Genomic DNA, 72,089 nt, shown 5'->3' on the forward strand with positions numbered 1-72,089 from the left:
CTCAGTAAACGCGCCGAGGCATAATTCGTCAAACACAAAGGGTTGGTTTTGTTGAAGAAATGTGCACAAGGGTTTAGAAATCTTGGAAGTCTTTGATAAACCTTCTATAGAATCCAGCATGTCCAAGAAAACTTCTTATTCCTTGACCGAAGTTGGTGGTGGCAATTTTTAATCACTTCAATCTTTGCCTTGTCCACCTCAATACCCTTGTGTGAAATTTTGTGGCCTAATACAATACCTTCAGTCACCATGAAGTGACATTTTTCCCAGTTTAAGACCAACTCAGCCTCCTCGCATCTCTTGAGAACTTTTGCTAAATTGCCGAGGCATCGTTCAAAGTCATCCCCACAAACAGAAAAGTCTCCATGAAGATCTCCAGAAAATCCTCAACCATATCTGAAAATATAGCTTGCATACGCGCTGAAACGTTGCGGGGCATTACAGAGTCCAAAAGGCATCCTCCTAAAGGCAAAAGTGCCATAGGGATAAGTAAATGTAGTCTTCTCCTGGTCCTCTGGTGCGATGGCAATTTGATTGTACTCCAAGTACCCATCCAAAAAGCAATAGAATGCTTTGCCGGCCAATCGATCCAAATTTTGGTCGATGAAAGGTAGAGGAAGTGGTCCTTCTTCGTAGCTTTGTTGAGTTTTCTATAGTCCATACATATCCTCCATCCGGTCACAGTCGAGTGGGTAATAGCTCATTATCCTCATTCGTAACCACCGTCGTGCATCCTTTCTTCGGAACACATTGGACAGGGCTCACCCATGAGCTATTGGAGATAGGGTAGATCACTCCAGCATCAAGCCATTTCAGAATTTCTTTCATCACCACTGCTTCATAACAGGGTTGAGTATCTTTGTGGTTCAATTGATTGTCGTGGCAATCTTCTAGCAGAATCTTGCATGCAGATCGTGGGACTAATGCCTTTCAATCAGCCATAGTCCAACCAATGCTTTCTTATGCTACATCAAAACACTTAACAAACTTTGCTCTTGGTTAGCAGTAAGGTTAGCGAAATAATCACCGGTAAAGTCTCATCGCTACCTAAGTAATATTTAAGATGCACTGGCAAAGTCTTAAGCTCTAGATTGGGTGCATGCAATAATGAAGGCTTAGGAGAAATGAATTCATCAAATTCAGAGGTTCAAAATTCATACATGATCTAACTTGTACTAAGCTAGATTGCTCCTCCAAAATTGAAAGTCGTCGGACTCCACTAAGCTTTCATCATCCACCCAATATTCATTTTCTGCTAGCTGAAGGAATTGTTCTGGCAAAGATGTTCAGTCTCTTCTTCAATCACTGAGTTCAATTCAGAAATGCCTTGGCATTCTTCAGTGTCATCAACATATTTGAGCGTTCTAAAACATTGATAGTCCACACTGATCAGCCACTCTCATGGTGAGTTTACCTTTTCACAGTCTATCAAGATACGTCCAGTGGCTAGGAAAGGTCTTCCAGAATGATTGGTGCCTTGGCATCAATTCGCAGTCTAGAATTAAGAAGTCGACTGGAAACACAAACTTGTCCACCCTTACTATGACATCCTCGACTCTCCCTTCAGGTTTAACATGGGATTTGTCGGCAAGTTGTAAAATAACTGAGGTGGGTCTTGTTTCTTCCTATGCAAGCTTCAAGAATATCGATTTCGGCATTAAGTTGACACTTGAACCAAGATCACATAAATCCTTTCCAACGAAATTAGCTCCAATTGAACAAGGAATAATGAAGCTGCCCGGATCATTTCTCTTGGCGGCAACTTACTCAATGAACCAAATTCTGTTGCCGTGCAACAGTCTCTACTTTCCTCTTCTTGGTACAATGTCCTTCAGAATTTGGCATACATCGGCATCTGTTCAATAGCTTCCAAGAGAGGTATATTGATATGGAGCTGATCAAGAATGTCTACGAACTTCTTGAACTGAACTTCATCATTGTGCTTCTTCAATCTGAACAAGGAATAATGAAGCTGCCCGGATCATTCTCTTTGGCGGCAACTTACTCAATGAAGAACAAAATTTCTGTTACCGTGGCAACAGTCTCTACTTTCCTCTTCTTGGTACAGATGTCCTTCAGAAATTTGGCATACATCGGCATCTGTTCAATAGCTTCCAAGAGAGGTATATTGATATGGCTGATCAAGAATGTCTACGAACTTCTTGAACTGAACTTCATCATTGTGCTTCTTCAATCTTTGCGGGAAGGGTGGGGGAGGTCTAGCTTCCTTAGCTGTAGGAATAGAATTTTCTTGCCTTGGCATCAGAATCTGGTACCTTGGCAGAATCCTCCTCCTTGTCCTTCTCAGAAACTCTATCATCTTGTAATTCAGCTTCAGTAGTGGGATTAGAATCATCATGATGTGGCCCACTATCCTTGACTTGTCGATTGATTTGTGTTCCACTCCTAAGAGTTAACACATTGCAGTGCTCTTTTCCAGGCCCTTTAGTGACTTCAGTATCACTTGAAAACGTCCTTGCTGACGCTCTTGCAATGCCGTAGCAATCTGACCAACTTGACCTTCCAAAGCTCTCAGAGACGAGCTATGGCTTTGAAGTAAGGCGCCTTGACTATGAAGTAAAGCTCCTTGATTTTTAATTGAAGTAGAATGGTCTTGGAGCATTGTCTTCGTAGTAGATATGAATTCTTGAATTGTAGCTTCTAAGGAACTTATGCTCGCTGAAGATGAAGCTCCTTTGTTAGCATTATGCCATGCATAGCATTTTGGTAACTTTGAGGCTCATTGTGATTCTGCTGCCTAGTAGGTTGATTAGCATTGTGGGCTCCTTGATTTCCCCATGAGAAATTGGGATACTGATGCCATCCAGCATTATAAGTGTTTGAGTAAGGATTGTTGCTGCCTCGATTGTAATTACCAACAAAGTTGATGGACTCATGGTTGGTTGGGCATTCGCTCTCGTGATGATTGCCTTGGCATAATAGACATACCAGATTAGTTGTTTTCACTTTCTTCACATCAGTGGAACATTGTAAGTTCTTCAACAAATTAGTAATAGAGAAGAGTTGAGCGGACACCGAATCTTTGGCTTCTAACTCGAATGCTCCATGTGCTCTCCTCCCACTCCCAAGTCTTGAGGAAGGAAATTGATAATCATTGTTAGCAATTCTGTCCAAGATAGCAAACGCCTCCGTAGGTGATTTGTCCAGCAATGTCCCATTTGCCGAGGCATCCAGTAACATCCTCGTGGGTGCATTGACTCCATTATAGAATATGACTACTTGAGTCCAATCATGAAAACCATGATTTGAACAATTTCGAAGCAAACTCTTGTAACGATCCCAACACTCATACATGGATTCGTCGTCGCCCTGGTGAAAAGATGATATTTCATTCCTTAGCTGCGTATTCATATTCAGTGGGTTGTACCTCAATAAGAAACTCTTGCAAAGATCAGCCCATGATTCCATCGAACCGGTTGGTACACCACTCAACCAAGCCCTTGCTCGGTCATGCAATGAATACGGAAAAAGCTTTAATTTCAGAAAATCCTCATGCACTTCTTCTTGGCGGAAAGAATCACAAACTTCCAGAAAATTGCAAATGTGCTGCCTAGCATCTTCAGTTGGCATACCCCCAAACTGCCCAATGGAATTCAACATGTTGAACATGACTGGTTTCAACTCGAAATGTGCAGCTTGAATTTCGGGTGCCACAATCCTGGGATTCAGATAATCCAGCATCGAATTTAAATGATCTCGAATAATACGAGGCTTGATAGCAGGTTCAGCATTGTTTAATGCTGCGGCATTCTGATTTCCGTCATCTTGACCAATGCCTTGGTTTCCAATCTGATACATATTTCCTTGAGCACGTCTTCTTCTTCTAAAGAGTCTTTCAATCTCAGGTTTTATTGGTTCCAAAGGCTCTTCAGAATTTCTTCTAGGCATACACTAAATAAACATGAAAAATAAAAAAAATATCAAGTAAACTATACAAAAAAATAAAAATGCAAAACAAAATAAAATGCTCTGGAAAAACTAAATAACTTCAGGCTGCCAATCCCCGGCAACGGCGCCAAGAACTTGTTCGCGTGTTGTGAGTACTATAAAATATACGCAAATAATGTGCAAGTATACACAATCGCTCAAGTAATAAAGTGATGAGTGAGTATCGTCTCCACAGGGATTGGAAGGATATTGAGTAAAGTTTATGCAGTATTCTATCTAAGTATAGTTAGTCTTGATATATACAAATTTCACGACAATGGATATGTGTATGCTGGTGAATGTGGATTGATGGTGTGATGGTGTAGCAAATGGAAATGCAGTGGCAAGAATAGATGTTTAGTGTTGAAAATGATGAAATGTCAAGACAATGAAAAATGGTAAAAACAGTAAATAAAAGATAAATAAAATGAAAAGAATATAATCCTCATGTGACAATCTTTCAATGGAATGAATGGTAGGGATTGATCTAAGAATGCTAAACTTATCTCTCAGGCAGATTTAAGCTATATGGTCTTTACTTACTCGACAGGGCTTTCCTAAAATGTTCTCACATGAACCTAACAGAATAGCATGCCAAGGCATCTGCTTTCACTCAACGATGTTGGATAGCCTACCCTATTAATAAAGACACCCTTTTTAGTCGTTGAAATCCTATCCTAGTCTCTTCCGAGATCTAAGGGATTAGGTTATAATATTCCTAGGCCGGTTCAAAGCCCCTTGAAAATACTATAACCCATTGTTGATGAGGATCTTGCTTTGCGTTTCTTCCGAATACTTACAAGTATTTTTAGCTTAGGATTCTTCCGAACACCTAACCTTCATCTAAGAAATGGACATTTCCATGCCTCTTACAAGCCTAGATGGTGAAGCATTCATAAACAAAGCAAATAAAGAACCAAAATAAACTTAAATATACCATTAAAATAAAGTTAAAACATCCATTAAACCAACACCACCAAATAAGTTAGTTCATGGTGGGGTTCGAAATATCCATAGAAAAATCCAAAAAATATTCGTTCCAACAACCCACAAATAAAATAAATAAAATAACAGCAAAGGGAAGTGAGAAAGAGCCTTCGACGCGCGCCACCGGAGGTCTCCTCGGCCACCACGAACCGCCTTAGCTCGCTAGCTCCTCTCGGTGCCTAGCTCGCCACTCCTTGAAGCTTTATCAATGGAGGAAAACCCAAGGAAGAAGAAAGAAAAAGGGAAAATAAAAATATGATTTTTCTGCTACAATATGCATCTCCTTTCTTTTTCCCTTTTCTTATCTCCCATGAGGTGTCATATATAATAAAAATATCTAGGGGTAATGATGAGGTTGTTGGGTGCAAAATACCCCTCATACCCCTAGAATCACATGTTGTGCATGAACCTTATCCTCCAAGTGGCAGTGGTCCTTTGGCAGCTCTGGCAGGCGGTTACAGCAGTCCTTCACGTGCAGAGACAGTTGTCCAGTGCCAGCTGTCCTTATGCAGAAATATCTTTTTGTCTTTTTCTGTGCCAGAAATGCCAAGGCATTTCAATCTACTTTAGCAACGTGTGATGCTGCGGAATTACTTCCCAAATAATCATTTTCTTGCTATTCCCTGCACACCATCGACAAACTGCACATTTCCCTCAAACAACACCATTAAGAAATAAAATAGCACAACCACCACAAATGCAACTATATGCAACTACATGATCCTAAAATGACTAAAATGAGCTTTTAAACAAACAATAACTTAAGTGAAAAAGGCTTTAAAAGTAGCCTTTTTAGGAAGTTAACAGAAGGCTAATAAACATGCTCATACTCAACTTTCAAGCTAAACTTCTTTCTAATGATCCTACAACTGGTATGAAAAAACTAATAGTGTGATACCTAGATTCTTTGGATGCTATAACACTTATTGAATCAACTAGGGATCCACTCTTCCTTTTTTCTTGCTTGAACTATCTCTTCAACCTCTTTAACTAATCAAGGTATAGAAATGGATTACTTACATAACTAGGTGTCTGATAAATCTTAGATACACTCATTAAAACTCAAACACTCTCCTAAAATAACTTAAAACACTTGATTTCTAAAAACTCATAAAAACCCATTTCTAAAAACTTAACCAAAACTAGAAATTAATGGCTCTAATTGATGCTAAGGGGATGTAGAATAAGAAAATTACCTTGGTTTCTTCAATTTAGCTTGAAATCTTGCCTTGATTTGCTAATGAGAAGGAAACGGAGAATAAAATGGAAGAGAAAATAAAAGAGGAGATTTTTACGTGGAATTTTCTGGAGAATGGGAAGGTTTATAACCTTAAAATAAACTAGGGGTAAATTATTTTCTAGGTCCATCTCATTCCTTATTTAATTTAAAAATATCATTAAACTTAACCCTTGAGCCTACCTTAGGCCCAATACCCTTTATAATTGGTCTACAATCACTCTATTTAATCTAATAGGCTCTAATATCTAGTTTCGGGTTGGCTGAAACTACTAACCTGGAAATCGGGGCATTACCACTCTCTCATCCTAAAAGAAAATTTTGTCCTCAAAAGTTCGATATACATCTACTACCAATATCAACTTCTAAGATATATAACTCTAAGGGTGGTCACTAAGTCAACTATGGTTGTTACTAGAATAGAAAATAGGGTAAGGTTACCTAAGATCTCATCAGTTGAACCCTCCTCCTCCTCCTAAGCTCTAATCGCATATTGACGGGCTGCAACTCTAGGTACCCCACTAATTCTTGACTGAGTTACACCCCTACCAACCTGAACAAATAAAATTCATCCTCTATGAAATCTTTGCCCTTCTGGATTGTCGGAGCTGGCTCCTGGGTCGAAGCTGGCTGCTGGGTCAAAGCTGGAACTACATTCTGACCTTCTGGGCAAGCTCAGATAAAATGATCTAAATACCCACAATGGTAACAACCATGAGCCCCGAACTTGCATACTCTTGGGTGTTTCTTACCATAGCGAGAACAAGTGGGATGAGTAGACACTTTCGATGATCCTCTATCACTAGTTGCTAGTTCAGTAACTGATGATCTCTTGCAATGACTCGTCCTACTTTCTCTTCCGCTATCACTCGACGCTGATCGATTAGACTGGCCTATCATGGCTCTCTCAAGCTCATGAGATTCTCTCAACCTCTTGGATGGCTAGACTGGTTCTACTAACTCTGTCATTTCTCTGCCCTGACCTGAAGTAGAGTCTTCTTCTGTCTGTTGTTCTCATTACCACAACTCTTTCTACTACTTTCATTTGGCAGACTAACTCGGTAAAGACTCTCGGTGGATTGGCAGCTAAATGAGTCAAGATATCTAATCGAAGACATTCTCTGAACTTTTGGCAATAATAGTACTCTAACAAAACCAACTTCAGGGCGTATCTACTCAACCTGAGAAACTCCACCTCGTACTCGAATACTGATCTGTTCCATTGGATCAACTGAGAGAATCGATCTTTTATTGCATCCATGTGGGCTTATCTTATATATTTTTGGCGAAACTCCTCTAAAAATTGGTCCAGGTGGGTCGCTCAGACTTTAACGCCATCTCCACCATCTCTCACCAATCTATCGCGTCACCTTTCAGCAACGAGATAACACATTCCAACATTTCCTCGGGAGTAAGATGCAACTGACGATGGGTTTTAAGGGTTTCCCTTAGCCATTGGTCGGATACGAATGTATCATCATCCCCTGACCCAAAGAATTCAGTGGTCTGATACCTCCGATGCCTCTCTACTAGGGTTTCATGAGGTGCTACAACTGGAGGAATATGTTGGACTGGCTGGACAAATGGGGTAGTAGGTGCCTGAGTAATAGCTCTAACAATTTGCTCTAAGGTAGAGGTTAGATTCCTGAAGAAGACAACCTCATCAACTCTTGTGTCTACAAGCTCTCTATGCTTAGAGTCTATGATGAACTCATCTCTTGAATCACTGACTAAAATGATCTCTACTCTCGTATCTATCATTTCTACTATGATCTGGGCTTCTTTCCATCTCTAAATTTTGAAATTAAGAGGAAACAAATAATTACTATCATTATTGTAGATACAAAAGTACGACTTAACTCTTTAGGGCCATGTATACCTATAAACTCTTTACCACCACTGACCACCACTAACTCGCAGGTCCTAGGAACATCAATCTTGATGCTTTGATACCACTAAATGTAACCCCTATACCAGTACGACACACAGTCGACCAATTTAAGGTACTACACGGAACCACCGAAGTGGTTAACCAACTTTTATTACTTTATTTAAATATAAACAATTGTAAAATAAACTAAAGAATAAATAAAATCTTTATACATCACAAAAATAATGCAGTCCGCTCTACTGAAACTACGACTCAACTGGAAAATAAAATTTACAAATATACACGCCCTTTCAAAAATGCTGAGATATACCCTGAATTTGCCTTGGTCTAACTGGGTTTTGGTCTATCTACTATTCTTCACCTGCTGGATCTACTGACCAGCCAACGAAAACACTTCGAAGGCTGAGCTAACTAGCTCAGTGACACACTAATAACTAAAACATACTAATTGTATATCATTGAAAGGCTAGCTATCACGTCTACTGATCTGATCTCTTTAGTGAATATCCTTACGATACTCACTCTATACGCTACTGTAGATATCATGGTACGGCTGAGGGATTTCTACATCTTGGAGCTTACGCACCCCTTTAGTCTACGTAGATATGGCCCCGAAATTTTGCATCGGACACCATACCCCTAACTAACCCACCCCTTGCAAGTGTCATGCCTCAACTTTAGTTAGTCGATTTTAAGGGCCTTGTATCCTCCATAAGGATATATTCGGACTACATATATACTTTTGACTCCACTAGCATTTCTAAAGGAACTCGGGTATCCAAATCATATCCCAAACATCAAACAAAGTTAGTCTTATTTGTCCGTAATTATTTGGTTTCTAGGTTTGAATTAACATTAATATTGTTCCACTTGTAATCTTATTTGATGATATAAAGAAGTGTTGGGGTATCTAGAGTATCGATACTATCCCTGGAGTATCGATACTCCTGCTAAAGTTTCGATACTTTATACAAGTACCGACAGTTTAGCCCTCCGCTCTGGTAAGTTTCGATACTTGTCTGGGAGTTTCAAAACTATTCCTAAAGTTTGCCTAGAAAACACGCATTTTGCTTGGAATGATGAACAAGTATCGTTATTATCCCATAGTATCGGTAATCCGCCTGCAAAAAACATATTTTCCTCGAAAATCTCCTATTCATCTAACCCAAAGACCTTAGTGAGGTCCCCAAATGTTCTTAAAGTCTTATGTGATTAAAAAGGAACATAAATAAGACTTAAAAATATGCTAAAAACATTAAACATAAGATCTATCATGGAAGGCTAATAAACATGCTCATACTCAACTTTCAAGCTAAACTTATTTCTAATGATCCTACAATTGGTATGGAAAAGCTAATAGTGTGTTACATGGATTCTTTGGATGCTAGAACACTTCTTGAATCAACTAGGGATCCATTATTCATTTTCCATTAGCTTGAACTATCTCTTCAACCTCTTTAACTAATCAAGGTATAGAAATAGATTACTTACTTAACTAGGTGTCTGATAAAGCTTAGATGCACTTCTTAAAACTCAAACACCCTCCTAAAATAACTTAAAACCCTTGATTTCTAAAAACTCATTTCTAAAAACTTAACCAAAACTAAAAATTAATGACTCTAATTGATGCTAAGGGAATGTAGAATAAGAAAATTACCTTGGTTTCTTCAATCTAGCTTGAAATCTCGCCTTGGTTAGCTAATGAGAAGGAAACGGGAGAGGAAAATAGAAGAGAAAATGAAAGAGAAGATTTTTGCGTTGAATTTTCTAGAGAATGGGAAGGTTTATAACCTTAAAATAAGCTAGGGGTAATTTGTTTCTAGGTCACTCTCCTTTCTTATTTAATTTAAAACTATCACTAAACTTAACTCTTAGGCCTACCTTAGGCTCAATACTCTTTATGATTGGTCTAGAATGGCTCTATTTAATCTAATGGGCTCTAGCATCTAGTTTCGAGTTGACCGAAACTACTGACCCAGAAATTGGGCCATTACAGAATATTTAGTAACTTTTAAAATTAAAATAAATTAAAATAAGAAGTTGAATTTTGGGTCATTATATATGGCACCATTTGATTTTGATGGTTAAGTTTATTTTAATTTATTAAAATTAGTACCAAATTGATAGAGTATAGAAGTAACATTGACCATATGTGTAATTGTATCAAATATTTTAACTACCACATCAACTTCTCCGTTAAATATTAATAGTAAGTGGCTTAATTGAATGCATTTAAATAATTGAGTGGCATGATTGATACAATCTTAAAAATATTGGTCAAAATAAAAAGGGGCAATAGTAAGGTGGTAACTGGTATAGTTTACCCTTTATTTTAAACAATTTATCTTTAAATTTTTAATAATTTATAATTATTCGTTGAGTCATTTAGAATTTAAATTTTTATAAATTAAATTAATGGTGCTCATCGTTAGTGATACTCATCGCTGCTCGGTGGGCGTAGAGGAATCATCCATAAAATAAATATTAGTTAAATATATAACACATCATCACTCGAACATGCATGTTGCAAGATTGAAAATCAAATAAATATTTGGTATGTAGTGGAATATAAAAAAAACGAGATGAGAGACTTGTGATTTTACTTCTTAAACTTAGAATTATCAACCCAAAGTTTCCTATCTACTACTAGTTCATGAGAAAATAAATACAAACTAGAAGAGGCTCAAGATTACAATCCAAAAACTAAAAGATAAAACTCTAACCTAACCCATAGAAAACAAAAAAGAAAGCTGAAAAATCAAACTGGGATGATTCTGGATGAGTTTCAAAGATTAATATAGACTAAAATATTACTTGCACAACTTTATAACAAAGTGGTTAAGCTCAATGACAAAAAGTTCTCTGATATCATTGGTAATAATTTCTTTGGTGAGATCGCTCAAGTTTCTTTCTTGTTTGTTGGCTACAAAATATTTCCAAAAAGGGTAAGAAAATCTGAATTAATCGCCATTCTTTTCTTTTCATAGAAGATTCAATGTTCATTAAAATCTTAAATAAGCAGTATAATAATTAATAAAATATGTATTTGACGCAATGCCATTTTTATATAAAATTAAAATATTAAATTATCAATCAATCGATCTTTAAAAGAATAACTACTATTCTTAGAGATTTTGGGTTAGAGCACATCGTTTGAAGAGATTTTTAAGTATTAATGGTCAAATGATTGAGAATCTTTTAAATAAATTTTATCTTATAATTATCATATTCTACCAAAAATAAGAGATTAAATGTCGTCGCTTTATTTTTTTATAAAAAGTAAAATAATTTAAAACCGCTTATCATTTAATTCAATTTTTTCAGCTTTTAATAGAAAAAAGTACTTCTAAATCTCGATCAGATTTTGGCGTCAGAGATCTTCAGAATTTAAGGTATTAGGTTAATTCCCATATATTTTAAGATTAAAATTAGGGGGTTAAGTTCGTTATAAAATTTTTGAGGGGCCAAAGTAAAATAAAATTTTATCAAATGTATATAAATTATTAAATTTTGGAGGAGTCAAACATAAAAGTTTCATTTAATTAAAGATAAAAATGCTTTGATTGATTTAATAAGTTTTGAAAGGGACCGTAAATGTTATTCTACACAAAAAGTCGACACAAACCTCGAAGCGATATGAGCAAATAATTTAATGAGTAAAATATATATTCAGTCACTCAATTATTCATGCGGTTTAATTTTGGTCACCAAACTATTTTGTTTTCAAAATCATACATAAAGTTACATTTTGGTTATATTTTGGTCACCTAACTATTTTTTTTTTCAAAATCATACATAACATTACAATTTGGTTCTATTTTGGTCACCCAATTATTTTTTCGAAAACATACCCAACGTTATACTTTGGTTCTATTTTGGTCACCCTGTTAAAAATTAACAGTGATGTTGATGTGTTACCATAAGACAATGGCATGTCACATTGGAAAAAAATTACCATATTAGCAATTCAATTTTTTTAAAAACGGATGTCCAAAACTTTACTTTAGGTATTGATTTTAAAAAACAAATAATTGGGTAACCAAAATAGAACTACAAAAATATATGGATGACTTAATTATGTAGTTTACCATAACTTAAATCAATTTAAATTCAAATATCAAACCAAAATTAGCAGCGATGTTATGTGTTATCATAAGATAATGTCACGTCGTATTGAAAAACATACAATGTCAGTAATTCTATTATTTTTAACGACAAATGACCAAAACATAACTTTAATCATTTAAAATTATTAGGAGACCAAAACAAACCACGAGAATAATTACGAGACTAAATATGTAATTTACCTAACTTAAATCAATTAAAATTCAAGTTTCAAACCAAAATAAAAGTCTAACCTCAATTTAAATAATTATAAATTAAGATGAATTGAAAGTTTTAACACTTTAAATTGAATTGGCTAGATCTAATTCACAACTTCCAGCTGCCAGCTACCCCCAAGTCTAATTCCAATTCCAATTCTGAGTTGGACTCTTACCGGCATGAGCGGAACCATCCAGCGATAAAGGGGTTAATTGCACTTAAAAGAAAACTTTAAAATATTATAAATTTTATATAAAACATTATAAATAAAACTAACACCACTTTAAATAAACATCTAAAAAAATAAACATCCTGTAAAAGAAATTAATACTTACAATTTACTCTTATCTACTCATAAAATTTCACAATATTTTTTTTAATTTCAATATTATAATTTCTTTTACTTCCCTCAGCAAAAAAGATTGTGCATAGCAATGAAGTAGTAATAAAGTATGAGGTGGTTAAGATGACTATCGGTTAGCAAACTTTTGTTCTTGGACGTGTCACCAATTCTAACTTTTTAAATCAATTTTCCTTTTATTTCTTTTACCAGTTTTGTCTATAATAGGACTCTATCGTTTTCACAATTTTTTCTTGGAATCCAAACACTCCACGTTTCCACATTTTCACGTTCCCACTGTATAAAAGGGTCCAAAAACTCCAAAGCAAGTTGCCGAGTGAAGCAAATCTTCTTTAACAAAAACAAAAGAAAAGAAGAAGATAGAGATATATATTGTGAGAAAGAGATGGTGTTGGGTAGAGGAGAGAAGAAAGAGAGAAAATACAGTCATGGGTTCAGTTCATCGGAGATGGAGACGCTGGGCAGCTTTGCTGAAGTTATTTTCCCTTGTTTGCCGCCCAATCCTTGTTTTGAAGGAATGGAAAATCAGCCGAATAAGGCTGTCCAATCCTTCCTAAAAGCTTCTGCATCCGAATCCCCGATCCCACACGAGGTATTACATATATCCCTTCCTTTTATTTTCCTAATAACATGAGATGATTACAAAATTATATAAATATGTTCAGCTTATTAATAATACACATATAATACAAAGATAATTACTTAAATTTTTTTAAAATAACATTCTTCTGTTTGGTCTCATATCCCTTCGTTTTTAAGTTAGTCTCTTTACTTTCTTTTTTATTTCAAAGAATTTTATCCTCATATTTGAAAGTATCAAAATAGTTATTTCTGATTTAAGGTTATTTCTATGCACAAACCAAAGTGGGTATATCATTATTTAATAATTATAATAGAATCATTATAGATTGTTGTATTTAGGATTAACTGAGAGAGCGTGAGTAGAGACAATGTCCTTTGAAAATTTTAAATTATAATATATTTTTTAAAATTTTCTGTATTTTTTATTGATAATCTATTTCCATCCCTAGAATTTTATAAATTAATTTCTGAAAATTTATCCAAGACATAAATTTATGCCTACATCCCTAGTGTCGAATGTAGATGGAGTTCAAGTGAACTAGAGCTCACCCTGAAATTTAAATTGTATTTTTATATCAATTATCTATTATACCATCAATAAAATTATATATGTACTTATTCATATGAAAAATTATTGTTATTAGTATCTACGTCCATCTTTTTAAAAAAAATTCTAAATCGGTTAGTATACGTCCCTAGCTGTATTCTTAGACGTGTAAGAATACGTGTGTGTATACTAACAAGTTCTGAAGCAGGTTTCAGAAGAGCAATTACATTTTTACAAGCGCGATTCTGACAGTAGTTGCATTTGCGCATTTTGTTAACAGGTAGCAGAGTTGTTGTCAAAGAGAGCATTCACTGAGACATTGATACTGTTAAGGTTTGTATTGATGTTACTGTCCACCAGGTTTGGGACCTTGCTGCTGTGCGGAAGGCATTGTTTGGGGCACAGATGGCCTTTCATCATTCGATTCTCTTGCATCCCAGTGGAGAAGAGAGAGATGATAATACAGATGTGGTTCAAGGAGCACCGGCTCTTTTTTACTCCCATTAGGGTTGCTTTCGTCTACTTCAAAGTCGTCTGCCTTTTCGTCTACTTCTCTCTGGTACTCATTCAATGCCATCTTTTCCTCGTTTTATTCATTTTCGTTTTTTATTGTTTTGGATTAAGATTACATGCGACAACAGTCAAATGGGATTTAACTCAAAATATATATCTTTTACTCGATTTGAATAGACTTGAAGAACACATTTTCTTTTATCCGGTTCAACTAAATTTTTTGAAAATATAAATCTGATTGATTTAACCTGACGTGATATTATAAAGACCTAATTAAAAAAACTATAGAAAGAAGAGTATTATAGCAAGTATCTATAAATTTATATGAAAAATTACACTATTGACCCCAGGTCAGATTAGATTTTTCACCATTTATTTGAATCTAACCCGACCTCACCATATATAAAATCAGACTCGAATTCACCCAAACTCAATTTTTAAAAAACCAACCTTGTAAAATCAAATCATATCAAAATTTATTGGATTTTAATTAAATTGTTATCCCTACGTAAGATCAATGGCTTTACTTCAATAAATAAGTAAGAGGTAAATTTTAAAGACTAAGAACTTGGGAGATCTATGAAAAGTCTAAAAAGTTAAGGTTGTCATGTGGAATTCTTATTTCTAAGAAATTTAATCGAATTAAATTTGATTTATTTAAACCGATTAAGTAAATTATTTTTATTATATTTATTTGAATATTTTAATTAATATATTTAATAATTTATACTTTTTCTAATCTAATAAATTAATTTATTAAAAATTATATTAAATAAAAATAAATGAATAAAACGTGGAAGAAATTGAAGTGAATTATTTGTAATGCAATATAAAGTTGAGTGGTTCCACCAGGCTCGTACCTTCACAAGTTGGAAACTTTGGAAAGATATATTCAACTGTTAGCATTTAATTTCAATTTGATTGATATGCAACTGTTTGTGCATCGTAATTAATTAGTAGTGCTATGAATTTAATAACGTGGGTTCACCACAATAAGGAAAATTATTAACCACTTTTTTTTAATTTTAGCTTTAATCAAAATAAATAATTTTTATTTCCTCAGTTGTTTTCTTTAATCAAAATTATTATTTATACACCTCTATCTATTCGAATCTCACGCTTCTTAAATTTTAGACTTTAAATAATAATTTTTAAATATGACACACGCCATTAAAATAGACAGATTTGTATGGTTCCTTTTGAAGTATGGATTTCATGAATTTCTGTACATTGTCATGATAGAAAAAGTCTAAACACATGTTTAAATAATCTTAATTAGATTGCGTAAATATCATATCATATTCTATTGCTATTCCCAATTAAAGTTTTATATTTAAACATTTACAGAAAGGAAAATGGTGGTTCAAACTTCATTATCATTCTACTCGATGGAAGAAATGTGACTTCCCTCTCTTTGGGAGTAGGGTCCAACTCAACACCACAAGTTATCCAACTCAGTTTTCGTATTTTCAATGAGACTCAAAATTCATTCTCAGCTTAGTCAAATCTAAATTTTTAGGTTTAATGAGATAAAATGAATTAAGTTATCATAATTACATAACATTTAATAAATACAATAAACATATATAAGGTCAAATTACGCTTTGATCTCTTTGTTATACTTAAATTTAGATTTAATCCCATACTTTTAATTTGTCATAATCTAATCACTCTTATTATAATACCGTCAATTAGTTCAAATCTTTAATACTATTAACTATTATGGTTAAATTCCGTGTTCAGGTAGGAGAAGATGGTCATAATCCAGCTTGGGAAGCTATTGGATATAGTGTCGACAATGTTCATGATAATTCACAAGTAACAAAGGATAAGCCACTCCAAACTGGAATGATCGAGACAGCGAACGAGAAAGACTCAACTCTTTATCGATCTCTAACGCAGAAAGGCCTCCGAGTCACAGAGGATACCGAACGAAATGTCTGCAGGATCGAATGCGATGCAGTGATTGTCGGTTCCGGTTGCGGTGGTGGTGTTGCAGCCGCAATGCTGGCTGGTGCTGGTCTCAAAGTTGTTGTTCTAGAGAAGGGAAACTATTTTACTGCGGCAGATTATTCACCCTTCGAAGGCCCCTCGCTGGATCAACTATATGAGTCCGGAGGAATCCTTCCGACCCTCGACGGACAGTTTTTGCTTCTTGCAGGGTCCACGGTCGGCGGTGGCTCGGCTGTAAATTGGTCGGCCTGCATCAAAACGCCGAAACCTGTACTTAAAGAATGGTCTGAGGACTGTCAAATACCTCTATTTGGAACCACTGAATATGTTTCAGCTATGGAAACTGTTTGTGAAAGGATTGGTGTCACGGAAGATTGTATAGAGGAAGGATTTCAGAACCAAGTACTTCGGAGAGGGTGTGAAAATCTCGGTCTTGAAGTCGAGAAAGTGCCACGGAATTCGTCCGAGAGCCATTACTGTGGATCGTGCGGCTTCGGTTGTAGAAGGGGAGACAAGAAAGGGACCGATCGAACATGGCTCGTCGATGCCGTAAACAATGATGCAGTGATTATAACAGGGTGCAAGGCAGAAAGATTCGTATTGGAACGAAACAAGTCAAGCAGTACAAGGAAAATGAGGTGCTTGGGAGTTATTGCAAAGTCTACAAATCAAAATATCACAAAGAAACTGCACATAGAGGCCAAAGTAACAATATCAGCATGTGGGGCACTTTGTACACCACTTTTGATGCATTCCAGTGGGTTGAAGAATCGGAACATCGGTCGAAACCTTCATCTTCATCCGGTCCTAATGGCATGGGGTTACTTTCCAGACTCGAATTCCGAGTTCAAAGGGAAATCCCATGAGGGTGGAATAATCACGTCAGTGCATAAGGTAGTAGCAGACGACAACAAATTGCAAGCCATCGTTGAAACTCCTTCAATTGGGCCTGCACAATACTCTGTATTATGCCCTTGGATATCTGGTCTTGACTTGAAAACTAGGATGCTAAAATTCTCCAGAACTGCTCAAATGATAACAATAATAAGGGATCGCGGATCCGGAATAGTTAATGTTGGAAGACGAGTGACCTATAAGTTCGATGCATTAGACCGACAAAACTTGATAGCCGGCTTGCGACAGTCGCTGAGGATATTAGTAGCAGCCGGGGCAGTTGAGGTGGGCACTCACCGGAGTGACGGGCAGAGAATAATATGCAAAGGGAAAAGCAACGAGGAGTTGGAGGAGTTTCTGGACTCGGTTTCTTCAGCAACAAGCGCGTTTTCCACTGACGATAGCTGGGTCGTGCACACCAGCGCTCACCAGATGGGAAGCTGTAGGATGGGGATCAATGAGAAAGAAGGTGCAGTTGATGAAAACGGAGAGAGTTGGGAAGCTGAAGGATTGTTTGTTTGCGATGCAAGTGTTTTGCCGAGTGCCGTCGGTGTAAATCCAATGATCACTATCCAGTCCACTGCTTATTGTCTCTCAAAGAAGATAGCAGAGTCTTTAAAACAACAAAAATAGCCTTCTGAATTATGGTATATGTCATTGTTGCATTTATGTGACACCTTTTGCTCGTTAATTCTCTTGCTTTAAGAATTTATCACTATTGAATTTGTTGTTTTTATTTATTTTATGTGCAGTGATTAACTTATTGAAATTGTCAGCAAAATGATAAGATGTATTGTGCACCCTTTTTTTATAAGATGTCATGCTGGAGTCATGACACGAAGTAGAATTGATGTGACAGTATTTGGAAGCATTGGAAGATTCTAGAAGCAATTCGCTGAAAACGATTATGAGAGATTTTAGGATTTTCAATTTCTTTAAATTGAGTTTAAAACATTTGAATCGAAATTATCACTTAGGATTATTTAGGAATTTTATTTTGAATTATCTTTGTTATTTTAGGAAATCACAAGTCTATAAATATCTTTGCATGGGTAAGGTTGAAACAACCTATGAATTACTTTGTTTTTGTATTTTTATTTGTCAATCGAAGTTTATTTTTCTTTTCTTACTTTTTTTTTATTTTCAAATCATTTTTATTTTGCAAACTATGCTAAGTATGATCAACCATATCATGCTTAGCTAATTTCTTTTAAGCCGACAGCTAGTACAAACCAATTCCATGCGTGAGAATTGAACATCGCTTAAATCCCTTTGGCTTACATTTTTGTCTTTCTGGTTAAATAGTTTGGCAATCAGCCTTACACAATTTTAAACGCTTTTCAAATAAAAAAAGCTCGGTCTGGATATCATTTAATTATACAATTGGGAGGAAGGATCGGCCTGTGGTAGTTCGACTTCCTGTAAACACTCTTAGCGGTGGTCCGCTAAGGAAAGACGAGATCGATTCGATTCTTGACGAGAAAAATATCTGAGTCGGGCATTTTCAGTTTAATTCTGATTATTTTAACGGTAATAGATGTGGTTAATCCACTCAAGAATCGTCTCTCAAAAGATAGACTTGGAAGATCAATTACATGAGGGAAGGGCAAGTTATAACGGGTTGGGCCTTGCAGATTGTAACCGACATGAATCCCGAAGCAAAATCTATTTTGATGATCGGATGAATTGAATCAAGCTAGCTCGAGGCGATTTATTTCCTTGTGCTTTCTAAATTTTATTTTATTTCTCTTCTGATTTACTGCTTTCCTTTTAATTAATTTCTCTCAGTTGCTTTCTTATTTTTCTTCTTCTAAATCACACCTACCCTATTTATTTTTATTTGTTTAATTTCTACTTCTGATATGAATTCAAATTTATTTGAGCTGAAATTCCATATTTTTTTCCTATGGATCGACCTCTTTCTATACTACACTATTTCTGTTTGAAGAGGATTTATTTATTATTTTTGACGTGTAAACAACGCTTGTCACTCATTTTTCTACAATTGTTTGTGTGCATTGGATTGAAAGAATAAGAACTAGAAAATATATGTACAAATCGGTCAATTTCATGACAACAGTGACCGGTTTCATGTTTTAAAGGAATTTCGTGCTTTTGTATTCGAATTTGTTTGAGCATGAGTATTTTTTCATGAATTTCTGCATATTTTATGTTCTATCATTAGAAAATGGGATGATATTTTCATTTAACAATGATTTGGAATGATGTACAAACTAGATCAATTAGAAATTTATTTTGCTTGATGATCAGTAGTTCCCTTCATTATACAGACAATCAAATATACGTTTCCATCTTCGTAAAGAAATTGGAGGGAGGGAAAAAAAGAATGCCTTTGAGTATTGACTAAAGACATCAGATTGATTCATATACCAGCAAATCCAAGTATTACCATTTCGATGCTGGTACTTGTTCCTGCACGTCGAGAGCTTTACATTTTGGATTCATTCAGATAACAGGAAACCCAAGATAAAATGTCGATCCTTGGAATGTCCTTTACGTCGACTTGGTTAGGGACTTCGTCCCCGGATTTTAACGAGCCCTTTTAGCCGTCGGAATCCATCTCACGGAATGGGTAATGGAACAGTCTTTACGGCCCTGAACTTGCCAACATTGTTTAGATGCTCGTTCTCTAACCTGTTCAGCGATAGTGTGTCCAGTGTTAGCATAGCTTACAAGACTTCATTTAAGCACCATATGGCTTGTTTTGGAATTGTTTGATAGAAAATACCTGTAAAAATTCCAATGTCCTCGTCGGATAACCTCCAGGGAAGCCAAGAAGAAGTCTAGCAAATGTGTCTGAAACGGATGGAACCGAAACCGCATAATGCTCTCTACCCAAGCAACTCTTAGAACTACATTCAAGGCCTATAATCATGTAATTGAGTCATTATGACGGAGGAAAAAAATAGCATACATATATACATATTTATACATGAACAATGCAGTGGTTTAAAAATTGACCAAGGATAACTCACAATCGAGATGTAGTAAATGCTCTTGTTCTTTAGAATTAGATCATCTCTAAGCCATGGATTTCTGGAATTTGGATCAAGAAGCCCCCAATCCTTGACAAAATCCCAATATAATTGGTAAACTGTAGCCACAGCTGAAGTGACCAACACTACAGAAAACCATAGATTGTTGCTCTGTGTAGCATATGTGAGCCTAGCACCAGCTGCTACCATCGCGGAAACGTATTTCCCCATGTTAGCCAAGTGATTCAGGTCATATTCATCAAACCATCTTCTAGCACACTTGAAATTAAATTGAAAAACAATGTTATTTCAGAAAAAATATGAGAAAGCTGAGAAACCGATGTCATGTAATATGTTTACTTATAATTATGCAACTCTTTAATGGGAAAATAACGAAATGTAAGGGATTTTATGGAACATTCATACCTGCATGGCTCGCCAATAATATGGTAAAAATGAGATTACATAAGCAAGTTGTCTGTACATTTTTCCGTTTTTGCATGTTGCAAACTCATGGGTTTTGAAACTTCCAGCAATAAAGTAGCAGATTGTTGATTCCAAGTGTCTTAGCAATGGAATCTGTATTCAAAAGAAAGATAAAAAAAAATGTTAATTCTAAAATGATTTTGAAATGAGTGCTAAATCAGTAGTCATTGCCTGTCTCTGGCTAATTTACCTGACTAGTAAGTTGGTCAGCCATGAAAAAATCAACCATCAAAACCTGCATATATATACAATAAGCATGAGTAAGAACATGCTAAGTTACAAGTTCTGAACTTCATACAAAACCAATTGAAAAGATGATGGTAAGAAGATTGCAAGTGCAGTAATAACCTTATACAATGGAGAGCATATTATGTTACGTATTATTCGAAGGAAACAGTATCGAGTTGGCCTATAGAAAATGTTGAATGGGCAGACCAGCAAGCAAATGAATATCTGGAATCGAGATTTAAAATTAGTACCTCATATACTTCGAAGTTTTTGGTTACAAACAGTATATAGACACTAATGAAGTTGTTTAACCAATACCAGGAGGAGGATTCCAGGAATAGTGTCAACATGAGAAGGTGAAAATCCCCCAGCCCTTAATATCAGGTGGATGACCATAGCCCCAACCACAGACGTCATGAAAGTGGTACAAATAAGGAATGCATCTCTATACTTCAAGGCTGTGCTTGATGAAAACTCAAAGATGAAGTTGTAGTTTATTCTCGTAGCTTTCCACATGAACAAGTTGCACCCATACAAAAATAAGTGCAAGCTTAACAATGCAAATACACTGCACAATAATGAAATTAATACTTCCAGTTAGTAATTGCAACCAATCCAAGTGTCTCATGTTTAATAGCACATTAACTATATTACTTGTTAATAGGTAAATTTAAACTTGGTAAATAGTTTAGTAGGCTTGGCTGTAGGATTAGTTCTGTTGTGCATTTGAGATATTAATGCTATACTCAAAGGCATATTCAAAAATATTTTTTAAAGGTAACACATCACACATATATTAACTACACAAAATGGGTGGGCACAAATAAAGTCTCAAGGTAATCACAGTCAGTAAAATGAATAAATAAATAAAAAATCATATTTCAGGGTGGACACTTGCTATCCTAGATATAATCTACATCTGCCATTGGCTATACTTGCATGATCTTGGTTCAACTATGATGCTCCTAATCTTCATTTTTCCTTTTAAACTATAGGTGTTTTTGGAATTTTTCATTGATAAATTAATTATACTCGTTTCTATAAATTTCTAATATAACTTCTAAAATTTAGTATTTGTAACATAAAATATGACGTTTGTACTTATATCCAAACATATCTGGACATAGATATGATGATATCATCCTTCAAGAATATAATAACATAACTGATCAATTTACTGCTTATATTTTCTAATTGTTATTACATGTAATTTTAAAATGAGAAAATTAATAGAGGTAAATGAAATATGCGTACCTGAAAACAGGGTAGACAGTCTCCATGTAAGCTGTTTCTGTGCTAGGTGAGAATATACCAGACAAGTGTGCCAATATTACATATACACTAAACAATGATACAAAAGAACCTGTAAACAATCCTGCAAAAAAGGGAAAAAATAATAAAGAGTAAATTAAGTGAATCGGTGACCTAAAAAATTCGTTGAATGTCAGCCTCACTGTTTCGAGGGGCCACAGATCCTCAATATTACTATTCCATTATTTTATTTCCACCGATAGGATGGTGGATTGAAGTAGTGATTTTATTGTTCAAGTGAATCATATATGTTGAATTTTAGATGATAAAGTGATTAAGTTATTGCCACTAAGCGAGAAAAAAAAATAAGAGATCATCTTCATAAGACTAATTGACAGTGATTAGATTTTTTGTGACCATAAGTTATGTTATTCAGATTTGGGTGAGTGTGGAATATAAATATATGGTTCGAGTAAGATGATTACCAACAAAAAAGGTGACCATGTGAGAGTTCTTCTGCTCCTGCGGTCTCAAGAACTTCATTGCCTTCTTCCTGTCATTGTTGGCGAAGTGCTTTGTGAAAATGGACTCCACTTCATCCATTAGTCTTACGACCTTGATTACCAAACCAAATAGAATTCATGATATTAGGGGGAAAAAGAAGCTCGAACATCTCCCCTTCTCCAATAATGCAAAAAGAAGGTGCAATTCAATGAGATTTCAATATCATTATCATGAATAAAGTTAATCACTAAATTAAAGTAATCGATATATAAGTACGTGATTGCATGATCCATATATCATCCAAACTCTTCCATTTTTAAAATATTAAGAAGTGGAAGTGGTTTCTATCCATCCAATAATTGTCTTTTCTTGAGAAATAATAAATATACCAAAATACGCAAAGGTGAAATATACTAGACTTACCTTATCAGAGCTAATGAAATGGGATCGCTTCACTGCTTTCAAATAACTCGCTGATACCTGTTGTTTTGATACCTGTCCAAACCAGAAAACACAACATTTTTTTTATCAAAAAAATTTCTTATATTTTTGGCTTGCATTCTTTATAAAATTTATGATCAATAAAACAACTTCTATTTGCTCATCCAAACAATGAATTTATTTGGAATTCATGTCCACATTCGGGATTTTTGTCATATATGATGAGGCTGATAGATGACCTTGTCAAACTTCTTGAGTATCTTTGTGAGGGCCACCATATTTAGTGAGCTGCCAAAAATGGTCCATACATATTAGAATCCGATCGACTCGGAAAATAGTATATTTCTAGCAACTATAAAAATGCATCACAGCCAAAAAAAAAGAGCTAGTAGATAGTCCTTCAAGGGCATTCCATTTATCACTCGTCTCTTATTTCCTTTCAAGAATCTCAATGTATAACTAACATAATGCCCAAGTTTCATGTTTTTCTTAAGTTATAAGTTAACTCTAGACCAGAAGTTATAATCATTACACTCACAAATCATTGAATATGGATAACTCATCAGAATAAATCTAAATCAAACTGACACGATATATTTAAACATGGGGACAAGTTAAAGGAAACATTTGACCATCATAGCCGACCTTGTCAAATTTCAGACCCCGATCAAGAATTTAAATAGTGGTATGTTGTTATAATAACGGTTTGTTATATAACAATAGAAGTACTGTTTGAAAATTTTATTATACAAGAGTGAATATGCATAATCACTGTAAAAGCATACGTTATATTTACAGTCACGATAAACACAACGCAATCGAAAATACTACCATAATTACAATTTAAATCCCTTCCCCAACCTCCTCATTTTTTTCTTTTATTTGTCTTTAGTCAAGTGGTGGTCAATAAAAGCAAATTCAAAAACAGCCAAAGTTGTATCCATCACTTTCAATCTCAGTCTCCCACCAATAATTTCTACTTGCAAATAAGAATCAAAATAAGATCCTTAAAGTGTGTTCATAAGTTAATTTCCATGCAAACAGTGGCACCAAAAAACAGAAAATACAAAATGAAAACTAACCTGTAAGTTTTGAGCAGGCCAAGGCCTCTGTAGAGTTCAACGAAGGCGCTCCTGATCATCTTTTCAGCACATTGGATCTTCTTCTTGTTGATGAAATCCCCGTGACCTTCTTTCTTAGGATGGTTGACCAGATCTTCCCAGATCATCGATGTGACGGCGGAGATGGTTTGAGCCGGCGTCGTGGCCGGGATGTCGATCCTCATAGCCATCTTCGGCTTCCCTTTCTTCGTCATCGTGGCCTTGCAGCCTTCCGAGTTTATGAAATTCACGCCATTCCTTTGTAATGCTGCGATCACCTGGTCTGTTTGTGAGATCTCCGTGGAACTATCATTCAATTCCGCTGCGCTCTCTGTTTTTTTTTTACTTTGATTTATTAGTTAATTAAGATTCAACGTTAATGTATCAACGTCAAATTAATTCATTGAATCTAATATAGAATTTAACAGTGTAATTCACGTACCAAATTGCTTGAGCTATGATTTTCAATTCTATCGGACTTAGTCTCTAACACTTTGATTACAATTCCCATCTGAAATTTTGAAAAATCATACTGAATCTATTTGCTATGTTAAACTAACAATTAGTGGTGATAAAAAATTAGTACAAGTTAAAAGAATATTTTCACAATTCACAAATCCTACTACAGAATTACTTAATGCGTGGATCTATAAGAACTTAAACTTGTATAGAGAACAATATTCTTTTTATCCGATTAAACAAGGTGGTATTACATTCCAAAATAAATATTGAGATTTAAACTCACACAAACTAAGATAACGTCAATATTATTAACTATTAGATCAATTAATTAATTTTAAAATAATGTTTCTTTTTACCGTTAATATGATTTGATAGGTCCATTAAATAAATAATCAATATTAGTATATAATAATAATTATGCGGCTCCATTTAATTCTAGGGTAAACTATACATTTAGTACTTAAACTATCAGTTTTGATTCGTTTCAATATCTAAACTTTCAATTTTTTTCAAAATCATACCTAAAATTTAGTTTTTATTTCATTTTAGTACTCTGTCATTAAAAATTTGATGCATTTAATACCTAATCTATTAGTTTTGATTTTTTTAATACCTAAACTTCCAAAAAAAAATTAAAACTTAATGTTAAATTTTGAACTGGGTACTAACATGAAATAAAAACTAAATTTTAGGTATAGTTTTGAAAAAAATCAAAAGTTTAGGTACTAAAACGGATCAAAACTGATAATTTAGGTATTAAACATATAATTTACCCTTAATTCTATGATTTTCTATAATTTATAATAAAATCTTACCTTTAAAAGTTTCTCTCTCTAATTTAGAAAGAAATAAAATCCAATTCAAATATTTTTAATTTGTATTGAAAACCGAAAGAAATGGGATTCAATAAAAACCAAAGGGAAACAGAATGCCAGCTTTCAAACTTTGTTTTCTCTCAATCATTCGATAGCCTTAATATAAGTTAAGAAAATATCTACAAAAAATGTTAATATTTTTTTAACATTTTAGTAAAACATTATTAAAACATTATTTTTTACGGAATATTAATTTTACTACCTAATTTTCGGTAGAAAAAAATAACATTTAAAGTAACGTCCAATATTAATATTTTCGGTAAAAAAATAATGTTTTAGTAATATTTTACTGAAAATATTAAAAAATTAACATTTTTAATAACGTCTTTCCTTAACCGTATATTAAAACTGTCGTACCTCGATCATTCGTGAACCCATGAAACGAGGTCATTATCAAGAGTGTGAATGTTGTACGTAACATAATCAAACCAGGGAGGACACGTGTACTGTCAAGATCAAAAAACATGAAATCGAAGTTATATACACAGCATGAATACTGCTGTATGCCTAATATTTGCTTACCTTTTTCGCCTTTTTTTTTCTCTATCCATCTCGGTTTTATGCTTATCTTTTTCACCTACAATATCTAAAATATATCTTTTTATTTTGTTTAGATTGTATATTTGATATACTGATAATATATAATTTAACTTAATATAAATGAATAAAACGGTGTTATATTATAAAAATTAAATTTAAATTATTTAAGTTTTAAGATCTTACAACGATATTTTGATTGTTGATTCAGTGATAATATATAATTTTGTACACTGATAATATATAAAATATTAATTATTTATATTAAGATTTAAAATAACATTTATGTTAAGGTTTATTTTTTAGAAATAAATTTACAATACGATACATACGATAAGATTATGAAAATATTATAAACATTTAAAATGATCGAAAATATTAAGTGATCAAAGTTATTCCATAAATGGATTTATTTAGTGATCAAATTATACATTTGTAAAGTTTGGTGACCAAAGTATAAACTTTGAAAAGTTCAGGGACCAAAATGTAATTTTGGAAAAATTACAAATGGGTCACGAAAATAAGAAATAAAAATATTATTTTCACATTTTTAAAATGTTGGAAAATGATATTTTATCGTTTAATTTCATGTTTAAGTTGAACTGTTTGATTAAAGTGACTGAATTCTAAATTTTGAAAATTTCAAGGGCAAAATGGTAAAGTGAAAAACTAATTTGTTCATCTTTGACTATTGAAAGATGACAAGGCTGATATTTATTTGATTTTGAAGATGATAAGGATATGTATCTTGGTTTAATGGTGATTATAAAGTTTTATTAAGGGTAAATTGGTATTTTCCAATTTAATGATTTAAATAATTTTTTTAAAGGATGATAAGCATGATATCAAACATATCATGCCAAAGTGTCCTTCTCTTCTCCATGGATGTGAGAAAGCTTTCAAGGTAAGAAAATATTTTATTTTCAATTTTTGAGCTAATTCTTTTGGAATTGGAGTTATGTTGTGAGATAGAAAAGTGATCTAAGTGAAAAAAACGCTATCATTTGGTACCAATATTGCTTTCTAATCTTGTTGAATTTCAAAGATCCCTAATCTAAGGGTTTATGTTCATGATAGGATTCATGAAATTGATGATAAATCTTGATGATTTATATGTTGTAGATTCATATTCAAGTATGTATGATGATTAGAACATGTTTAATCTTTCTAAAACTTGTTCTTTAAGTTTTGGCCATGTATTGTTTCGTAATTTTTGAAAAGTTGGAGATCAATTCAAAAATTTTAGAAAATTATGTATGTGATAAAGTGGTGAAGGCCATTTTATGTAATTGGAAAAGTCGGTGAAAATGTTAAAAGGAATTATTAAATGTTTAAACACTTGGTAGAAAATGAGTTTCAAGTATATTATGGAATTGTTATGGGATGCGTTTATGTTAGTAAAATACTAACTTAAGTATTGGTATGAATTTGTGATATAATACAGATTGTGATTGATTTGTGATCAAAATGAGTCAAAAAAAAGGGTATATTGTGGACAATTAGTGAGGATCATATTGTGGACTATATAAAGTGTCAAGGTGAGTGCAATACATGCATGAAATTATACATGGATGTTGTATACATCATTAGGAAGACTTGCGATAAGTCGAACTTGTTTATATCACATGATATATGTCATTTTTATAACTTTGACATGGCATTGAAATGTCATGGTATGAAATCAAAATGCATTGATCATGAAAAATGTGATATTTTACCATGAATGTTTTCGGGTATTAACTGCCCAATGTTGAAATTGATAATATACTTTGCCATTGATAGATCAAATAAAATAGACTATATGCCCAAGTAAGTCATTGAGGGACAGGGAATAGTTGGCATGCCATAGAGTATAGCAACTGCAGGTTTAATATTACACTATAGTGTGTAAAGACACTAAGTGTACATGGTGGGCACGACCTTATGTGTAATACACTTCGGTGTATATGGTGGGCACGACCTTATGTGTAGCACTATGGTGCAAAAATATTACTCGAATACCAGGGTCCTCAGGGTTGTATATTGGGCTATTTTTATGGTTTTATGGTTTATTGATTAATAAATGGTAAGCATGAAAATAAGCTTACGAGCTTATGGAATAATGACAATATATTGGTAAAATAAGTTTATTAGTTTATGTGATCAATAGTAAGAAAGTTTATATTATTTTGATCATGGTAAAATATTGGACATGTATGTAACATGATTTAATGGTATTTATTTTTGACAATGAAATTCATGCATGAGTTGTATTGCACTGTTATTGTTATAATTGCCTCACTAAGTATATACTTAGCGTGTGATGATTTTCACGCGTAGGTAAAAAGGCAGTAGTGGATTAAAGAGTTTAAAGCGACATCAAACATCGGGAAGTATATTTCAATATCAGTAAGACATCCTAAGTTGTAATGTTAATTTTATTAGTGGCATGTAATTATAAATATTTTATTTGTTTTGTTAAACAGATTTGGAAACAAAATGGAATTTTATTGAATTTATATGTATTTTCAAAAATTACTGTAGCAGTTACTGTAACATGAACAATAACCACGAATTAAAGAAATTCATTATGTTTTTGGGGTATCGATACTGTTCATTGTACACTGTTTACTATTTACAATTTACTATTCATAGGTACTATTCATATAAAAAAATCTTTTGAAATAAATTTGTTATAACGAAACATACTTTATATGATATAATATTTTTATAATATCATTTACCATTTAAAAAATAAATTTTAAATCGCTTTTGATAATGAAATGGTTTTACAAATTCGGGTGGCATCTATAATCTGTTGAGTATAATTATACGGTTATGGGTATTACAAGTTGGTCCTACTTAGATTACTAGTTAATGATTCGTTTAAAATGTTTATCTAAATCCAATTATAAAATTATATAAATAATATTATAAAATGTTTTTTTAATAATGAAATTCATGATCAAACCAGTATATCTAAATTAAACCTCGAGAAAAAAAATTCTCAAATTATAATACGATTCCATTGATAGACACTTTTTTGAACGACAGAAAATCAATGTAAAAAAGAAAGTTTAATAAAATAGATGCAACATCAAATCGGCTTTTTAGATGAAGTGAGAGGACCAAAATAAGAATAAGATACGCAACATAAAGAAGCACAAATTTTGACCCAAAAAAAGTCAGGATGATTAGTGGACCACCGTTCATAAATATTAAAATTAAAAGAGAGGCAATTATTATTATCATTATTATTATAATATTTTATTCATATAAAGTCCACCCAATTCCATTTCCATTGCTATTCTGACCGTGACAGCAGTCAATATTGTTAAATCATTTCACAAGTACCCAATCGAAAAAATGGGACATACCACTATTTTATTATTTTATTATATGCTTTTATCAAATTCTCATGACCATGTTGGTTTTATTTTTATTTATTTATTAACAAAACTGTAGAACAAATCTAATTTGCACAGATTGTTTCGTGTTTTTAATGTGTTCATTTTAAATTAAAGTTATAAATTGAAAATAAAGTTATTAATGATTTGTTCTCAAAATATTATTTACTTTGAGTAGCCTTGAATTCCATTTATTTCATATTTGTGTTTAAATTCGGGTATTTTAGTTGGAATTCCATTTTTAACCTATAATCACTGGTATTTATAATCCGTTTTGAACAAAAAGTTAATATTATTTTAAATGTATAATTTAATTTTAATATTTTTGAGTCTCATAAAAATAAGAAAAAAAGAGAGTGAAATCATTTTTATCTTTAATCATTTAAAACTAAAAAATATATATTTAAAAATAATTTTACGCATATTACTGTCAACCAGCTAAATCACTAACAGTTTCTTTTTATGTATATTAATTCCATTTCCTTTTAACTTTACCCACTTTTATTTTGTAATATTTATTATTAAATATGAATTAAAAACTTTATTAATATTTTTATATTTATTTTATGCTTTTGTATTTGAATCTTTTAAGTATTGGAATGAATTTAGTTAGGATCAAGAATGAACCGAAAACTAGCAGTAGAAAGAGTTGGTCTTATAAATTTTTAAATTTTAAATTTTTTATTTTTTATTAATAATTTATTTTCATCCTTGTAAATTTATAAATTTATATTCTACCATTTAATCATATAATCATATGTATATCCTAATTAGGATTAATCTCTCAAACTCGAAATATGTTTCTAAAACTATTGAAGGAAGCAATTAACTCTATCATACCACGTAATATCTCACTACACTCATCCAAATTACGATATTGCCCAGGAAACCTAGCTTTACCCTCACAAAAATGAACACGATACGCGTATTTGTCTTAAACTTTATCATAAAAATATTTGGACACTAACAAAATTAAATGCAAAAAAAAAAAGCTTGATCGATATCTGACCTGAGAAAGAATCGGAGTTGCGAGAAGAAGAAAACGAGCTCGATGAACGTTGAAGCAGAGCCTCGGCGACCAGCTTCCGTCGTTGCTGGCGGTCGGCGACGATCTGCTTAAGGTCCAACATTATCTGGAGTTGCTTGTTCAGAATCTCTCCTCTCTCAAGGAACTCACTCTCTTTCGTCTTGTAAAACTGGTTCACCTTGTTCAACTCTCCATCCAATCTTTCAAAAAACACCCTCACCTGCAAAAAGAAAAAGAAAAAGAAATCAAACCCCATTGTATAATTTCATGTGTATATATATACATATATGTGTATGCATATATTTACCTCGTCTTCTTCAGAAAACAACTGAACGAGTTCGGTTTGATAGAGAACTTCGTCTTCATCAGAATCCATGCTTTTACTCCTTACCTGTAACATGAAAAAAAAAGTATGTTTTAATGTCTTTTCTCACTGTTTTTTGGGGTGTATTCTCACGTTAGTTTCGTGATATTTAGAACCTGAAACCGCTTCTTATTTGCTTTCGTGAAAAAATGAGAAAACACTCGAAATTAATAAAATTAAACCTAAAAGAGGAGAAGGACCCCATTATATCGAAATCTTCAACATTACAATCCAACATTTTACTAAAAATATCCAAGAATGTAGGCAGAAAGAGTTTCCATTAATGAAAAGATGGGAAAAGGTTTAATAAAAACGAGAACAGATGTACTAATTCAAGCAAGCATCGTGTCGAATAAGTTTACTGTAATGCCAAGAAAAAACCCCATTTTTGCTGGTTTTGTAATAACCTGAATGATCTCATTAGTTTTGTTTTTGGACGAACACGAAGCTACTTTCATGGCGATGAAACGAATCGGGTCGAAAATGGAGCGACCGAAGATTTCATGGTCATGCGATGAGGGAGGTTGTTTAGTGTTCCTGGAGAGCTTGATCTTCTTTACGTGTTTCTTGAGTTGCCAGTAGTTTACAAAGGCGCCTTTCCATTCTGGGATTAATTGAGCTTCCAGCTCCTTTGAGAACTTCACCATTGTTGTCTTTCTTCTTCTTCTTTATGTGGAGGAAATATAAAATTATGGTGGAAAATAGAGAAAGAAAAAGAGGGGCACAGAGGGCTTGAGAGGGGATTAGTGAGGTTTATATACAGAGAAAAAAGAGAGATTGAAACGTGTGGAGAAAGTGGAGTGTTCGCCTTTCTTTATGGAAATTATTTTATTCTATTTTCGATTTGTATACGATACATTAAATATATACCGTCACTGGATCATATATATTACATAATAATTCCTTGTTATAATTAATGTTAATCAAATTTATATTTTAAATAAATTATTATGACGCCATTATTGATTCAGCAAATATATCAAATTTTAATTTTAAAATAAATATATTTAATATAAATATTTTTTTTATAGAAATCGTCAATTTAATTAAAAAAATGAAATATTTATAATTACAATGAAAGTTTGCAATTATAGTCATAAAGATAATTTTTGTGACAATTAATATCAGAAACTAATCAAACTTATAAAAAATCAAACTTATAAAAAATTACCAATAAATTATAGAAGATATTTGATGTACTTCAACATTATTAATAAATCGATGTTGTAACATAATCTACTTTATTAACGTGTATATTATTTAATATATGGTATTTGCATTATCGAATACAAAGGCAAATTATAAAAGGGAAAAAGCAAGGTTAGTTAACTTAATAATTGTTTTTATTAAGTCAATGTTCATAGGCTAATTGTGATTTTTTTATGGAATAACATTTTAAAGGTAATTAATGTGATAATTGTGTGGAAACTTTCTGAAAAAGAATGCAGCCCAAATTCCAATGAGAAAATTTGCTTTTTGGTTTAAAAGTTAACCAAACTTTTCTCACAAAATAAATAAGGGAAAAGAGTACATTGGTGCTTTTATAAATAAACTGTGTTAAGGTTTTGGTCAAATTTCAGCATCCACATTGATGCTATTAAAATCGGTTTTATTAAACAAAAAAAAATAGATTTTAAAAAAATAAATTACTATGCTTATTGATTTTCGTCTCTTAAAATCAATTATATATTATTCGATGTTAAAATAATTTAGGTTTGTTTGTTTTTATAATAGATTATTAATTTAATAATTAATATAAATATCTATTTCATTAAATGAAAGGTTAAATGGATAAATTTAAGCTAATTAATGAATTAGGTTTAAAATAAAGTGTTTAGAGAGATGGGAGTAATTATTAGGGTGATGCCTAATTTCACCATCATATATTTATAGGAAGCTTTCATTCCTTGTACATCTTGGTTGGTAAAGTGTAGGTATACACAATTCACTGCTATTTGTTCATTAAAATCATTATAGGTAAGATAAATTTAAGCTAATTAATGAATTAGGTTTATAATAAAGTGCTTTCTTGTCCAATGCTTGGGGTGTGCAGGGTGTATGGTTTTGGGATTGTCTCGAAGGGGCCACTGTGTTTTGACTTGGTGTATTGAAACGTTAGTGTTAGTTGGAGTTATACCTTATCCTAGTTAGGATTACTCTTTCCCTCTATTTAGGTTAAAAAAGTTTTTAACGAATTTTTTAAATAGGTTTACTTAATTAATAAATAATATATTGTCGAGCAAAAAAATCATTATAGTTAATTATACACGTAATTATTTTAATTTTGAACTGTTCAAATTTTTTAAAAAAAAGGTAACTGAAATGCTTCAATTAGATTGAATCTATAAAGATCTATCAACTAAAATAATTATTTAAATGTGTCACACGTATATAATATCTCATTTTAATTGATGAGAAGCTTTTAAACACATCCAAAATTTAACAAATCATTTAATAAAAAAAATCATATTTTCACGGGTCATGTCCATCCATTACTTTTTCACTTCAGAATAATATATATTTTTTACAAACAAAGTAGAATGACGATCCTCGTTATAAAATTTAAGCAAAATAGATAATATAAATTAACTTTAGTTATTTTTAGTTTAATCAAATTTGCGTCTAATATACTCTATCACAGTTCCAAATCCAGTTTGAACAAGAAAAAAATTGAAATCTAGTTTCAGTTCATAGATTCTATATATATTAAAGAGTTTTTAAATGTCACGTATTAAAATCTCAATTATTGGTGCATGAATGAATGTGTTTCTAAAGGGTGCTTTTTTTTTTGGGTTATAAGGGTAGGCAAAAGCGATTCGGCTATTTCACTAAAAATCCTTTTCAACTCCATCAGGTGCCGTTTTGGAATTCATGCAAGCCTCTAGAAAGTCTCCAAGCATGCTTTGTTAAAGGTATAACAATCCGAGACGAAAAGAAAATAAAAAAATCAAATATTTTATAGATCCATAATTTGTTTCCACTTTGATTCATACAAGTTGCGTCAAACGACATTCAATTCCTCGGCAGGATCTCGTCGTAAAATTCGTGTACATGAATAAAGAATAAAACAAACACAATTAATAACATGAAAATATTCGATTAAAATAATCTGAATATAAAACCATAAATATATGAATAGAAATAAGTTGAGTCTTGCAATTACGCATTTGCTTAAGAAATATTTTTGGCCACTCCTTGGTGCTTTAGATCTTTGGTCGTCTGTCTCCTAGGATACAACAACAAGATGATCAGCGCACATTAGTACAACTGTCGAGATCACGAACTATTTCTTGTCTTCACCTATCACCAAAAACTAGATAAAAGAATTCATTTGAATTGGTTTTTGAGTTTTTTAATTGTCTTTAACCTAGTAGGTTAACACAATATTTATAGGGAGTTCAAATTGTGAACAATTGGAACTTTTTGACCTAATGAAGCATTAATGACAATCAAACAATTAAGCAATTTCCAAAATTACTGTTTTGATTAAAAGAATATTTTAATATTTATCCTTTTAATTCCAAAAAAGATTTTGAAAAGATATTTCTAGTTAAGGAAAATATCTCACATTTAGGTTAAAATATTCACAAGCCCACAAAGAGCTAGATTGGTTAGGACATTCACATTACCCATATCGTGCATGTTTTCACATTTACGAACCAACACTTGGTTCCACATTTTCCTCAACAATGTTTGGATCAATTCTCATTCAAACCTACAAAATTATCAAAATGTTTCCAACAATCCCTCACATGAATGAAATTGATCTTATCAAAATCATTTTGACTCGATGTAGTGATAGACTCTACGATCGATAGTTGCACATGATAGGTATGTGTCCTCCTTTGAACCTTCCCTTGTGACATCATATTTACTTTACTAGCTCACAAGTAGACATGATGTCCTTGAATTGTTCTGTCGTTTGTGTAACGATGATATACTTCACACAACTACCCATCTGACAAGAATTTTAGTCCTCATAGGTATGTCCTTAAAGCCATGGACATCGCCTGATTCTGCAAGAGTTTCAAAGAACTATGCCCAATAATCTCTTTGAAATGGCCCCACTTCACTCTCACATAGGTGACTTATTTGCTCGACTCTTCGAAGTACACAATAGTCATTAAAAACTTTATTTAGCCTATACCAATTTGATCACTGTTTACATCATAGGAACAAACTTGGGATAATAAACCCCCACAGTGACTACAAACGGTTTATTCAATTAGGTTGTCCCTTTAAACCTAGATCTTGGGATCTCCAATCAACAAGGTAGGGTTTTCTTCACATAAAACCTTTTATTCATGGGCTTTAGTCTCATTCCTTTCATTTTTTTCTCAATTTGATCTTAATACCTTCGATTAGTGAATTGTGATGTTATCATTTGATCTTACAAAGTCAACAATGATAACTCCATTTGAGATCAGTTGTCTAATGGTATTGTGTTGATGATGTATATATCTCAACTTACCATTATACATAAAGTTTTGTGCTTTGCCAATATATGAATATTGTGGGCGCAAACTTTGGCCATTCAAGAATGTCCTCCAAGAAATTCTAAAGTCATTCAACTTATTCTCTAGACTTGTCTAGAGCTACAAACGCTTATTCCATTTTAGTTTTGGTTATAATTGTTTTCTTGAGGATTTCTATGACATGACTCTTCTTCCCAATGTGAAACATATTCACTTGTACCTTTGATATCTTGAACATCATTTATTCAACTGGTGTCAAAGTATCCTTCTAAGGAATCATGATCTTGGGATAATACAATCCATACTCTTGAGCATATGAGATATCACAGCTCTCTCATAATTACTTTTCAGAGGCTTGTCATAATGAAAATATATTTGTTTCAACCTTTGGTTGAACATATAGACTTATCTTTATTGATAGTCTTCAATCATCTTCCTTAGTTATATAGAAGAATATATTTTTAAAGGATGAGATATTCTTTGATCTCGTTATGTGTTCTTGTGAATCTTGGGATTCTTTGATTCATACACTAGATGTCGATATGTCTTGCTATAATCTACATAGCCAATATAATCCACCGATTTGGAATTTTGTTTCCTTTGATAATGAGATTATCATCTTTATAAGACATCCCCACACTTTTAAGTAATTGTAGAAAGATTTTCTACATTTCTATAACTATTATGGTGACTTGTCATTTTTTCGGAGAACCTTATTTAAAAGGTAATTAGCTGAAAAACAGCTTCCCACATGTTCTGTGATAACCCATAACTTCTTAGCATTGCGTTCATCATTTTTTTAAGAATTAATTATTCCGCTTTGTTATCCACATGATAATGTTACTTTATGAATAATATCATGTTGTGCATAGTATTGACCAATTAATGGTTCAATTTATTCACCACAATTATCACTTCTTATCATCTTAATGATTTTATTAAGTTGGTTTTCAACTTTGAATTTATAGAGAATAGATTTTATCTATAGCTTCACCTTTGCGCTTTAGCAAATATATAGCAATACATTTTGCTATCACCCATGAAGGTAATAAAATATTTATTCCTTCCTGCTTGTAAAAGTAGATCAAGTAAACTCATTATTACGATAAGAATTTAATTTCCAAAATAAATTTAATTTCAAGATCTCACTTTACAAACATATCGAGATTTAAAAGAAATAAATTTAATGGTTTATTTCTTTTTTTCAAAATAGAATCATACTTAATTCCAAGAAAATAAATTCAATCCACCGACTTATTTTCTTTTACAAATCATGAAAATAAATCCAACGATTTATTTCCTTTTACAAACAAGAATCATACAAGATCCCAAAAAAATCCAATGACTTATTTCCTTTTTACAAAATAGGAAAATAAATATGACGATTTATTTCCTTTAACAAACCAAAAAAATAAATCCAATGATTAATTTCCTTTTACAAAACAGGAAAATAAATCCAACGATTTATTTCCTTTTATGAATCAGGAAAATAATCAGACAATTTATTTTTTTACAAAATAGGAAAATAAATCTAACGATTTATTTCTTTTTACAAAATAGAAAAATAAATCAAACGATTTGTTTCGATTTTTTCCTTTTACGATATAAGAAACTAAATCCAACAATTTATTTTCTTTATACAAAATAGGAAAATAAATCAAAATATTTACTTTATTTTACAAACCAGGAAACTAAATTCGATGATTTATTTCATTCTTCAAAATAACAAACTAAGTTCAACGATTTTTTCCCTTTTTCAAAATAGAAACCTAAATCCAATGATTTTTTCTTTTTTCAAAATAGAAAACTAATCCAATGATTTTTTTCCTTTTTATAAAATAGGAAAATAAATCTAATGATTTATTTCCTTTTACAAACCAGGAAACTAAATTCTATGATTTATTTCCTCTTTCAAAGTAGAAAACTAAATCCAATGATTTATTTTCTAATACATATCATAATCATACAAGATTCTTAGGAAAATATATTTACCGATAAATTTCCTTTTACAAAACAGAAAATAAATTTTACTATTTATTGCCTTTTACATATCAGAATCATGTGAGATTCTCAGGAAAATAAATCCAACGATTTATTTCCTTTTAAAATAAATCATATAATAAAATAAATTCAACAATTTATTTCTTTATTCAAGATTCCCAATAAAATAAATTTAATATTTATTTCCTTTAACAAATACAATTATTTAAGATTTTCAAGAAAATAAATTTAATAATGTATTAACTTTTACAAAATAAAATCATTTAAGATTCTAAATAAAATAAATTTAATAATTTATTTCTTTTTAAAAGATAAAATCATTCACTATTCTCAAGAAAATCGATTTGACAATTTATTTTTCTTACAAGTTATAATCATTTAAGAATTATAAGGAAATAAATTCAAAATTTTATTTTTCTTATAAAGTTAGAATTAATGCAATAAATCCAATAATTTATTTCCTTTAAATTCTATTAATCGATGAGATTAGTAACACCAAAATCCGAAACAGATATATCTCAACAATTCGATTCTAATTAACAAACATAAATCAAAAGGAATTAATCATTTAATTTTACTAACCCAATAATTAAAATGAACTAATCATTTGATTTTAATTTTCGCAAAATAATTGAAATGAACTAATCATTTGATTTTACTTTTGGCAACACAATAATTAAAAGGAACTAATCATTTGATTTTACTTTTGACAACCTAATAATCAAAAGTCTTGGATTAAACTTTAATTTTTTTTTATCTAATTTCTTAAAAGAAATTTTTAGTACAATAATAAAATTTATAGTGTTTTATATTAATATTTTAGTACATTTAATAATAATTATAAATACAAAATGTTATACGGTAATAATACTATAACAATAATATTATGAATAAAATCATGATTAATGTTCAGTGCACTTTTATGAGCGAAATTTTACCATATTGATATTCCCCAATAATATCATAATATAGAAAGATTCACATTGATTCTTAAATTGCTCTACATTTATATGCAATAACTACATATGAATTTTTTTCCATAACCAAATAATCACATTTAGTCTTTTATTTGCAAAAAAGACAAATCACCATGCGCTAATCACCATGCAAAGCAATTTTCAAAAGCTCATGTACCATTACGCAGATTCAAATCAATCTCACTTATTTTCGATTTTTTTTATTATCGAATAGAAATAACGTTTCAAACTTAGTAACCAACGTTACTTTAACGACAATTTCTATTTAATAGATTTGTTTACTTTGAAATTAAACAAGCCCGTTAAAACAGAAGTATAAATCTGAATATTCCATTACCTCAATTTTTCCAAGATTTTCGAATCGTCTCAGATTTTTTCAGAAAGATAAAAGATAGAATATGTCTTTAAACAAGACATTAGTCCAAAATATAATAATAATAATAATAATAATAATAATAATAATAATAATAATCAAATATTATCATGATTGAATTGAACAACAAATAAATATGAAATAATTTATTTGAAAAGGTTCATGTTTCTTGTAATTAGTGCAATTCAAACCATTGAAGCTACCTTGCATGGCACAAGTCTAAGCGAATCACAAAGGACAAAACTAAGGAAATTTTCGAAGCCAACAAACCAAATTCACGTGTGGATGGCATATACTAACTTGTCGCAATGATTGGATCTCGTAACAAGAAAAAGAAAATGTTAATAGAGAACAAAATAAAATTATATGTAGATATTGAACAAGGTCGTATGAAATACAACCACGACTACATTTTTCCTTTTATTTCATCGGTCGTCTAGGATATAAAAATGTATATCTCAAGATTGTTAAAGGTATAACAATCCGAGATAAAAAAATAAAAAAAAAATTAAATATTTTATAATCCACAATTTGCTTCATACAAGTCGCGTCAAATAACATTCAATTCCTCGACAGGATCTCATCGTAAAATTCATGTACATGAATAAAGAATAAAACAAATACAATTAATAACATGGAAAATATTTGATTAAAATAATTTGAATATAAAACCATAAATACATGAATAGAAATAAGTTGAGGTATAAATTACACAGTTTCCTTAAGACATATTTTAGGTCACTCCGTGGTGCTTGAGATACTTGGTCGTCTGTCTCCCAGGATACAACAATGATATAATCAGTGCACAATAACACAACTGCCGAGATCACGAATTATTTATTGTCTTCGCCTATCACCAAAAACTAGAGAAAAGAATTCCTTTAAATTGGTTTTTGAGTTGTGTTTTTTATTGTCTTTAAGCTAAGAGGTTAACACGATGTTTATAGGGTGTTTACTTTGTGAACAATTGGAAATTTTTGACCTAATGAAGTATTAATGAGAATCAAACAATTAAACAATTTCCAAAATTATTGTTTTGATTAAAATAACCTTTTAATATTTATCCTTTTAATTTCAAAACAAATTTTAAAAAGATATTCTCTATCTAAGGAAAATATCTCACATTTATGTTAAAATATCCGCAAGCCCACAAAGAGTTAGATCAGTTCGGACATTCATGTTACCCACATCATGTACGTCTGTATATTTACGAACTACTTGGTTCCACATTTTCCTCAACAACGTTTGCATCAATTTCTCATTCAAATCTCCAAAATTATTAAATTTTTTCCAACATGCTTCGCAAGCCCGTCTGCAACTTTATTGCAATTTCTGCTTATCTTTACAATTTTAACCTACCAATCTTTAGCCAAGTAATTCTCTATATGGTAGATTAGACTCGTGCCTTCCTTCCTCTCGACTTTAAGTTTCAATTTGTACCTTTCGATTTCCCGTTTTCCAGGCAGCCTTGAAACCTTTATAAAATCCTCAAAGTTCGGCTTCAGTTGTTGAACAAATTCCTATCTTTTAAGTGGCACTTTTCTTATTAGCTTAAATCTGTATTTATGCATTATTTTCGACATTTTAATTTCTAAGGATTTTCTAAAAATTATATGTCGATTAAGTAGACATGCATGGTTAAAGAAAAAATTAATGAAAATCGAAACATGGGAATTTTCGTCTAAATAAAACAAATCCAAATAAAGGAAATATTTATTTATTTTAAATTTTAAGAAAATCCCATCAAGAAATGCTCTTTCGACTTATAATTAAATGCTAATTACTGATTTTTAAAAATAATAATAATTTTCAAAAGCTGTCATTATTCCATCGCTTGCTCAAATTTATGATTAGCCTTCCTTTTATGTGACAATAGCCTACTTACATAAAATATGATTTCCCATCATAAAAGATTTTTTTTAATTGATTTGGTTCATAAATTCATATACAAATACATAATACCTACATACACACATATATGATCAAGCATTTCATTCTATTTCTTATTTTATTTATATATTTACACCCAAACCTTGTTTCAATTAAAAAAAATCTTTTTTAGAGCCATTAAATGGTATCAATGATTAAAGAAAGTATTGTTCTCCTTAGAGTTTTAAGTTCGAATAGTTGTATTTATAAGATATATAAGTTGTCAATAATTAAAAAAGATTTTAAATAAATGCTATCTTATAATTCCTTTAGATTATTAAAAAATAATTTTTTAGCTTAAAAAGTTTATAAATTGTGTACCGAAGGAAAATGATGTACACCTGCCAGATAGATGTAAAATATTGTTGATTTTTTTTCCCTTCAAAATCTTGAGCAATTTCAGTTCCATTTGAAAATTGAGAGATGAAAAAAAAAATAAATAAATAAAAGGGAACATGCTTTTAGTATAGTACAAGGTATCTAAGCATAAGAATATTCCAAAGGAAGAAAGCTTATTAGAGAGGAATTTTGATTAAAAATGGGGGATGAGGGGAAGGCAATAAAGCACTATACATGATTAAAAGAAGGGTTTTATTTTCTTTATATGTTGGGGGCCTCAACCACGACTCCCCACCTAATTATTGCTTTGGCTTAGTGTTGCTAACTCATCTTCCACAAACCACAGCCTCCCCCAACACCCTACTGCATTTAAGCTTCTCATGGCCATTCAGGTTGGGCTTCTCTTTGCTACACTATTCCACCACAGTAACAATGGGGAGGGAAGAAAGGTGAAATGTTAACCTAGTTCTTGTTACAGTAGTAAACAAAATCTAATATAATATGAAACCCAAAGTTTTCGATATGTTATGTCAAACCATTAAGAATAAGAATTAAATGTAAAAGTGTATCTATAGCCATGGGTGAATAAAAATGTCACACCCCAATTTAGGGGCTAAGTTTTAAAAATTATAAAGTATTGAATTAAAGTGATATTTTAGAAGAAATTGAGGATTAAAGTGTAAAATCGCAAAGCTAGTAGACTATTTTAGGAAGTGAAAGAAAATTTACGGACTTGAACAAAAATTTACCCATTTTCCAGACCCAGTGAAAAATAAATTATCGGATTTCCCCAAAATTTTGAATCCTAACCCCCGAATTAAACTTCTCAGCGATCACCTTCTTGCCTCAAATTCGTCGCCGTCCGACCACCTTCGGAGCCTCCGTCGCGCCCATCAAGTTCCCCATCGATCGACTACTCCATCCTAACCCCTAATTCAATGATAAACGACATCGTTCGCCGTGGTTTAGCCGACAAAAAGTCGTTGAAATTAACACGTCATCGAGGGGATTTTTGTTGATTCCGGCCTTTCTAGTAGTCGATGAGTATCACCGCCCTCCCCATTGTGTTCTGGTCGGTTCCGCTCAAAACCGACCAGTGGGTCGAAACATTGCCGTCGTTTTCACCAGCCGCCGACATGGGTAAGCGGTTCGAACTTTTTCTTTTAATTCTGTCGGTTTTGGTTGAAATGTTGATGTTGGATTGGATGATTTTGTTAAGTGTATGAACAGGGAGTGTTTGACCGCCCGAATCAGCCTCTGTCACCACCACACGCGTCTCCACGCGCTGCCGTATGCGCGTGGGGTTTGTTCTGGCTTGGGGAAGATTCCAGAATCGGGTCGACTCGCCTGTCCGGCCTGACCGACCCGCTTGGTCCATCACCGAGTCAACTCGGTCTGAGTCAACTCGTCCGAGTCAAACCGTTGACTTTAACCAGTTGACTTTGACCCATTGACCGTTGACTTTGACCAAAAAGTCAAAATTTTCAAGAAAAACCGTGTTTTATGTTTTTCGACGTCCTGATTCCGAATATGAAGTCCATTTTACCAAATTCGCACCCGGTAAGTCGTTTTTCATAGAATTACCTTCGAATTCAATAGGGTTTCTAAATTAAGTTCAGTTTCTGACATAAATTTGGTTGCTTTGTATATGAGGGATTATTGGAAGTTGAATTAAAGTTCGAGGGCAATCAAATGGAGTTAAATGGTTGATCGATATGACATGGAAACTGAGGTAATACATTACTACCTTTTCATGCCTTATGGAACATGTTGGTATTGGTAAATGCATGAATGAAAATGTTTGGTCTCATATGGGTAGTTAATTAATTCCTACACTTGATCTGAATGCGGTAAAAAGTCAGTAACTGAATAAAATTATGATGGCTTGTACAAGAAATTAGAAGTTTGATAAGGAATAATTTCAAGTTTAAAGATTATTCGGAAAAGTAATTAACCCTAGGGTCTCTAAATTCTATTTATCCTTGTTAAGAGTTTTAATACTGATATTACCTAGTTAAAAAATTACAAAAATGCCCTTAAGAGGTAAAAATAGTACGAGTTGACTCTGAATGAAAAAGTACCCTGAGAATTCATACATGACCCAATAAATTACTGATTTAATTATTAAAAGCCTACTTTTATATAGAAAATTCCTGATAATCTGTTTGTAACATCTAAGAAGACAATTGACCCGAAAATCTATGAGTTATGAGTAAATACCTGAAGAATAATTTATCGAGGGTGCTCTTTTGTCAGAATTGTTTGAAAGGACTAAATAGATGATAAGTTTGAATTAAATAATACGATCGGACAGAATGAAAGGATTAAAATATCTTGGATATATAAAATGACCAAAATACCCCCTAGAATGCAAATGAACCAAGAATATCACCAAGCCCAGGAATGATCGGATATTCTCAAGCTCTGAAATGACTGAAATAACGTTGAGCACCAAAATGACTTTATTATATGACCAAATTGAACTAAGTAACCTCAATTACTGAGGATTAAGTAAGTGATTTGGATAACTCTGGAAACTCTGATGAACTTGCATGATGTACCATCCCTTTGGGTTACGAACCATAAATCAAGTACGTCGGCATTTCCTGATATCGTTGAAACATGGAAATGAAATAAAGATCATTGGAATTTATTTTCGTCTCCTTAAGATATATTCAACTATGATTCTGAAGGTGATCAATGGACAAGAATTGGTATTAAAGAGTGAATACCTGGAAGGGCGACAAATGAACCGGTCGTCATGCATTATTTTAGGGAATTATTCAGCTTAAGTTAACTCGATATTCCGATAGATTGACACAAATCGTAAATGCCCCTGATTTTCCTGAATAATAGAATCACTCCGGTCATATATGAAAACATAAGTAACTCATATGTAAAGGATTCTGAATACCCTTCTGATTACTTAATGCCTCCAAAAAATCTCCGAATACAATATGATCCTAATAAATCAAGTTTTGAATAACTGATGATTCCGTCAGCTAATGAACTCTTCGATAGTGATTTTAACTTCCGGCATTCTGTCAGTATATTGAAGATCAATGTTTCTCTGCTCGATAAGATTATCCAGTATCTCTGAACCACATCTAGAACCTCTAGTGTATTCCTTTATCACATGGATGTTTTCTCTGATTTCTATTATGATCTCTGTTCTGATTTATGATATCTTTGGTTACTGACCGAAAATGTTTTATTTGGGGTACTCTGGGATCTAGTATTAAGACTCTGGCAGGTTCAGTCACATCGGATAATTCATTTTATAGGTTCTGCACCGACTGGTAATTCCTTATGGACCTAAAGCGACCCTTGGGTAGGCTCTGAGGCCTCGAGAATATTTCTTGGGTAGGCTCTCAGGCCCTAAGGTGCTCTCTTAGGTTATGCAGTTATGAGGAACTGCACATGGCATTCGGTTGGAGGGTTTTACTATGGTTTTTGAAAAATACATTTTAAACTGCTATTGTTTTAAAAAAACTGTATCGTTTCACTGGTTTTGCGGGAATACACTAGATAACTTATTTTGATCTCCTGAACCCAGTCATTTGAAATATTTCCATCTGAACTAAAAGCTTATTGTCTGTTACTACCTGAGAAATCAGTGGGACCTCAGCTCAGCCTAAAAATCTATAGATGTCTGAACCAATAAGGAAACATATGTTTATCTGTTATCTGCATGTTTTTCAGCATCATCTGGTAGTATTGTATTACTGAGCTTTCCGAAGCTCACTATGTTACTCATCATTCCAGGTTAAAAGAATCGTATTAGTGCAACTATCGACATCGGTAAAGGAGTTCATCTGGCGTTGCTTGTAGAGTATGATACATGTGATTAGGGGCATATAGGTTGTATTATGTTATATATACGAGTATGAAAATTTGTTTTATGAGTTTACATGTATTCATAAACCATTTTATGAGTTTACATGTTTTAATAAAAATTTTAAATTTTTGAGATTTTTACAGTGGGTCGCTCCGGTGGCACTAATGTGACACCCTATATCAGATCGGGTCACCCGCATCGGTTTTTGGGTGTTACATTAGTGGTATCAGAGCTTAGGTTGAGTCAATTTGTTTCTAGATAGACCGGCCGGTCAATATCAAAAGATGTCTGGTAGTACATGCCCCTAGACTACAACCGTACTCCTCTAAGCCGGAACTCAAAGGTCGAACCTCTCTCTGTAATGAGCTAACCTAAGTTTTCTATCCGTTAGGGCTCTACCTTTGCATAAAGGAATATAGTAGCGATTTTCTAAACTCTATAAGATACCTCACGAGTAATGTGAGAGTTACTTATCCGATAAATTCTGACTCGACTCCAGAAATGAAATTGAGATATGTTACCGCTCTTTGAACCTATTCTCGTAACCAATGATGACGAAATTAGTATAGGACCTTATTTTTGTAAAAGTTAGTATAGGAACTGTACTTTTGTAAAAGTTACTTGAAGATATGGAAGCACTGATAGAAACTTAATTTCTGCATTTCTGTGACTTGAGTGAATTTCGATGACGAAATTCTTTTAAGGATGGGAGAATTGTCATACCCCAATATAGGGGTTAAGTTTTAAAAATTATAAAGAATTGAATTAAAGTGATATTTTGGAAGAAATTGAGGATTAAAGTGTAAAATTGAAAAGCTAGCAGACCATTTTAGGAAATAAAAGAAAATTTAGGGACTTGAACCCTAATTTACCCATTTTTTAGACCCAGTTAAAAATAAATTACCTAATCAGTTTAACCCTAAATTATTTCCCCAAATTTTCAATCCCTAACCCTCAAATTAAACTTCTCGACGGTCACATTCTTGCCTTAAATTTACCGTCTTCGGAGCCGCTATCACACCCATCAAGCTCCTCATCGACCATCGACCCCAACCTAACCCCTAATTCGATGATAAATGGCATCGTTCGTCATGGTTTAGCCAACAAAAAGTCATCAAAACTAACCCGTCACCGAGGGGATTCTTGTTTATTCCGGCCGTTATAACCATCGGTGAGTATCACCGCCCTCCCTATTGTGTTATGTGGTTTGTTTCGCTCAAAACCCGACTGGTTGGTCGAAGCATTACCGCTGTTTTCATCGGCTGCCGGCGTGGGTAAGCGGTTCGAAACTTTTCTTTTAACTCTGTCGGTTTTGGCTAAAATTTTGATGTTGAATTGGATGATTTTGTTAAGTGTATGAACAAGGAGTGTTCGACCGCCCGGATCAGCCTCCATCACCATCGCATTCGCCTCCACGCGCCGCGTATGCACGTGGGGTTTGTTCTAGCTTGGGGAAGATTCCAGAATCGGGTTGACCCGCCTATCCGGCCTGACCCGACCCGCTTGGTCCAGTCATAAAGTCAACTCGGTCTGAGTCAACTCGTCCGAGTCAAACCGTTGACTCGACCTGTTGACTTTGATCCATTGATCGTTGACTTTAATCGAAAAAGTCAAAGTTTTTTAAAAAGCCATATTTTATGTTTTCGACGTACTGAGTCCGAATCCGAAGTCCGTTTTGCCAAATTTGCACCCGGTAAGCCGTTTTTTCAAAGATTTACCTTCAGATTCAATATGGTTTCTAAATTAAGTTCAGTTTCTGATGTAAATTTGGTTGTTTTGTATCCGAGGGATTATTGGAAGTTGAATTAAAGTTCGAGGGAAATAAAATGGAGTTAAATGGTCAATCGATATGACATAAAAACCGAGGTAATATATTACTACATTTTTATGCCTTATGAAACATGTTGGTATTGATAAATACATGAATGAAAATGTTTGGTCTCATCTGGGTAATTCCAACACTCAATCCGAATGCAGTAAAAAATCAGTAACTGAATAAAATTATGATGGCTTATACAAGAAATTAGAAGTTTGATAATGAATAATTTCAATTGAGAGATTATTCGGAAAAATAATTAACATTAGGATCTCTATATTCTATTTATCCTTGTTAAGAGTTTTAATACTGAAATTACCTGGTTAATAAATTACAAAATTCCCTAAAGAGGTAAAAATAGTACGAGTTGACTCTGAATGAGAAAGTACCATGAGATTCGTACCTGACCAGATAAATTATTGATTTAATTGTTAGGATCCTACTTTTGTACAGAAAATTCTTGATAATCCGTTCGTAACATCTAAAAAGGCAATTGACCCAAAATCTTTGAGTTATGAGTAAATACCTGTTGAATAATTTATCGAGGGTGCTCTTTTGTCAGAATTGTTCGAAAGGACTTGAACCTGAATTTACCCATTTTCTAGACCAGTGAAAAATAAATTACCCGATCAGTTTAACCCTAAATTATTTCCCCAAATTTTTCGAATCCCTAACCCTCGAATTAAACTTCTCGACGGCACATTCTTGCCTCAAATTTGCCGCATTCAGAGTCGTCGTCGCGCCCATCAAGCTTTCTATCGACCATCGACCCCAACCTAACCCCTAATTCGACGATAAATAGCATCGTTCGTCGTGGTTTAGCCAACGAAAAGTCATCGAAATTAACCTTTCACCGAGGGGATTTTTGTTTATTCTGGCCGTTAGAACCGTCGGTGAGTCTCACCGCCCTCCCCATTGTTTTCTCCGGTCTGTTTCGCTTAAAACCTGACTGGTGGGTTGAAGCATTGCCGATGTTTTCATCGGCCGCCGGCGTGGGTAAGCGGTTCAAACCTTTTCTTTTAACTCTGTCAGTTTTGGCTGAAATGTTGATGTTGGATTGGATGATTTTGTTAAGTGTATGAACATGGAGTGTTCGACTGCCCAGATCAGCCTCCGTCACCATCGCACGAGGCTTACGCGCCGCCGTATGTACGTGGGGTTTGTTATGGATTGGGGAAGATTCCAGAATCGGGTCGACCTGTTTATTCGGCCCGACCCGACCTGCGTGGTCCATCACAGAGTCAACTCGGTTTGAGTCAACTCGTCTGAGTCAAACTGTTGACTCCGACCCGTTGACTTTGACCGAAAAATTCAAATTTTTTGAAAAGGCCATATTTTATGTTTTTCGTCGTCCTGAGTCCGAATCCGAAGTCTGTTTTGCCAAATTTGCACCCGGTAAACCGTTTTCCAAAGATTTACCTTCAGATTCAATATGGTTTCTAAATTAAGTTCAGTTTCTAATGTAAATTTGGATGCTTTGTATCTGAGGGATTATTGGAAGTTGAATTAAAGTTCGAGGGTAATGAAATGGAGTTAAATGGTCAATCGATATGACATAAAAACCGAGGTAATACATTACTACATTTTCATGCCTTATGAAACATGTTGGTATTGATAAATGCATGAATGAAAATGTTTGGTCTCATCTGGTAATTCAAACACTCGATCCGAATGCAATAAAAAGTCAGTAACTGAATAAAATTATGATGGCTTATACAAGAAATTAGAAGTTTGATAATGAATAATTTCAAGTTCAGAGATTATTCGGAAAAACAATTAACCCTAGGATCTTTAAATTCTATTTATCCTTGTTAAGAGTTTTAATACTGAAATTACCTGGTTAATAAATTACGAAAATTCCCTAAAGAGGTGAAAATAGTATGAGTTGACTCTGAATGAGAAAGAACCCTGAGATTCGTACCTGACCAAATAAATTACTGATTTAATTTTAAGATCCTAATTTTGTATAGAAAATTCTTGATAATCCGTTCGCAACATCTAAGAAGGCAATTGACCCGAAAATCTCTGAGTTATGAGTAAATACCTATTGAATAATTTATCGAGGGTGCTCTTTTGTTAGAATTGTTCGAAAGGACTGAAATAGATGATAAGTTTAAATTAAATAATACGATTGGACGGAATGAAAGGATTGAAATACCCTGGATCTATAAAATGACCAAAATACCCTTAGAATGCAAATAACCCAAGAATATCACCAAGCCCAAGAATGATTGGATATTCTCAAGCTATGAAATGAAATAATGTTGAGCACCCAAATGACTTTATTATATGACAAAATTGAACTAAGTAACCTTAATGACTAAGGATTAAGTAAGTGATTTGGATAAGTCTGGAAACTCTTATGAACTTACATGATGTGCAATCCCTATGGGTTATGAACCATAAATCAAGTATGTCGGCATTTCCTCATATCGTTGAAACGTGGAAATGAAATAAAGATCATTGGAATATTTGTTCGTATCCAGCTATGATTCTGAAGGTGATCAATGGTTAAAAATTGTTGGAATTAAAGAGTGAATGCCCTGGAAGGACAACGAATGGATCGGTCGTCATGCATTAGTTCTGGGAGTTGTTCAGCTTGAGTTAACTCGATATTACGATAGATCGACAAAAATCGTAAATGCTCTGAATCTTCGTTTCTCCGTTATCAGCTCAAATCACTATGAATTCTCTAAGAACCTAATACCCAAAATGCCCCTAATTTTCATGAATAATAGAATCACTCCGGTCATATATGAAAACACAAGTAACTCATATGCAAAGGACTCTGAATACCCTTCTGATTACTTAGTGCCTCTGAAAAATGTTCGAATACAATATGATCTTGATAACTCACGTTCTGAATAACTGATGATTCTGTCAGCTAATGAACTCTTCCGATAGTGATTCTAACTTCTGGCATTCAGTCGGTATATTGAAGATCCGTGTTTCTCTGCCCGATAAGATTATCCAATATATCGAACCATATCTAGAACCTCTAGTGTGTTCCCTTATCACATGGATGTTTTCTTTGATTTTTGTTCTGATCTCTCTGGTTACTGACTGAAAATATTTTATTTGGGGTACTCTGGGATTTGGTATGAAGACTCTAGCAAGTTCAGTCGCTGCGGGTAATTCCTTTTATAGGTTCTGCACCGACTGATAATTCCTTATGGACCTAAGGCGACACTTCGGTAGGCTCTGAAGCCCCGAGAATATTTTTTGGGTAGGCTCTTAGGCCCCAAGGTACTCCTTTAGGTTATGCAGTTATGGAACTGCATATGGCGTTCGGTTGGAAGGTTTTACTATGATTTTTAAAAATTACGTTTTAAATTACTACTGTTTTAAAAAGAACCGTATCATTTCACTGGTTTTGTGGGAATACACTAGATAACCTATTATGATCTCCTGAACCCAGTCATCCGAAATATTTCTATCTGAGCTGAAAACTTACTGTCTGTTTCTACCTGAGATATCAGTGAGACCTCAGCTCAACCTAAAAATCTATAGAAGTCTGAACCAATAAGGAAACAGATGCTTACCTGTTATCTGCATGTTTTTCAGCATCATCTGGTAGTATTGTATTACTGAGCTTTTCGAAGCTCACTCTGTTACTCACCATTCCAGGTTAAAAGAATCGTACCAGTGCAGCTATCGACATCAGTAAGGGAGTTTCTTTGGCGTTGCTTGCAGAGTATGGTACATGTGATTAGGGGCATGTAGGTTGTATTTTGTTATATATACGTGTCTGAAAATATGTTTTATTATGGAATACTGATAAATTTTACTTTTATATTCATAAATCATTTTATGAGTTTACATGTTTTAATAATAATTTTAAATTTTCTGAGATTTTTACGATGGGTCGTTCCAGTGGCCCTAATGTGATACCCCGAATCGGATCGGGTCACTCGTATCGGTTTGTGGACGTTACAAAAAAACATTAATATTAATATTGAAATCTTGAATTTGTCCAAATTAGCACACAAATCGTTTTGAGAAAATGCTCTCACGAACTCTTATATAATTTGGAGACCATTACCCTAATAGATAATCTACCACGTGAATCAAAATTTCTAATTAGTTCATCATCAATTATAAATTTCTATATAGATCGTACTTTATTTAATTGTTGGGGTTTAATCAACATTAATCTTAGTAGACCATTATAATAAGGACTAATACTTTTATAATTTTTATGATGATAACCTGATAATAAAGAACGTAAAACGATCATAAAAGAAAGAACACCAAGATTTAATATGAAAAATCTTTTAGGGAATAATCACGAGCAGAAGAAAATAATTTCACTAATATGAAAAAAAACAAGAGGATTTAGAGAAAGAAACTTAATGTCTAACCATAATCCCAGTATATATTTATAGAGATATATAATTGATTACAAAGGAAACATATAAAATAGAAATCTACACAAAGTAAGTACTATATAAAAAGAAATAAGCTTTCTACTTTTAATCAAACTAGGTTTCTTACTTCACTTAATTATACTTTAATTAATTTATGCCACATTGAATTCGAGTCTGATGAGTGTTCAAATCGTTAATCTTTGCTAGTTATTTCTTCAGTTTTGAGGAATTATTACTGCTAAGTTGGTCGTGTTATGTTTGTTTTCGTACAAGTCCTTGCTTTCCAAAATTTATGACAAATTGGGCGAATTCTGAATTTTTTACTATTTGGTCACGAATGGAGACATGGGCACGACTTTGGGCATGACGCGGTGTGACGTGACAGTTTTTAGAAGGTCTAGTCAGTGACGGCTTCTAGAAGACTTTCTCCGCGTGCCTTCTGGAAGATGGACGAGCAGAGTTGCATTAGGAGACTAGTTTAAGTTTGAATTTAAATTTGAAAAACAATTATCTTAGGATTATTTTATTTATTTTCTTTTTTTATCCCTTAGGCTTTGAGAGGCTATAAATACTCATTTGGAGTAAGCCTAAACTCATCATTCAAATTACATTCTTCTTTTTCTCTCTAGTTTTAATAAAAGCTTTCTCTTTTTACTTTTTATTTTTCTTTATTTTTAAGTTTGTTTTTAATATGCTAAGTATGACTTTTGTCATGCTTAGCTAAACTTTTCATAAGCCAAGAGTTGTCGCGATGACTCAATTCCAATGGGAGAATTGAAACAGGCCCTTAATATCTTCGGAATATCTCTCTCAATCTCTGCGCTTATTTTTCAAAATCAAAACAGTTTTCAAAATCAAAGATCAACTTTGGTCAAGAGGTTGTTGCGATTAAATGTGTGGGAGGAAGATTCGGCTTATAGAAAGTAAATTCGACTTCCTGGGAACACACTTGGCAAGATGGCTTCGCCAAGAGGGAATTGAGATCAAAATTGACGTTTATTGAAGCAACAATCCGAGTCGATCGCCACGAACTTAAACTGTAATTGATCTACGACAATTGATGTTCATAGAATCAATTCCCGAAGCCGGAATCAAAGGTTGCCTTGGGTATTCGGTATACAAGATAGAGTCATAGGGATAGCCCTTGTAGACAAAGTAACCGACGTGAATCCCGAAGAGAAAATCTTATTCAAAGATCAGAAAGTAAATTGAGTCAAAGAGAAGCTTGTGGCTATTTTTACCGTATTTATTCACAAACTTTATTCTCTTATTTTTATAGCTTTTATTTATTTAATCGTTTTTCTGTACTACTTAAATATATTTTTACCTAAACCCCTCTTTATTACTTTCACGCATGGAATAGACTGATCAGACATAAATTAAGAATTTTCCAAGTCCTTGTGGATTCGAACCTACTTCTCTACGCTACGAATTTTCCTCTATTTATTATCCGAGAAGAAGGAAATTTATTTTGATATCTAAAACGACAATTGTCAAATTGACGTCGTTGTTGGGGACTTCGACAAAGTTACTAATTTTTTATTTGTTTTTTATTTATGACCAGGACTAATTTGGGCGCATTAGTGGAGTATGACCCGGAAATCGAAGCCAGAGCTAGGAGACTCCACGTACAGACACTTCGGGAAAGAAGAAGACAACAAACAAATCCAGAAGAAGAATCAAATTCTAGTAATATAAATCCAATGGCCGATCCTACTATCCGGGAGTTAGCCGCGACACCTACTGAACAAGTGCCTTTGAGCATTGATTTTCCCCAAGGCGAAACTCCGTACCAGTTGAAAACTGGCCTTATTCATCTTCTCTACATTCTGCTGATTGTCGAACGAGGATCCACACAAACATCTCAAGGAATTTCATATGGTCTGCTCCAGCATGAGGCCAAAGGGAGTAACCAATGACCAAATAAAACTCAGAGCTTTTCTTTTTCCTTAGCCGAATCGACTAAGGAGTGGTTATTTTATCTTCCTTCTAATTCTATTACTACATGGGCTCATATGACTCGTCTTTTTATTGACAGGTTTTTCCCTGCGGCGAAAGTAAGTGAACTACGAAGGAGAATACTTGGAATCAAGCAATTTGATGGAGAGCCACTTTACGACTATTGAGAGCTATTTAAGAAGTTATGTTCTAGTTGCCCACAACATGGGTTGACTGAACAAACACTCCTTCAATACTTTTATGAAGGATTATCTCCCCTAGAAATGAAGATGATCGATGCTGCTAGCGGTAGAGCCTTAGTGAATATGACTCCTACTGAGGCTATGTACTTAATATCGACAATGGCTACAAATTCCCAATAATTTCGCACAAATAATGAACCATCTCGAAGGGTTCATGAGATAAGTTCATCTTCCTTAGAAAATAAAATAGATAAGTTAACTGAAGTCGTAAACTCTCTTGTTGCAGGGAAGATAGGATAAAACCGATTATGTGGAATATGTGCATTACCTGATCATCCGACAGACGGTTGTCCACTGATTCAAGATGACGCAATAGCTCAAGTCAATACAGTCAAAAATTTTCGGGACCTCCCCAAAGAGCTTATAATCCTTACGGTAATACATATAACCCAGGATGGAGGGATCATCCAAACTTATGTTATGCTCAGAACCCGAGACCGAATCAAGGCTATCAAGCGAGACCTCTACCACCACAAAACCGTAGAAGTCATCATTAGAATCGATTGTCGAGAGGTTAGCTATCCCAGGAAAAATTACAGACTTGAACTGAAGCCCACTTCCAAGAGATGGATAAACAGAAAAGCCAACTGACTCAAGTTGTAGGGAGATTAGAGTCACAAAGGAGGTTATCATCACAAACTAAGCCGAATCCAGTAGAGAATTTTAGCGTCATCACCCTCCGAAGCGGTAAAATTGTTGAACAACCAGACCCAAAGGAAGTAAGCGCAAGATCCGGAAGAAAGAAGAAAATTCGAACTCCCAGGGGAAGAAGAAGTAGTTGACACAGAATCCCAAGAAAAGAATAAAGATGAATCAAAAACTAATTCTGCGCCATCTCCCTATGACATTCCGCCTCCGTTTCCTAAAAGATTCATTAAAAGAGACAAACAATCAGATGAGAGATAAATCTTGGATGTATTACGAAAAGTGGAAATAAATATTCCGCTTCTTGATATAATTCAGATAGTACCGAGGTATGCAAGATACCCTAAAGATCTCTACACTAATAAAAAGCGACTGACCGGAAACGTGAAGGTAAATTTGAGAGAGCATGTCTCAGCTATTTTCCAATGAAAGTTACCGCCGAAACTGAAAGACCAAGGTATGTTCGCAAACCCCGTAAAATTGATAAAGTTAGGATTAAGCTAGCCATGTGCGATCTATGTGCCCCTATCAATGTAATGCCTCTCTCCTTCTATAATTTAATTTCCACTGAGCCTTTGAATGAGACGAGAGTTACACTTCATGTAACACCCCCAACCCGTATCCGACCCGGATAAGAGTATGAGGTGTCACATTGACTTTTCAAACTTTGACTCTTGACAAAATTCAAAGAAAATTTAAACATTTTATTAAAGTAAAAGCGGTTTAGTTACCTAAACTAACCACAATAACCAAAATCAATCAGAGCATACTTAATTCAACCAATAAGTACATGCCAACTATACTCAAAATAACCAAAAACATTTAAATCCTCTATTTTCTGATATGAAATTTTGTAAGGGAGGTGCTGACCTATCTTACTCTTCTTCTCTTCTCTTCTTGCTTCTGTAACCTACGTGTGAAACAATCACACGCTAAGTCGAAGACTTAGTGAGGCATAAAGAAAACACATCTAATGGAATTCATACCCACTAATCATGCATGACTGTTTTATGCTATCAAATTATACAACTCAATTACATATACATCAACATATATTCATGTATATTATATAACAGATACCATAACCCCTATCACACATATATCATATCATGCAATTCTTATCACACATCATATACATATATCACATACATTGTTCTCATATCACCAACCTGTTTATCCTTACTAATTCCCTTGTCATTACTTCAATTCCGTCTTATGAGCATATAATGAATATAAACATATTATATATATTTTAATATGCCACAATACATTACTAATTTCTATAATCATATAATACATAAACGCATAGAATTTCATATCACCGTGACATATATGCACTTCTACCATGTCACGAGAAATACACATATCATTATATCAAATTATGTTCTCTTTTCAAAGCCCATGTACACATGTGAGAACTATAGATATGTGAGTCTATAGAGGTTGTGCACTATGCTGTAAACCACAGCTCGTATAATTGCACCGAAGTGCCACGTAGAATTGCACCGGAGTGCCGCGTAGAATTACACCGTAGTGCCATATAATAATGTCCATAAGGACCATATATCATTCCTTAAGAATTTATATACATATACTAGGGATCAAGTATGTGTCTCACCAGACTTCACACATGTTCCAAAGAATACATATATGTCCCGAAGGACCACATATCATTCCTTAAGAATCATATACATATGCCAAGGATCAAGTATGTGTCTCACCAGACTTCACACATATTTCAAAGAATACATATATGTCCCGAAGGACCACGTAGACCCTCGACTCTTGGCATGCCAACTATACCCCTAGCTCTCATGACACATAACATGGGAATTAATATTTATGTTAACATAATTCACATATACACATAGTCATAGTTCTTTCACATAGCTCATCGTCATATAAATCACATATCCCATATACATATAAACACATGGTTCACTTACGCGTAGAACATTTACATATAATCGCATAGTCATATACTATTTCATATAACATATATTTTCTCTTTCATATATCTCATATCATGTATCATATCTTGTGATCATATAATCATGTTACTTGAAATCACATAACTTCTACTCATAGAGTTCAACATCATTAAACTTAGTTCCCTTTTTCATATCATCATACATTTATATATATTCTTATTTGTCCTATCAATAACCTATAAACTTACTCATATTCTCATATATCATATTTTAATATAATTTGTATAGTAATACTCTATAATTGTATCATATAATGATTTTACCCAAGTACTCCTTTATAAAGTTTATATTACAGGTTCAATTAGTCTCATTCTATCTTATAAATAATTTCCACTTATTTTATATCATTTTCCTTTTCCACTCACATAAACAATCTATTTATTTAGTTCAATTTCTCATGACTTCCACAATACTCTTTAATAAAACTTTGTAGATCTTCATTATAAATACATAAACCATAGTTTCCTTTAATTTATCAATCTTCCCTATATAACTTATGTATCCTTATTTATGCCCTCGAATTTATACTATTCTCTTAGAGTCTCCTAACATTTCTCGTATAATCACTTATACCATATCATATGACTTATACTTGATTATCTTATTCTCTCGTGTTCATTTCATTTCTTATGACTCTATCATATAACTTATTCCATGTTTTTCCATTATTACATAATAAAGATTTACATAAATCATATAGCATATACAAAGCATATCATTATCTTTAGTCATGCATACATACAATCAATGTAATACAGATAATCACATATAATTATAACAACACGTAATCATGTCCATGACTTCATGCATATTACTCTAGGAAATAGACTCATCGCAAGTCTTATTTCCATTAAACACTATATATCACTAGTATGCACTCACCTTGGCCTCACTAGTCAATTCCAATCTCTTATCTTTCCCTTGATCGATCTTACTTGCCAAATGTTCAGGAATTGCTTTACGCGCAGAATCTACATAAATGTACATTTTGAGGCAATCATTAGATACCTACACCTTGTAATTGGATACTAGCAACTTAAACGAACTTATTAAACCAATATTCACATTTTTCCTTTAGGGGGAATCGATTCCCTCCTGTGGGGGAATCGGTTCCCCTATGAGATTCTAGAATTTCTGGTTCGCTTGAGGGGTATCGATTCCCCATTGAATGGGTACCGATTCCCTTGAATGGGTACCGATTCCCCTTGCCCAGAAATCATATTTTCAGCATGAAATTTACTTCATTTCATCTTAAACACTTCATATTTCAACCTCTTCTATATACTAAACTCAAACACACATACTTAAGCCCATTTGTACTCATTTAATCCATCTTAATTCTCAAAATCCTCTCCTCTTAATGAAATTCAAGAATTATACTCAATTTTCAACATGTTCTAAATTCCTTTCTATCACTCCAAATCTCTTAATTCAACTATTGACAAGTCAAATTCAACTTAAAATTCAACTTATCAACTTTATTTCAAGATTTCATTCAAAAACTCAAAATCTTTAATCTCTCGTATACCTTTCATCTTGTTGTTTTAGAACCAATTAAGCTTTCCTTAAGCTTAATTACCATCCAATGATCAAAACCCAACCTTTAGTTGAACAAATAATCAACTAATGAAGAAACTTACCTTTTCCCTTGAGCTCTAACGGGAGGAGAAAGAAGAAAGGAAGAAGAGATGAAATGTTTTCATCTTCCACGTTTCAATCTCCTATTAAAGGGGATAAAAAATATATTTATTGTTAAATGACCATTTTGCCCTTTACTACTTTGGATAATTACTAAAAACTTCCTGGGATTATCTCCACATAAATCATTGAACTTTTCAACTTTTCCACTTTAATCACCAAATTCTAAAATTTTACAATTTAGTCACTAACCCATAATTTGGGATGTTACACTTCAGCTCGCCGACAAATCAATTATTCATCCTGAATGACTCATAGAAAATGTTATAGTAGAGGTAGAAGACTTAATTTTCCCTACTGATTTTTATGTGATTGATATGGAAAATGATCGTAGCCATATTGGTTCTGAAATCCTCCTCGGTCGTCCCTTTCTGAGCACAGTAAATACAAAAATTGACGTTTGAAGCGGTATCTTACTATGGAGTTCGACGGTGATATCGTAAAATTTAATGTTTATAAAGCAATGAGATATAGGATAATGTGCATAGTATTAATTTTGTTGGCATTACTAAGCTTGTTGATGATGAATATAACTTTGTTGATGATTTATATAGGAAATCAGATGATAAAAGAGACGACATAAGAGAGTTGAAAAATATTTCAGTTGTTGATTCAGATTTGATCTTAACTCCTTTAAACACTAAAGATTTACCTTCCCTTTTGCATGCACCAAAAATTAAGTCGAAACCATCGATGAATCGTTTGAAGAAATCATTTTTTGGTAAAAAAGATGTTTTGACGACCATTCTTTTTGACAAGATTTTAAAATTGAGAAATATCCGAAGAAATCTTTGTGAGAATTTTCAAATTTCCCATAAGGAATTTCTTAGTTGGAAAAAGCGAATGAAGTGGAAGTGTTTGTCACGGTACCTGTAGTCTGAACCAGGTCGTCGAGCTAATGACGTTAAATAAAGCGCTTCATGGGAGGCAACCCATTGTTTTCAATTCCGTTATATTTTTATTTTTTCGTTTTTATTTTTATTTTATATTTTTATTCGCTCAAGCATGTTTAATTTAATTTCTATTTTTATTTTGCAGGAACCAAATATTTTTATTCAAACCTAAACGATGAAGAATTACGAAAATTTCATTCGAACAATGTCAATTTCGGAACCTACAGAGAATACACAATCGAACAAAGAAGAAAAAAGGGAGAGGCCTAGCTGTGCGCACCATTTCATTAACGGCGTACGTTAGCAAAACCCAAGGGAGGCTTGACGCACGCTAGCTAGGCCAAAAATAACGCGTACTTACCCAAGGGAGGCTTGACGCACGCTAGCTAGGCCAAAAATAAAATTTCATTCGAACAATGTCAATTTCGGAACCTACAGAGAATACACAATCGAACAAAGAAGAAAAAAGGGAGAGGCCTAGCTGTGCGCACCATTTCATTAACGGCGTACGTTAGCAAAACCCAAGGGAGGCTTGACGCACGCTAGCTAGGCCAAAAATAATTTTCCCCCGCTTTTTTTTATTTTTGATTCCTCTGCCGCCCACCTTCTCCCCTTCCTTTTTTTATGCCGTGGACCCCACCCTATCACTATTCATCCACATTTTTTCAATTTTCAATACACTTTATCCTAATTAAAAACAAAACCCCAAATTTCATTCAAACTCAAACACCCACCCCTCCAACGCACGGCAGAACCAAACTTAACCCAACCCTCTTCATCTTCTCAAACCAATCGCTCCTTCCCCAAAAAACGAGACCATCATCATTTATTCCTCTCCTCACAGTCGCCCTTGCTAATGTGTTTTCAACCTCTCCAATCATAATGGTACGCACAATCGGGTAAAGCCACCGCCTCTCTCCCCCCCAAGCCGAGCATTGTTTTTCGTCCATCTCTGCCACACTTTCCATCTCCGTGTCAACCGTGGTTTCCTCTTTCTCTCGACCATGCCTATTAGATTTCCCATTGTGTTCCAATCATTCGGCGACATCGGATAATACTCCTAAGGTAAACTCAGATCCTATTTTCGTTCAACTATTATTAATGTATTATCTCGTTTGTGGTTTTACAGAGAATTTTGATGCTAGTTTTCCACCAACGACACCACCTGATAATGTTTCCAGTTCGCGGTATCAACTTAGATAGCTTGTTTTTTCGTCCCAACACCTCCCACCGTGGATGTGGTCGACAATAAATCCAGGGAGTACTCTATTCCTTCTCTTGCATTTTATTTTTACGTTTTGAGGAAAAACGCTTTAAGTGAGGGGGAGTAGAGTGTAGATTAAATTTCCCTTTGCTTATCTTTATGCTTTGAATCTAGTATGTGTTGGTTGGATTTGCGGAAATTTCATTGAATTTCTTTGTCTTGTTGATTATTTTTTGGAATGCTATGTTTGTTTGGAAACACATGATTGTTTAGGTTAGGATGTTCTTGATAATAGATAGCATGAATTGTGATGAGTTGGTGTTTTTTGATATTCCATGACTTCGTTGGTTGAAATGTGATTAGCTCAATGCATGAAACAATTTGGTGAGATTTGAGCCTTTACGAGCATATCATTTTCGCTCTCATTTTGTTGGATTGAGTGTGTCAAATTTGGCATTGATATTCTAGAACTGCATGTTAAATACTGTCAAGATTACACATGAACATGATGCTTAAAGATGATTTGGGCACCTTAGGATTAATCATTTTGTTCCCCCACTAAATTGTCTACCCATGCATTTCCCCTTAGTTAACCACTTTTGAGCTTATTCCCGCTTCTTTGTTTTCACCATATTCATAAACACGAGCCTTTTTTATTTTATCCATCTTTTCTAACTTTTTCAGGGCAAGTGAATAATTTAACCATTGTATGCTCCATCGAAAAAAAAGAAGAAGAAAAAGAAAAACAACAGTTCGAAAAAAAAGAAAAAAAGGAAAAAAAGTTGTTCGAAAGAAAAAAAAGAGAAACAAAAGACATGAGAAAAAATTGGAAAACGAAAACACAACAAAGAAATGCATTTCAAAAAGAAATTTGTTGTTTGATATGTCGTCTTTTATATTGTTGTGCTTAATGTTTTGATGGAGTTGAAATTATTATTTGTTAGTTCCTTGCCTTGAATATTTAGCCATATATTTAGCCTTTTCCTCACCTTTACCTAAGCTCCGTTACAACCAATAAAAGACCCTTTGATTTATGCATCGTGTTCTCATTAGTAGTGGAGATTTTATTTACTTGCAGGCCTATGGTAATGTCATGTCGATTATGACATTGAGCGTTTCTTTACCCCAAACACATTGAGTGATTTGAGTGAATCCCGGTAAGGTGTTGAGTTATGAGCATTGAGATTAATGAATGAATGGATATTACAATTGCACTTGACTTGTTCCAATTGGTGATGTTCAATTGATTGATTTCTTGACTTGAATAGTTATTGTGGTCTCTACCTTGCTTCCTTGAATGTGAAACTTGACAAAGAACGGTAAATGGAATTTTTGACTAGTTTGATTAATCATACTTGAGGACAAGCATGAGATAAGTGAAGGGGAATTTGATGAGTGTTCAGAATCGTTAATCTTTACTTCGTTATTTCTTCGGTTTTGAGGAATTATTACTGCTAAATTGGTCGTGTTATGTTTGTTTTCATACAGGTCCTTGCTTTCCAAAATTTGTGACAAATCGGGCGAATTCTGCATTTTTTTATTATTTGGTCACGGCTGGAGACATGGGCACGACTCTGGGCATGACGCAGTGTGACGTGCCAGTTTCTAGAAGGTCCAGTCAACGACGGCTTCTAGAAGACTTTCTCCTCACGCCTTCTGGAAAATGGACGAGCAGAGTTGCATTAGGAGACTAGTTTGAATTTAAATTTGAAAAACAATTATCTTAGGATTATTTTATTTATTTTCTTTGTTTATCCCTTAGGCTTTGAGAGGCTATAAATACCCACTTGGGGTAAGCCTAAACTCATCATTCGAATTACATTCTTCTTTTCTCTCTAGTTTTTATAAAAGCTTTCTCTTTTTACTTTTTATTTTTCTTTATTTTCATGTTTGTTTTTAATATGCTAAGTATGACTTTTGTCATGCTTAGCTAAACTTTTCATAAGCCGAGAGCTGTCGCGATGACTCAATTCCAACGGGAGAATTGAAACATACCCTTAATATCTTCGGAATATCTCTCTCAATCTCTGCGCTTATTTTTCAAAATCAAAATAGTTTTCAAAATCAAAGATCGACTTTGGTCAAGAGGTTGTTGCGATTAAATGTGTGGGAGGAAGATTCCGCTTATAGAAAGCAAATTCGACTTCCTGGGAACACACTTGGCGAGATGGCTTCGCCAAGAGGGAATTGAGATCGGAATTGACGTTTATTGAAGCAACAATCCGAGTCGGTCGCCACGAACTTAAACTGTAATTGATCTACGACAATTGATGTTGATAGAATCAATTCCCGAAGCCGGAATCAAAGGTTGCCTTGGGTATTCGGTATACAAGATAGAGTCATAGGGATAGTCCTTGTAGACAAAGTAACCGACGTGAATCCCGAAGAGAAAATCTTATTCAATGATCAGAAAGGAAATTGAGTCAAAGCGAAGCTTGTGGCTATTTTTACCGTATTTATTCACAAACTTTATTCTCTTATTTTTTATAGTTTTTATTTATTTAATCGTTTTTCTTTACTACTTAAATATATTTTTACCAAAACCCCTCTTTATTACTTTCACGCCTGGAATAGACCAATCAGACATAAATTAATAATTTTCCAAGTCCTTGTGGATTCGACCCTACTTCTCTACACTGCGAATTTTCCTTTATTCATTATCTGAGAAGAATGAAATTTATTTTGACATCTAAAATGACAGTTGCCAGAGTCAAACTCTAACAATCTCCATCTTAACATTAATTTGAAAGTGTAAAAGATTTGAGACAAAAATCCAAATTCGGAAATGACTTAGTTTGCATATTTGTAGGATTATCATGACTTTTAATTTTGCTCATGACAATATCACCTGAACAATTATATCACATAAAAATTGATATCGAACATCAATACGTTTTATCCTCTCATGGAATATTTGATTCTTTGTGAAAAATATAACACTATGACTACTACAAAATATTATATTGATTTGAATGTCTTCACTTAGCTCACAAAGAGACCCTTAATCAAATCGTTTCTTTACAGGCTTTAGTAATTATCATGTACTTAGTTTTAATAGTCAACAAAATGATCATAGTTTATAAGGTAGCTTTCCAACTAATGGCGTAGCCTCCAACATTGAAGACGTAACCTATGAGAGATCTTCTCTTATCAAGACTCTAGTAGAATCAGAATCAACATATCTATAACTCCATCTCTTGTCTTCCGAACTGTAAACATACATAAGAATTTCTTCAAAGATATCGAAAGATTATATACAACTTCTAATAATCTTTTCACATATTCTTCATATATACTAATTGTATTGATACATGTGTAACACCCTCAACCAATCAAAAGGTGAATCTGATCAAAGATGTACATTGAACCACCTGATACATGTGTAACACCCTCAAACCAAATCAAAAGTTGAATCTGATTCAAAGATGTACATTGAACCACCAAAATGATAACAAATAGACACTAAAAAATACATATTCAAAAAAATAAATCAATAATATAAGGTAAACACTTACAAATATAAAGCTCCTTATTAAAAATCAAATATAAAAAAATTTTACAACAAACTCAAATAAAATCGCAATCTCTTACATGTTCACTTAAGTTCTTATCACTATAATATTCTCTTGAGACTCATATAATAATATCATTGTCCTATTATGATCCACAAAATATGTAATTCGTGGAAGTAAATAATTTAAAGAATGAACTAACAAGCTCATGATTATCCTCTAATCAATTATATTTCATGAGGTCCAATGAGATCGTGAAATACCAAGGGAGAATACTGGTTTATCCTATTTCGGGATATAAGGCAAAATTTAGCTCCCAGTTCTAGCCTTTTTATTTTAAAAGTTGAAAAAATATGTTATTCAGTTTTTATTTCTTTTATATTTTAATCACTTTAAAATTTCTAAATAAATATATACTTATCTGCCTCTCTTATATAATATTTACTTTCGAGAATGAATTGAATAATCCTTAAAAGTATTTCCCTTGTTCTTGAGATAAGTGAATATATGATAGTTATATAGACTTTTGCATGATTTAATACTAAAGGTGACATTTAGACTTAAGAAATAATTAGAAAATGAAAACATACTAAAGCATTAGTGACCATTTGTTTAGTCTATCCTTTTTAATTTTATAAATTTACTGTGTCATATCAGTAATCCGTTGAAGGTATGAAGGTAATTAACTCTTCGTGATCACATCTTAATTAAATAAAAAGGAAAGTGATTAAACATTACGTTTTTTTTTTAATTCAGTGAAAAATGTACAAAACTTAAATGAAAGTGATCAATTCTATAATTTACTCTTAGGTTTTTTGCATTCCGAAAGATGAACAATAATAAAGTAATTTGTAGTACAATTTTACGAAATTCAATTAATTAAAATATTATAAACCAACATTTAAAGTTTCTTTTTTAAATGTAATATTTAAACAAGATAAAAAAGTTCAAATTGTAAATTAGAAAATAATAAATTTATCTCAAAATTAATATAGAATGACCTTAAAGTTCAAATTTGAAATGGAAATTATCTTAGTATTTTAATTGAGGACTTTAGCGTATCTTTTTTAGATTTTGAGAGATTTTTTTTATAGAGATCTCCCAGTTTTTTTAAAATAGAAAATATCCAGAGTTACAATGAAGATTTATAGGTATAACTGTAAACGAAACTAAATTATAATTAGGATATTTTCCTATAACCATTTACACAAAAACTAGCCACCTATATCACACAAGGACCGAAAAGATAAAAGATTAAGAAAATCTATTCAATGTTCGAACAAAATAAAGATACGAACAAATCTGACTACATCGGCATACAAACCATAAAAAAGGATGAAGCTACTGAAGGCCACCGACAAATTGCAAATTAGAGTCAAGGGAAGTGAGAAACTATCAAAAAACGCAAAATGTGTATCCAAATCAATCCAAGGGTCCAAAGCAGGGACGATCAACATGATAACAAATAAGCGCCATCTTGATCAGTCGTGGCGATGTCAAATCCAACAATAAGAAAAAAGATAAACGAAAACAACGAAAAAAATCATAAACTACCAAAAGGCAGAGAACATGTCACAAACAAAGACATAATTATTCTTATTAAAAACTAAAAATAAAAAAGACAACCGACGGGTGACAATCAACATCAAAATCAGTATTGCCGCCAGTTAAACAAAATTAGAGAAAAAATTAGATTGATTAAAAAAATTAACAAAAATTATAAAAATGAGGAAAAAAAAGAGAGAAGAAAGAAAACGACTACGATTTTTTCAAACATATTATGACTAGTTTATTAGATTTAAGAGATAAGTGTGTGTTTTCGGTAGTTGTTGTATCTTTCCCTACTATTTAAAAATTTTATTAGTAAGTCATGATTAAATTGTGAAAGGCAAAAATTAAATGAATGGAGGAAGGATAAAAGCAAATAGAAGATCTTAGATATTTTGGCTAATGGCCTATTTTTTTATTATATGTGATGATTATAAGATAATATATATTTAGAAATTTTTTTAATCATCGATATTGGATATATACATATTCTGCAAACACAGTTACTTGAATTCAGAATTTCTAGAAAGAACAATAATCTCTTTAATTGTTAAGGCCATTTGATGAGTTTCACCATTAAATTATTTATAAATTAATCATAAGTTTATGATTAATGAGGTGTGTATTGGACTAAACCACCAACCGAATTGTAGCAAATTGATATTCACATGGACTTAATTAGAGAGAAAAATAATTTAAAAACCATCATCCATCATCCACTGTTAAAACCACTCAAATGTGCATGTAAAATAATAGCAACAATAAACTAAAACCACCAGAATTGTAAGTGGAGACCTCGAATATTTCTTTTCAATTTTCTTGGCCGCCAAACACGTGTATAGATTCTTTATCAAGTATGTATATTGGGTTTCTATGAAACTTAAATTCCAACCAGGACTCTCCCGACACGATCTGCTACTTGTAAAATAACTGTTAACTAGTGTTTTCTACAGGAATAATAATATATGGATGGTGCTAGAGAGAATGGCAAAATCAACTGGTCTTATGTTTGATCGAATCTGTAACAGTCCCCCGCTATTCATTTTAATGAATTTAGTCCCATTATTATATTATGTTGAATAATCTGAATGATTATAAGATAATATATATTCAAAATCTTTCTTAATTATTGACAATACACATACTTTATCAATACAACTACTTAAATCTAATATCTTTAAAAAATAACACTCTTTTTTTATCATCGAGGACTATATTCATTAAAAGCTCATGATACATGTACCTTGCATAAAATTTGTCCGTCGTTATTTATTTAGCTTTTGAAGTGGGATTTGCTGATGACAGTGGTGACCGAGAGTCAAATCCACCAATACTTCTTTTGTTCCTTCTTTTTATTTTGTTTCTTCTTTTCAAGTGTTTGCATATGACTGTATGAAACACTATTCCCTTTTTGTGTTCCCCCACTAAAACAAAGTCACACCCAAATACCCCAAAATAATACTTCGGTGTAGGGGACCCGAACCCCTCTCTCTATTTCTTAAGGGAAAAAAATTAATTATTAGAAGGGATTTGTAGGGCAAGACATCTCAATAATGGGGACAGTATGCTAAGATCTCATGCTTTCAAGACATTGATTTGAAGTAAGAAAAAGAAACACTATCTCCTCTCTGATCACGGATTGATTGAGAGGGATTTGAAGAACTTCGTGTTCTTTGAATTTTTTAAATTTTCTTATAATTAAGTTAGTTTTTATAATTTTATAAATTATTTTAATTCGTTCTCTTAAAATTTTATAATTTATTATTTAATATAAAATCAAAACATTATTACAAATTAACCTCCATGTTTATCAAAATAATCATTTAAGTTTTTATTCTTTTTTATAAATATTTTGACTCTTGATGTTTCATTTTAAGATTAAAAAACTCATTCATGAATGAAAATTAATATTTAATAAACAATTAACGTTATGAAAGTAATGTTTTTTTATCTTAAAATAAAACATTAAGGGGCCAAAAATGCTCCCAAAGAAATAATAGTCAAAATGACTATTCATTCAAACTGTATGAGTCTTTTTATTCTAAAATAAAACGTTGAGATCAAAATTATTTAAAAAATAAAAACCAAATAACCATTTTGATAAACGTTAGAAGCTAATTTTAACATTATACCTATAACATTATACTTCGGTCATTATTTATTCTTTTTAGAGCCTCTTCTCCATCTAAACATAAAAGATACCCATTTACTTTTCTCAACCCTATCCATTTTTCTTACAAGGAAGGAATCTAATGAGTACTTTGGATATCATGTGGGATATTCTAGTGATGCATTGCTGAATGTGCCCCTTGGCTACACACAGGATAAGTTCTCAAATAAGGGCAGCATGGAGAGATAATTTAATTAATGGGGTCATGGGGTGCCATTGCAACTTGGGTATATGGCTCTTTCGTGCTTTAAAGGTCAGAATGTCAGACCATCGATGGGTTAATTAGTTAATAACATATAATCTAAATAAGAAATGAACAAAACAAAATCTGAATGCTTCTTGTTTGGTGTTTAGTTGATACTAGTGTTATTAAAATCGGACCGGACCAGTCGGTTCGACCGGTTGCATATCCGGTCCGGCCATCCTATAAAACCAATTTTGCAACGAACCGGTGAAGAATCGGTAAAATCGGTGTGAACCGGCCGGTTCAATCGGTTCACCGGTTTTGTTTTTTTTTTAAAAAAATTAAATCAAATAACGTCGTTTGTTATGATTTTTTTCAGCCCCAAATTTATTTTCTGATTATGATGATTGATACTTGTATCAATATACTTTTTTTATTTAGTTGTTGATGAATTTTATTAGGTATTGACCTTAAATATTATGTTTGTAGTTGATTTGAATCATTTTGTTTCACTTGATTTTATGGTATTTAACTTATATATATATATGTTATGACTTGTGATATTTTTATACCTTTTAATATTGTGAACTTAAAAAGAATGTTATATATATATATATATATATATTAATATTACTTTTAATATTATGTAAAATTAAAAAAATATTATTTTATATAAATCAGTTCAACCACGGTTGAACCAGTAAATCAGTGAACTAGTACCTTCACCGGTTTAAGATCCAGTCCGATTTTAAAAATATTGGTTGATGCAAATGGGTTCACTTTTCACCAACGGATTAGGAAAGCAAAATTTTAACATTATTTTTTAATAATGAGAAACGTCTTTCTAGGTCATATTCCATTAATATTGAACTGTTTTATTATATTAAAATAATGAAATTAATGGTTATCCCACTAATTCTCTGATCTGACTTTTATTTAAATTATAATTCTTCAATATATGGTGGTGGTGCCTTGTTTTATATGAATTCTTCCTCCATTTCTACGACTTTATTTTATTCTAAAACAAGCACTGGTATTTTTTAGCAAAAAATGAACAAAAATTGCATGAAATATTAATGGGTGTAATCCACTATTCCTTATATGTATAATGGTGAACAACCAAATACACATCCTCATGCGTATTTTCAGATAGAAATTAGAAAAAAAACAATTTTTTTTGAATTAATCACTGATATCCGATCTATTGACCAACTAATCCAGACCGAGTACTGCAAAGGCAAGGGCAACCCTCCCAACCCAATTTGTTTCATTCGTAAATGCTAGGATTCGAACCCCCAACCTTGCTTAAGGGATCTGGTTCCTCATCCCACTAAATCAACCGGTTGTTGTTGGTAGAAAAAACATTTTGATTCCTTGACAAAAGATGCAAAGATTCAACACAAATATGTGTATGGTCTTTTTAAATTAATTAATTTTGACAAAAGAAAAAAAAAGTTAATTGGAAGTGAATTCCACCTCACGAGGGATATATATTGCCTATATGGAAGCAAGTAGACAATTAAAAAAGAAAAACAGACAAACTTCTTTCTCTTTGAAAAGATAATTAAGTTGGATATCGTCAGGTGTTCAAATATTTCTTTTACTATATATATATACATATACACCTTTTAAATGTTATCCTCGCATGGCTGCATTTTCCAATATATTAATAGTTATTTAGCTTTATGGATTGAGTTGTAATTTGAATTTTACATAAATTTTTATGTTTAAGTAACTTTATTATATTTATTTGGCTTTAGTTAAGTTGAATTTTAACAAACAATTTAGGATGATCTCGTTGATATATATCCACACATTAAATTGTTAGGTAAATTTTCATTTTTCATGCATATGCTTTATTACTTGTTAGTTGATAATTAGCCCTCCATGTTATAATAAGTAAGTTCAAATCATATTATTTAATGGGCTCTTGTCTCAAATAATATGTTCAAATCTTAAATGTCACATTAATCATTTGAAGTGATCCAAAATAAAATTAAAAACATTTAGTCGAAATAAAATTCACAAATGATTTATTTAGGTATTATTCTATTATTAGAAAATAACTTAATAAATATCTAATTATTATTCATATACATTATAAAGACTTCATGTTAATCATTATTAAATAACTTAACGTTCAAAATATCAAATTAAATATTATAATATAAACCCCAAATAGTTTATTTATATAATCTTATGTCACACTCCATAAAAACATATTGGGAGAATTTTATTATGAAAACTTTGTGCTATTATTCGGGATTTTGATGTTTTGAGTCTCAATCCAATACTAACATCATGAAGCATTTGAAACGAAAGCCAGAAATGATGATAGCTAGAGACGTATAGATAAATAAAATTATTTTTAATTAAAGAACATGTAGTAACATAATAATTAAACATGACAAACATACATATAAGCATAACAATCATGTCTCTCATTAGCCTAACGATGGTACAAATCAACCCAAATAAATAACTTTGTGAGGGATACTCGGTCATTCTTTAAATTTTTTATTTTGTCGGAGAATATACTTTTTTCCTCCATCTAAGTTAGCGAAGTTTTAAAGGGACTTTCTTTCTTTGGCTTATGATTTTTAATAAGATCATATTTTGCTGAGACAAAAACAAAAAATAAATAAATAACTTTGTGAACCATGGCCTAGTGCGGTGAACCGCAGGAATCTTCCTCCTGTACAATCCAAATCCAATGCAAACATACAATTTGCCATGCAATAGCACTCCGTAGAATCAATATCAACATATTTTCATATTAGTGGCATGAGAAAATCTTCACACTAATTGAAAATGTTAGTGTTATGACCCAAATTTTTCTTGGATCAGGCCACGAAAATATAATTAAAACAAAGATATAAGTGCATTTTTTACCAAACAATAAATTACAATCAGAACAGTAATAAAGTGTGAGGACTTGGTCAGTGTTCATTGTAGTATAATCCATTTAAATTAGGGTTTCCTATCCCTTATATAAAAAGTAAGAAATAGGATTTTGCGATCAATAAATCTTGTAATTTTCGACATTGTGAATTTTTTTTCCTTTGCCCGTAATTTTCTATCTTTTTTATATAAATCAAAGATTTTTTTTATTTTTTTGATTGTATTCGTTTATCGTTAATCATTCTGATAATCGTAACAGAGAACAATAGCATTATCTTCGTGTCACAACTGCACTCAGAAATTGTATAATTTCCCACTCAGTCAATCTTCTAAATGATATCAGTATGCTCTTACGACGGCAAAATGAACCCAAACCGATGTGGTCATGCCATGACATAGCATGATACGACAAGAGGAATAATGAGATCAAATATCGGATTATGAGGTTTTCCTTTTTGATCAGAGCACAATACTGCATTAAGCGAGGCAGTCGCGAAACTGAAGTTATCTTTCGGAAACCGACAGTGTAGGTGAAAAACTGTCTGATAGGTCTACTGTCACAAAATCCATCCCTAGCTTCATCGGTAGAAACCATAGCTTTCTCTTCGATTTTATTCTATCTTTTACCAAATTTGGCATATTTATTCATAAAAGATATCGCTATTTTAATAGTTAAAGAAAAATAAAGGGTAAATTACATCAGTACTCATTGAACTATACTCTCTCACATTTTACTCACCTTACTTCCAATTTTTCTAATCTACTTGCTGAATTTTCAAATTGCTCATGTTTTGATCACTTCGAAATATTTCATTATTATTTTCGTATGACTTGGCATTTTTATTATTATTTAATATAAAATAATTTAAAAGTTAAAATAAAAACAGAAGGTGGTTGGATACCACCGCTGACTGCTGTCAACTGCTGATTGTTTGGCCCAAATTTCATAATTTCTTTGTCTCGATACTATGAGCCTGAATCTGGCCTCCATTTTGTCAGAACTTGCTCCGAAGTCCATGAATTGGAGATTGAAAGTGAGAAAACCAAAACATTTCAGTCGAGAATCACGGGTTTTGGGATATTTTCCGGTGAAACAATCACCAAATTCGGGATCAGGGGGTCAAAACGAACCGACTAGTGAAATTCAGATAGAAAGGCCACCATATACGGTGGTTGAAGATGGTCGACGGTGACGTCTGACCATGTTCTGTTTTTATTTTATATTTTCGATTAATTTATATTAATAATAAAAAATCATGTCATAACAAAATAATAATAAAATAATTAAGAGTGATCAAAACAGGAATAATTCGAAAGTTCAATGAGTAGATTAGACAAATTAAAGTACAATGAGTAAAATAGGAGAGATAATATAGTTAAGTGAGGAATGATGTAATTTACCCCAAAAAATAAACCAAGTCAAAACCCTTAAATAAGGATGAAGCTTCTGTCGATTATTGGTTTGAAATAAGGGACTACGTAATAGAGTTTTAGTTGAATAGCCTTTTAATTAAATATAACTTTGTCAATACTAAATTAAACAATAGTTTGGTTGTATGGCGGGGTGTTGGGAAATTCACCCCACTAGACCATGTTTCAAACACACTTATGCATTTTTAGAATAACGAATAGAATATTTTAATTTTGTAGAATGTTAAAACTATATTGTTAGTTTTTTTAATATAAGGATTCTTTTGAATTAAAGGAAAAAAAGATTATTTTATAGAGTGATTAAAACTAAAAAACTCTAGAGTTGATTATACCAAATTTTTAAAAGTGTTCATAGTCTTAAAACTCTAGTTACCCTTAAACACTTTGAAGAAATGTTCTCTTATTGAAATGAGCTTCTAAAAGTTTTTCTAGGTGTTTTTAGTTTAAAAACTACTAAAATTGAATTAATGGTCATTTGAGGAATTTTCATCGGGCATTATCGCTTCGTTTATCGCTCTTTTTCCAAAAGTTTAGAACCCGTCGAAAATTGAGGAATTCAGACCTATTAGTTTAGTAAGCTCGGTTTCAAGATATTGACAAGGTGTTGTCAAGATGGTTAATTCGGTGATGGTTAAAATTGTTAGTGACTCGCAATGTGCGTTTGTTAAAGGTCGACAGATTTTAGATGGGGTATTGTTTGCAA

General features: G+C 32.7%; 2 protein-coding genes across 2 annotated transcripts; one reads left to right on the forward strand and one right to left on the reverse strand.

Annotated features, from left to right (window-relative positions):
• The first annotated feature begins 12,820 nt into the window (after positions 1-12,820).
• LOC120144648 (long-chain-alcohol oxidase FAO1-like) lies at positions 12,821-17,976 on the forward strand. The gene is made up of 4 exons (XM_039158696.1): positions 12,821-12,825; positions 12,940-13,339; positions 14,157-14,435; positions 16,133-17,976. Exons 1-4 carry the CDS (start codon positions 12,821-12,823, stop codon positions 17,867-17,869), a joined length of 2,421 nt encoding a protein of 806 aa, XP_039014627.1. The 3' UTR covers positions 17,870-17,976.
• A 1,514-nt stretch (positions 17,977-19,490) lies between these two features.
• Positions 19,491-31,604, reverse strand: LOC120152504 (phosphate transporter PHO1-like). The gene is made up of 15 exons (XM_039164739.1): positions 31,301-31,604; positions 30,837-30,920; positions 30,512-30,749; positions 24,225-24,573; positions 23,382-23,430; positions 23,125-23,196; positions 22,683-22,812; positions 22,201-22,321; positions 21,265-21,514; positions 21,067-21,171; positions 20,909-20,953; positions 20,659-20,811; positions 20,233-20,511; positions 19,986-20,122; positions 19,491-19,891 (listed from the first exon to the last, which is right to left on the reverse strand). Exons 1-15 carry the CDS (start codon positions 31,538-31,540, stop codon positions 19,819-19,821), a joined length of 2,325 nt encoding a protein of 774 aa, XP_039020670.1. The 5' UTR covers positions 31,541-31,604; the 3' UTR covers positions 19,491-19,818.
• Positions 31,605-72,089: the final 40,485 nt, after the last annotated feature.

This window comes from Hibiscus syriacus, unplaced genomic scaffold (assembly GCF_006381635.1).
Source record: "Hibiscus syriacus cultivar Baekdansim isolate YM2019G1 unplaced genomic scaffold, ASM638163v2 tig00000218_pilon, whole genome shotgun sequence".
In the NCBI taxonomy this organism is placed as follows: Eukaryota; Viridiplantae; Streptophyta; class Magnoliopsida; order Malvales; family Malvaceae; genus Hibiscus; species Hibiscus syriacus.

What these genes read in the sequence shown, in the direction of transcription:
- LOC120144648 (XM_039158696.1), top strand. An exon ending in AATCCCCGATCCCACACGAG is followed by an intron (nt 13,340 to 14,156) that starts GTATTACATATA and finishes TTTTGTTAACAG; the next exon opens with GTAGCAGAGTTGTTGTCAAA. An exon ending in TTTTCGTCTACTTCTCTCTG is followed by an intron (nt 14,436 to 16,132) that starts GTACTCATTCAA and finishes TTCCGTGTTCAG; the next exon opens with GTAGGAGAAGATGGTCATAA.
- LOC120152504 (XM_039164739.1), bottom strand. Translation starts at nt 31,540, where the DNA reads ATGGTGAAGTTCTCAAAGGAGCTGGAAGCTCAATTAATCCCAGAATGG. An exon ending in TACTCAAGAAGTTTGACAAG is followed by an intron (nt 23,197 to 23,381) that starts GTCATCTATCAG and finishes TGGTTTGGACAG; the next exon opens with GTATCAAAACAACAGGTATC. An exon ending in TTCCTGGAATCCTCCTCCTG is followed by an intron (nt 21,172 to 21,264) that starts GTATTGGTTAAA and finishes TCTCGATTCCAG; the next exon opens with ATATTCATTTGCTTGCTGGT.